This window comes from Coptis chinensis, chromosome 8 (assembly GCF_015680905.1).
Source record: "Coptis chinensis isolate HL-2020 chromosome 8, ASM1568090v1, whole genome shotgun sequence".
Classification (NCBI taxonomy): Eukaryota; Viridiplantae; Streptophyta; class Magnoliopsida; order Ranunculales; family Ranunculaceae; genus Coptis; species Coptis chinensis.
This window is the reverse complement of record NC_141463.1, coordinates 44,261,966-44,333,396: the sequence shown is the minus strand read 5'-3', so window position 1 is coordinate 44,333,396 and position 71,431 is coordinate 44,261,966. Positions and strand designations below refer to the sequence as shown.

General features: G+C 40.3%; 6 protein-coding genes and 1 long non-coding RNA gene across 8 annotated transcripts; 5 read left to right on the top strand and 2 right to left on the bottom strand.

Annotated features, from left to right (window-relative positions):
- Positions 1 to 1,662: 1,662 nt before the first annotated feature.
- LOC147481584 (uncharacterized) lies at positions 1,663 to 2,163 on the bottom strand. The gene has a single exon (XM_086578982.1). It carries the CDS (start codon positions 2,161 to 2,163, stop codon positions 1,663 to 1,665), a length of 501 nt encoding a protein of 166 aa, XP_086435108.1.
- Positions 2,164 to 3,490: 1,327 nt separating this feature from the next.
- Positions 3,491 to 4,141, bottom strand: LOC147481583 (uncharacterized). Its single transcript, XM_086578981.1, has one exon. It carries the CDS (start codon positions 4,139 to 4,141, stop codon positions 3,491 to 3,493), a length of 651 nt encoding a protein of 216 aa, XP_086435107.1.
- A 6,831-nt stretch (positions 4,142 to 10,972) lies between these two features.
- Positions 10,973 to 11,713, top strand: LOC147481582 (uncharacterized). Its single transcript, XM_086578979.1, has 2 exons — positions 10,973 to 11,145; positions 11,257 to 11,713. Exons 1-2 carry the CDS (start codon positions 10,973 to 10,975, stop codon positions 11,711 to 11,713), a joined length of 630 nt encoding a protein of 209 aa, XP_086435105.1.
- A 21,020-nt stretch (positions 11,714 to 32,733) lies between these two features.
- CARB (carbamoyl phosphate synthetase B) lies at positions 32,734 to 39,755 on the top strand. Its single transcript, XM_086576916.1, has 3 exons — positions 32,734 to 34,164; positions 36,338 to 37,030; positions 37,955 to 39,755. Exons 1-3 carry the CDS (start codon positions 32,860 to 32,862, stop codon positions 39,497 to 39,499), a joined length of 3,543 nt encoding a protein of 1,180 aa, XP_086433042.1. The 5' UTR covers positions 32,734 to 32,859; the 3' UTR covers positions 39,500 to 39,755.
- Positions 39,756 to 44,421: 4,666 nt separating this feature from the next.
- On the top strand, positions 44,422 to 44,832 carry LOC147481580 (uncharacterized). Its single transcript, XM_086578978.1, has one exon. The coding sequence runs from the start codon at positions 44,422 to 44,424 to the stop codon at positions 44,830 to 44,832; it is 411 nt and encodes a 136-aa protein (XP_086435104.1).
- Positions 44,833 to 49,569: 4,737 nt separating this feature from the next.
- LOC147481578 (uncharacterized) lies at positions 49,570 to 62,261 on the top strand. Of its 2 annotated transcripts, none has more exons than XR_015206458.1 (4): positions 49,570 to 49,807; positions 60,585 to 60,766; positions 60,860 to 60,922; positions 61,971 to 62,261. It is a non-coding gene; the product is annotated as an uncharacterized LOC147481578 (long non-coding RNA). The 2 variants fall into 2 exon arrangements; XR_015206457.1 differs by having other exon boundaries at positions 49,573 to 49,807; positions 60,590 to 60,766; positions 61,971 to 62,259.
- Positions 51,079 to 52,894, top strand: LOC147481579 (uncharacterized). Its single transcript, XM_086576187.1, has 2 exons — positions 51,079 to 51,834; positions 51,909 to 52,894. The coding sequence occupies exons 1-2, from the start codon at positions 51,120 to 51,122 to the stop codon at positions 52,892 to 52,894; spliced, it is 1,701 nt and encodes a 566-aa protein (XP_086432313.1). The 5' UTR covers positions 51,079 to 51,119.
- Positions 62,262 to 71,431: the final 9,170 nt, after the last annotated feature.

The following is a 71,431-nucleotide window of genomic DNA, read 5'->3' as shown; positions in this document are numbered from 1 at the left end:
AGTCCACATCATCAACTTCATATGGATCAATATCATCACAAGATTTGATCTACCCCACACCTAAGGGTGTGCATAAAACTGACATAACTGACGAATTGGGCCGAACTGAGCGGTTTGGATCAATTTTCTATTCTAGCCGATTCGGTTCATTTAAATGTTATGGAAAACCGATGGGTTCGGTCAGTCGCCAGTTTTCAAAGATCAAATCACCTAAAAACCGAACCGACCTACTTATTGCTTGGCTTTCTAAAACTATTAGTTTCTAACCCTTAGATTTGCAAGATCTATTCGTAGCCATTAGATCTTGAGATAAAAGATAACAAAAGAACCCTACTCATAACTCATAACTTCATCTCTCTCATCTACTAGCCGCCCCCACTCCTACTTTCCTCCATTTTTTTCTTCTTCTCCCCTCTCACATTTTCTCTTTTTTTTTTTTTTTTTTTTTTTTTTTTTTTTTTTTTGAACTAACTAGGGGTTAAGGATACCCCGACCTTTTATTTAATGGCAACCTCGCAAGTACATTTTCCCTTCTTTATCCCCCTTGATCAGTTCATCAAGTTTTTTATCCATAGGAGGAATAAAGTACATAGTTTCATTTACACAATTTCTACTTACTTTTGCTAGATAGTCGGCAAATTTCCCTTTCCTAAATAAATACATGCTTAAAATTAACATGTACAAACTTTGAGACCACTTTTTTTTAGTCTGCAAAAACAAGTTTCTGCGGCACCAAGGAGGCTCTTCTTTGGAGCTCAAAATCTGAATGGCTCTCATAGAATCCGATTGCACTTGTAGTAGCCGCTGAATATTTAAGTCCAAGCGGTCCTCCTTCAACCCTTTCAAAGACTCCAAGAAGCTCCCGATAAAGCCGCACGTTGTCTTGCCCAGGAACGCCACCAAAAGCCATCGACACATCACCATTACAATCTCAAAGCCCCCATAGCTAGCACTTCCTGCCTATACCGATCCATCTGCATTCGGTGTTGGTATCTCGTCCTCTGCTTTCTGTTCCATTTTACCCATGTCTCCTCCTTTCGGCGTGTAGTTTACTCCAATTCCTAGCGATCTCAAAATCCTCTTTGTTGCCTCATCTTCCTTTACTGTTTTCATCGACTTACCCAAATAGATTTTCATGTTATTCAATACCTTCAAACTCACATCATCAGCCGATCTAAACCTCTATTTCTTTAGTCTCCAGTTCCTCTCTGTCCAAATTGCCTGAACTGTCGCGCAAATCATAGCCCGTATGATCTCATTTGCCACTGTGGAGGTACGACAAATCCACATTAAGTAGTACCATTCATTGTGAGAAGATTTCACCATTTCCGGCAGCCCCATAGCTCTTTTGAAGTTTCTCCATACCAGCTGTGAATACTCGCAATCAAAGAAGAGATGGCCCGAGCTTTCCTCATCATGCATCCGCAGACAAAGACTTTGATGTTCCAATCACCTTCTTTTTCATCGGTCGATTCTCATGTAGGTAAAGCCCCCGAGAACGAAGCCGGATAGTAAATGAGTGTTTTGGTATGCGAAAACTTTCCCCATACAATCTTGTACCATTTTACCTTGTTTCGACATTTTTGAGTCTTTGCGTATCTTTGAGGAAATCGTAAATGCTCCTCGTCTTGGTTGGAGTCCATGTAATCTGGTCTTTTTCGATTAGTGAGAATTTATCTCAGTTTCCATTATCCATTTCTTAACTTCGCAATCTGGAAGATCAACTATAGTTCTCGCCCAACCCCCATCAGTGATCACTTCTGCGACCTTTGCATCGTCAGGTACTACATGGCCAAGGAGGTGTCTCGCCTGTTCATTTTTTATAAGAGGCCCCGAGCACCATGGGTCGTGCCAGAAGCTAGTCTCCTCTCCTTTTGCTATACAGTACCTTACGAACCTCCAAGCAATTTCCCGATGCTCCATCACACCTCTCCAAACCCAAGAGCAGTCTCGAGGGGTCTTCATCGTCCAAAATTTTTCCTGTTTTATATGATTATCCCATGACCATCTAACCCACAAACACTCATGTTTCTTTGCAATTTTGAAAACCAAGCCACAGTAAGCAGCTTTATTCCAAATCATTGGGTCCAATATTCCCAGTCCTCCTTGATCTTTATCAAGTCTGATCATCCCGTGACTAGCATGATGCATCTTTTTGGCCATATTTGATCCCACCCAAATAAATCTATTACACATCTTTGCCACTCTATCAAGTACTGTCTTCGGAAGGACGAAAGTTTGGGCCCAATACGACAGGAAAGATGAAAGGAGAGACTTAACCAACTGAACTCTACCTACTCTGTTAAGATCTTTGTTCTTCCAGTTTGAAATCCGAGCTGTGATCTTCTCTATGAGGGGCAAGCATTCCCGTATACCTAGTCTCGAGGCTGTAAGAGGTAGCCCTAGGTAAGTAATGTGGAGTTACTAGAGATGTGCATTGCTGCAACTAGCTCTAGTCCTTCTTCCACAGACATACTTCCAGTGAGAATTGTAGTCTTTTCATTGCTAAGATGTAATCCTGTTGCTTGAGAGAACGTGTTCAGGATATCTTTGATAGCCATGACAGACTCCATGTTACCTTTGCAGAAAAGAAGAACGTCGTCTGCAAAACAGAGATGGGAAATGGCCAGCTTCTTGCACTTGGAATGGGCTTTTATTCTTTTCGACTGGAGCCCTAGATTTAGAGAAGCACTTAAGACCTCCATGACAAGCACAAAGAGGTAAGGCGAAATTGGGTCCCCCTGTCGCAGCCCTCTCTTACCTTCAAAATACCCTTCCGGCGTCCCATTTACCATAACAGAGTACCAAGGAGATGCGTAGCACATAAGCAGCCATTCAATGAAAACAGGGGGGAACTGAAACTTTTGTAAGATGGCCTCAAGAGCATGCCACGACACAGAATCATAGGCTTTTTTTATGTCCAGCTTGATATCACACCTCTTCTGGCCTTGCTTTCTCGCATAGCCCCTTAGTAGCTCATGAGCTATCAGAAGATTATCTTGGATAGTTCTTCCCGGAATAAACGCAGATTGGGAGCAAGAAACCAATGAGGAGATACAAGTCTTCATTATGTTAGTTAGCACTTTAGACACACACTTGTATATGGTATTACAGCATGCAATGGGTCTAAAAGAGGCAACACTCGATGCATTTTTCACTTTAGGAATAAGACGGAGGAAAGTGGAGTTTATACCTCCTGTCATCCTTTTATGGAGAAAAATGTGTTTGATAGCTCTTTTGAAGTCTTCTCCAACAAGAGCCCAAACTTTCCTTGAAGAAATAAGCATTAAACCTATCCGGCCCTGGTGCTTTGTTATCCTCCAAATCAAACAAGGCTTCTTTGATCTCAATATCAGTAATAGGTGATGCCAATAACTGCCTCATATCAAGAGAGACCTCCTCCATATTCAGACTATTAAGATATCCGGCATCACATGTAGCGGAGGTAACCCCCCCAAGAAGCTCGAGTAATATTCCACAAACGCCTCCACTACCTGTTCTTTTCCTTCTCTTTTTTTACCCTCAAGCATCGGTAATATCCCAAAAAGTTTTTGGTCATCCTCTCCTTTAAAGCATTGAAGAAGTATCCACTACATTTATCACCAAAGCATAACCACTCAATGTCAGTTTTGTGAAACATATCAGCTTCCTCAAGTCTGATCAGAAAGCAGAGTTTTTCTCTTATTTCATACTCTTGGGCACTCAGAGCACAATCAAGCGGATTTTTATGTAAGTTCTCTTGAACTACCTTCAGCGCCTTCCTTGTCTCTTCCACTAGTCTATGTGTGTCACTGCAGTACTTCTTTGCCCAGCCTTTCAGAACTGCCTTTAAGCTCTTTAGCTTTCTTGTTAACATGTAATCAGGGTTTCCATGGTCTATTATTTCCCAGCACACTTTTAGCGAACTCTCAAACTCTTGATTGAGCATCCAGAAGTTGCAGAATCTAAAAGGTGGGTGGCTTCGGATAGAGTTGAGGAAAGATATTACCATAGGGCAGTGATCGGATGGTCCTTGAGGTAAACATTCCACCTTTGTCGCCAATCTTAACGAGGACCAAGCTGCGTTTACAAGACACCTGTCGATTTTTGACCATTTCCTCATGTGGTCGCCTCCACTGTTCCAAGTATAAAAGCATCCCATTGCTGCATGATCAAAAAGTCCAGCTACATTTAGGCATGTTGCAAAGGGCTGCGTTTCTCGATGATGAATGTACTCTGTCTCCTATTCTCTCATCTTGCGAACAAAACATTGTTGAAGTCCCCCATTACACACCATGGGCCATGAGTTCCTATGCTGATTGTCTTTAACTCCTCCCACAAAATTAGTCTATCCTGACTATTATTACTTCCATAAACCATAGTTAAGCAAAAGGAAAATCCATATTGCAGTAACGTAACTTTGCAGTGAATAAATTGGGAGCCTTCCACTTCCTTTTGGACAGCTACAAAACTACTATCTCAAGTAAGCCAAATTCTACCTCGTTCATCACTCGAGTAATTGTGGACGGTCTCCCAATTTGGGCAGGCTATATCAACAATTTTCAAGTACTTGTCCATCTTCACTTTTGTTTCCAAAAACCCCATACACCTAATCTCGTTATCCAAAATAAACTTACACATCTGTTTGGCTTTTAACCCCTCATTCATTCCCCTTACATTCCAGCTGCAAATTTTCATCATTGGAGAGTCAGATTACCGGTTCTTCCGCTTACCACTCCCTTTTTGTCAACCCTTTCCTCTCTTCCCATTTTTTACTTGCTGCTCTATAGTTTTCTTCCTCTGGGCTCTAGTTTGAACAGCTGTTCCCTCTGTAATCACTTGTAAATTCCTCGGAGAAATGTTTGAATCTCCAAAAAGTTCTGGTTCTGCATCCGACAAATCATCATCTTCGAAACCAGCAAGCTCTTCAAAGATATTCCTTTCAGCACAATTTTTTCTTTAAGTTAGTATATGGTTTACTCTCTTTTTCTTCTCCTTCTTCTTTATTTTTTTTTTTATTTTAATTGTTGGTAGATCAAAGAAATATCACTCCTTCTTCATTGATTTTGGTTGGTGCTTTGAATAAAAAATCATTGAAAGCAATTCAAGAATAAGTTACAACACTACTAAAAAGATTATGAAATCAAATTTTTTAAAGATAGACGATATTTTTTTTTGCTTAATATACCTTTAAAACTAAAAATTTGGGTTTTTTTTTCTTTGCCTAAAATCACTTGATCTGAATAATCAAATTTTCATATTTACGTTTTTTTTTGGAGATATCTTGGAATCTGTTTTGGAACCGCAAAAACCGACGAACCGACCCGATTTTTTGGGTTCAGTTCATATCGGTTTCCAATATGAGATCGGGTCGGTTCGGTTTCCTATACTGTTAAACTGACTGGGTCGGTTTATTGGTTGGTTTGATTCCAAACCCGACCCGAACCGACCCGTGCACACCCCTATCCACACCCTCATTATGGACAATGGAACCCAATTTGCTGACATGCAAGTCAAGACTTTCATACAAAAATGGTGCATCACTCAAGCATTTTCTACACCTAGATATGCACAAAGCAATGGCCAAGCAGAAGCCACAAACAAATCCATCAAAGAAAATCTCTAAAAGAAGTTAGAAAGCAAGAAAAACTAATGGCTAGAACAACTCGAAAATATCTTATATTATGGGCATACAGAACAACTGCCCGAGCCAGTACCAAAGAGTTCCCTTTCACATTGTGCTTCAGAACAAAAGCAGTCATACTATCAGAACTTACAATCACAACTACACGTTCTGACATCGTCGAATCAGGAGAAAATGACAACATCTTAGCCAAAGAAATCGACCTCCTAAGGAGCGAAGGGAAGCTGTTGCAATATCCCTAGCTCGGTACCACCAAACAATACAACGATCTTACAACAAAAAGGTCATCCTAAGCTAGCGACCCAGTCCTCAAAAAGACCTTAGCGCCAGCCAAGCTTGACCCAACTTGGGAAGGCCCATACATAGTTCACAAAGTCGTTGGAAATGGAACTTACTGGATCAAAACTTAGCTCGGTGATATGCTTCCCCAACCTTGGAATATAGCTCTCCTCAAGCGTTTTTACCAATAATCTGTATCCAAATGTATCAATCAATTGAATAAAATTTCATCAGTATTTCGTGTATATATCTTATCCTTGCATTACATGAGTACTGTAGCGACTTAAATTATGACGTCCGGGAGACTGGCGGCAGATAGACAATGGAATGAGAGGCACTCTGTCAAGGTCGCAGTCAAATGAGTATAAAGGGAAGGGGATGAATACCGAGGGCTTAGAGCCGACAGTGGAAGGCCGCGAAGCGGGTGAAGTAAGCCGAGAATCAGATAAGCGTGATACGCGTGTGGCAGAGGCATGAAGCAAAAACCTAAGGCACATGGAGAAACCCTACATGTGGCAACTGGCGGACCGAGAGATGGAGGGATAGATGGAAGGTCACGAGGGAGTGGTGAAGGGGTATAAAGAGAACAGTGAGGTGAGGAAAAAAGAGGAGGAAGGCATTTTGGTGAAAAAGGAGAGAAAAGATGTTGTAAGAAAATTGGTTGTAACATTTGGCACCGTCTGTGGGAATCGAGAGAGACAAGTAGATAAATGGTGACAAAGGTAAAAAGAGGAGTGGGCCGACCGAAAAAGGCAGAGGTCACCGAGATGGACGTGGAGTCAGTAAGGAATGAAGGGGGGAGCGAGGTAGGGAAGAGACGGTAGTGTCAGATTCGGAGGAAACAAAGTTGTTACGTGAGGAGATAGCAAGGTTGAGAGAAGAAAATAAGGGGTTGAGGAGAGAAAAAGAGACAATAGAGGAGTCAGAAAGGGAGGTGTTGGAAGCAGAGAGAGAGGAGGAAGGGATGACGGATGTGGCAGATCAGGCGGTAGCTGGACTCACGAAGGAGCAAGTGAGGGAAATGATCGCCAGCGATCTAAAAGCTAATCTGGAACAGGCCAAGGGCATGGGGGGTGCGGCAAGCCAGGTGGTGGTAGGATTGAACTGCAACCCACTGGAGAATGCGATCTGGAAGTTCGAAGTGCCGAAGAGATTCAACCAGCCAAGATTCGAGAGGTATGATGGGACTGGAGACCCCGCGGACCACATTCACCATTTTCAGTAGCAGATGCCGCTATGGCAGGACCCGCGGTATGATAGGTTGAGATGCATGATGTTCCCGGCAAGCTTAAAAGGGGGAGCATCAGACTGGTATTACAGGTTACCATCTAAGAGTATTAATAGCTTTCAGGAGTTAGAGGAGGCCTTCATTGATCACTTTATACACCAGAAAAAATGAGTAGTTGATATCGCAGCCTTGTTCAATGTAAGACAAAGGTCCGCGGAGTCGGTGAGGGATTTCTTGTGCAGATTCAAGGCGGAGACCTTGAAAATGGAGAATCTAGATGAAAGGACTATGGTGATAGCTTTTGAGAGAGGATTGTGTTCGGGAACGAGGGTACACTAGTCGGTAGCCAAGAATGAAATTGCGACATTGCAGGATCTATACCCGAAGGTGGAGAAATACATCCGATACGAAGACACAATGCAAAAGGAGGTGAAAAGGCTGGGGAAGGCAGTGTTATCACTAGATAAAGGCGAGGACCGTTGGCGATATGAGTTATCTAACATAGGAGGCAGTGGATACCGAGGGTATTCGTCACGGCCCGAGAGGGGCAAAGAAGAGGCTAAGAGGGAGAGCCGAGATAGAAAACCCTGCCGTGAAGTAGAACAAGTGCCGTTGAACAAGTCATTGAGCGAGATATTACCATTAATTCAGAATTTGCAGGGGTACGAAAGTCCGCGAACCAAACCAGTGGAGGTGCAAGGCAAGCCCTATTGCGCATACCACCAAATACATAACCATGAGACGGACGGCTGTTACGCGTTAAGGTGGTTAATTCAGAGGATGACAGGGAAGGGATTGTTAAAGGAATTTATAATAGAAGAGGAGAAAGCAGAGCAAGCACCGACCCAGGGAAGGATATTGGGAGCGATCAACGTAATCTTCAATGGAGAGATATTGAGCCACAACACACACCGAGACAAGATAAAGGCGGGCGAGCATACAACAGGTCCATGAGTCGGCAGGCCATTCGCGAGCGACCCCATGGTCCGCGAGTGGTAGGGGAAGCATAGTGTTCACTAATGCGGATCTCCAGGCAGTTGATTCCCCACATGAGGATGCGTTGGTGATCACGGTGGCGATGGAAAATTACATGGTGAAAAGGGTGTTAGTGGACTGTGGCAGCGCGGTGGATTTGTTGTTTAGAGGGACAATGGAGGAAATGAAGATAGAAAGGAAGCAATTGAGGCCCTCGCCGACAAACTTGTATGGGTTCAATGGAAGCACGATGGAGCCTCTAGGGGAGCTCCTGCTCCTAGTGACCACGGGACCAGTTACAGTGTTCTCGAGGTTCAAAGTGGTGGATGCCGATTCACAATACAATGCTATCCTGGGAAGAAGGTGGATCTATGAGATGAAAGCGGTCCCTTCTACATACTACCAAGTGATCCGATTTCCTACCCCTACTGGGGTGTATGAGGTCCGCGGGGATCAGGTAACAACTAAAAATAGTCATCAAAGTACAGTGAAGAGATTGGTCCGCGGATCAGAGGGAGAGACTTCCCATCCCAGGAAGAGGCAAGCATTGCAATTACAGTGTACCGCCGGGGAGGAGTCGGCGGAGGGGCCGAAGACCCTGGATGATATAGAAATAGTGAATTTAGGGGGAGGCGATGAGGAGAAGTTCACATCAATAGACTCCAGCTTGTATGAGGAATGGAAGGTTAATTAAGCTAATACAATTTTTGTCTGCCAATAAAGAGGTATTTGCATGGACGATTAAGGAGGTCACTGGATTGGACCCAGAATTCGCATGTCATCAGTTATACATGAGGAAAGACACTAAGCCGGTAAGACAAAAGATGCGTGGCATTAGGCCAAAGTATACCGAAGGAATTCGCGAAGAGGTTGCAAGGTTGAAGGGGGATGGTATAATACGAGAGGTGGCATTCACCGACTGGTTGTCGAATGTGGTCGCGGTACTGAAAAAGAATGGCAAAGTCCGTATGTGTGTCGACTTCACTAACGTGAATTTAGAATGTCCTAAAGACAGCTATCCCATGCCAAGAGTGGATGAGTTGGTGGATAGAACCGCAGGGTTCAAAATATTCTCTTTCATGGACACATCTATAGGATACAACCAAGTCGCAATGTATGGGCCAGATCAGGAGAAGACAACCTTTGTGGTAGAAGGCGGTACGTATTGTTATACGAGAATGCTATTTGGGTTGAAAAACGTTAGGGCAACATTTCAGCGACTAAGGGAGAAAATGTTTGAAAACAAGATCCGAAAGGGGATTGAGATTTACATAGATGACATGGTGGAGAAGAGTATGTCAGAGGAGGAACATTTAGAGGATCTGAAAGAGACGTTCGATATACTGCGGTCACACAATCTGAAGCTTAACCCAGATAAGTGTACATTCGGTGTTACCACGGGGAAGTTTCTGGGGTACATAATTACTTACCAGGGAATAGAGGCCAACCCTGAGCAAATAAGAGCCCTGGTGGATATGTTGTCGCCTCAGGACATCAAAGAGGTGCAGAGACTTACGGGAAGGGTCGCGGCCTTGAATAGATTCATCTCAAAGTCATTGGACAAGTGTAGGCCGCTGTATCATTTGCTAAGAAACACTCTAGATTTCGTATGAACCGCAGAGTGCGAGGAGGCGTTTCAAGAGTTGAAGAGTTATCTAGGTAAGACCCCTCTATTGTCGCGACCATAACAGGGAGAAAAACTTTACTTGTATCTGTGGTCACGGAGTATGCAGTTAGCTCAGTGCTGGTCCAAATCATGGGTAAGTTAGAGAAGTCGGTATACTTCCAAAGTAAAATATTGTTAGATGTCGAGACCCGGTACAGTAGACTAGAAAAATATGCATTGGCATTGGTTTTCTCTACCTTGAAGTTGAAACCATATTTTGAAGCGCACTCAGTAGTGGTAGTAACAAATCTGCCTTTAAAACAAGCGTTGAAAGCGGAAAAGTCCGAGAAAATGCTGAAGTGGGCAGTAATGTTGAGTTCATACGAGATACAATACCAAATCATGACAGTGGAGAAGGCGCAAGTGGTGGCATAATTCTTAGTAGAGTTCCTAGTGGAGGACCCCACCTGGGGGGAAGAGATGGTCATAGAGCCGGAGAAAAGCATTGAGCAAGATTGGTTGGACCCCTGGGACAAGAGAAATGGGCGGAGAGTATTCGCCGACGGGTTAGCCACAGACGCCTGCAGTGGGATAGGGGTGGTATTGGTTACACCACAGAACAGCAGGATGGAGCTACCATGAAATTAGGATTCGCGGCATCCAACAATGAGGCATAGTATGAGGCGGTGATAATGGGTATGAGAATGGCTGAGGATGTGGGGGTGAAAGAGCTAACGGTGTATTCAGACTCGAATTTGGTAGTGTGTCAGGCAAATGGGGGGTTTGCCGCGCTATGTCCACGGATGGCAAAATATTTGAAAGTATTGCAAAAGAGATCCACCAGGTTTACAAAGATCAAGTTCATGCACCTGGGTCGCGGCAAGAACAGACATGCCGATGCCTTAGCATATGTGGCCGCGGCAATACCTGGATCTAAAGAGAGAGTGATAAAGATAAAGCGATTGGAAAAACCCAGTACCGAGGAAGTGGAAGAGGAAGGGGCGGAGATATTCAAGCCGAGCAGGAAGAGGAGAGTTGGATGAAGCCTATCAAGAGTTTTTTGTCTGGGGACTTGGTAACATATAAAAAGGAGAAAAGGAGATTGGTGCAAACTTCTCGGAGGTACGTTCTGATAGAAGGAGAGTTATATCGAAAGAACTTTAACGGGCCTTTGTTGAAATGTCTCGGGTCGAGGCTGGCCATAGAGGTGCTGGCGGAGTTACATGAGAGAGACTGTGGAAGCCATTCGGCAGGCAGAATAATGGCGCACCGACTAATAACACAGGGCTACTTTTGGCCCCACATGAAGAGGGATGCCGTGAAATATGCTAAGCAGTGTGATAAATGTTATAGATTTGCTCAGATGATCTTTGCACTAGCAGAACCACTACATAGTGTGTCTAGTCTGTGGCCCATGGCCAGCGGCAAAAGGAGGTTCATGCTAGCGGCCACATACTATTTTACCAAATGGATAGAGGTTGTATCCCTGCAAAAGGTAAAGGAGGCACAAGTGATTAAATTCTTATAGGAGAACATCATCTGTAGATTTGGATTGCCATACATTATCACTGTGGACAATGGAACCCAATTCACAGAATCCAAGGTGCAGGCGTTCTTACAAGCATACAAGGTGAAAAAAGGATTTTCTACTCCATACAATCTAGAAGGCAACGGGCAAGCAGAATCTTCTAACAAGACTATTATGAACAATCTCAAAAGAAAGCTAGAGGATAAAAAAGACGCGTGGGCAGACGAGCTAAATCATATTCTCTGGGCTTACAGGACCACGCCTCGAACGTCCACCAGTGAAACTCCCTTCTCTTTGGCTTATGGCGTCGAGGATGTGATCCCCTCGGAAATAGTGGTAGCCACAACACGAACAAAAGCGGTGGAAATGGGGCTGAATGAGAGCATACTGGCAGCAGATATGACTTTAGCAGAAGAGAGAAGGGACGCGACATACATCAGACTAGAGGAGTACCACAGACGCCTTCAGAGATGATATAACAAGAGAGTCAAGCCGCAACAGTTCAGAATAGGGGATTCGGTACTGCGACGAGTGACTCCCAGTACCAAGAAAGAGAACAATGAAAAGCTGGGTCCGAACTAGGAGGGGCCCTATATAGTGGTCGACGTGGGAGGGGCTGACACATACAAACTGCGGACATGGGAGGGAAAAGTAATAGAAAAGCCGTGGAATGTGAGAATGTTAAAAAAAATTCTACATTTGAAGGTAATGGAGATCCAGAACAAAACACTGGAGTTGTTTGTAAATATATAATACCATAGCACTTTTGAGGAGAAAATATACTTTGTCATACACACTTCAAACCATCACTATAGATACCGCTTGGGAAAAGGAGTCCTTCACGGGTGAGGGGCCGAAATCAAATGGGGAACAGAACGAGCTGCCCTCAAATGTCATCGCAGCCTATTGGATTCTGTGAAGTGGGAGGAGCCCTTCGCGGACGAGAGGTCCAATACGCACATGGGGGCATAGAGAAGATCTAGGCAATCTGTTAGAGAGACCGCGAGGGAGAGGAGCCCTTCGCGGATGAAAGACCCAGGTCAAGTTCGGGGCAGGAAGAGCTGCTCCAACAGGGTGCATGGATTACTAAAGCTCGCGAAGCGGGACGAGCCCTTCGCGGAAGAGGTGCCTGCGGCACACATGGGGGCATCACCTTCAGTACCATAATTACAACAAATAGAGATAAGAACAAGATGGGGAAATAGAGTATTTCAAATCGGGTAATTAGGCGTCACAAAAATAATAACTAAGTACTACCAATGTCAGAGTCAGTTACAAAATAGTTAAATACATTCAAAAGGAAACCCGAGAGGTAACAGGAAAGCCAATATGGAAGCTAATCCAGGTCTTGGAGGGGGTCGTCGACGGGGGCGATCGGTTCATTGGAGGTCGTAGTAGGATCAGGAGGAAAACTTGCTTCAACAGGATCTTCAGAAGGCAGGGTGGAAGTGTTTTCAACGAGATTCGCAGTATCCTAGGTTTTCGGTAGAGGAGTCTTGGTGGGGAGGAGGCGACCTTCTTTAATTAGGCGTGCATGTTCCTCACAGAGTTTTTTAGCCACCCGCTTATCAGCTTGAGCCTTGAAACTTATCCGTAGCTGCTCCATGTCTTGGGTGTGTTGTTAGAGAAGGGCGTTGGTGCTTTCAGTGTGTTGAAAGAGAAGGGCTTCCCGCTGCTTACTCAAGCGATCATTTACTCCATCCATGAATTTCTGATGGACAGCTTCTGCGGTCCTCAGCTTCGACTTGAGGTGTTTGATTTAGGTTTTGGGAACACGAAATGTTTTGATTGTCTCAAGGTGTTTGGGCAGTTGAGGGGTTTTTGACTTGTAGAAGATTTTTGTTTGTTCACTTTTCAACCAAAGGAAAAAAAGGAAAATATCCAGAGCGAAAGAAAAGGAAAGAAAACAAGGAAAAGCTTCTCATCCCTTGCCATCAGGTTTGTGTTTTCAACTTAAAAAATTTGAGCTTTCCTTTTTTCTTTGATTGTGTAATGTCTATGACTAGTGATAGTGTAAGTGGTGAGGTTGAAGTTGGTAAATAGAGAGAGAGAACGGTAAGTGACGAAGAAGTTGAGGATAGGGTTCGTAGTGGTGATGAGGCCTTCGTCGTCTTCTTCGTTGGAGAGGGTGGATGAGAGGAAGCCTAAGTCGATGGATTGTTATGCCGCTTTAAGGAAGGAGTTTGGTTGGGTAAAATCCGATCTGTCTGTGTACGATCTGGCTGGGGAGAAGAATTTGTATACTAACGACTACGTTCCTTGGGGTGGAGGAGTAGTTGTTTGTTATGGGCAGATGAAGGCTGGGATGAGACTGCCCTTTTCCCGTCTTACTGTGGAGGTTTTAAACTTTTTAGGGAAAACCCCCTATCAACTCGTGGGGAACAGTTGGAGGATTCTCCTTGTGTTGGATTTGTTGAATGACAGGGGCTACCACATCTGTTTAAACGATGTGACGGAGCACTTTGTTATGAGGAAGTCGGGTGCTGTGAACTTTAGTTTTCATGTTTATAAGAGGAAGTCTCCTGTTATTATGGGGGTGAGTAAGGAGGACTAGGGGCGTAATTCGTTGTTGGCTGTAGGTAGATATTGCCCGCCTAGTTTGGAGATTGATAAACGTGTTGTACGTGGTAGGTCGTTGGTTGTAGGTCGTAATGTGTGTATTTTAAATTATAATTTGAACGTTCTGATTTATTTGGTTTGTTTTTGCAGAGATTACAATCCATTTTCGTACGAAAAATGGTGTTATTGAAAGGTTTGCTTATTTGAGTTTAGAGGATAAGCAGGCTTTGTTAGGGGAGGTTGCACATTACTTTAAGAGGCGTGGAGGGAAGAAAATCAACCGTAAGAGGTTGGAACAAAAGGCTAGGGCTCGCAAGGTAGTGGTTGAACTTTTTGATTCTAGCTCGAAATTTGCCATGGAGAGGGATAGTCAAAATTAAGCACCTATTTCTGGAGTGAAAAGGAGTGGAGGTGCTAGTGACAGCCGTTCTGGTGGAGCTAGGACGTCTGGTGGGGTCGCTAAACACCGTTCTGGAGCGGTAAGAGCGGCTGGAGGGGTGACGCCTTCCAAACGTCCTGAGTTGGGTGATGCAAATCGTTTGTCATCCCAACGTTCTGAGTTGGATAATGCAAATCGTTTGGCACCCCAACGTTTCGAGTTGGGGGGTGGAGGGCGCTCTGCGTCCAATTGCTTCTCCTCTGGTGATGCAGATCGTTCTGCATCCAACTACTTCTCTTCTGGAGATGAGGGTGTTGTAAGTGCTGGTGGGGAGGGTGATGCTCCCACTTCGTTCGAAGCCTAATCTGAAAAGGCATTCCGAAGTGGTTGAGTTGGAGGGGGCTAAGAAGGCCCAAAATGAGTCTGAAGACTGAACTGGTTTTGTTGAAGGTCATTCGTCTTCAGGTCGAGTTCCTCTGAAGAGGATGAACCTGATTGATTTAGCTGATGATGCTGGGCTGGCTGAGGCCCATGAAAAGAAGAAAGTTGGTGAGGCTGAGCCTGCTGCTGAGCAGGGCAAAGGGTAGAAAGTACGGGCCCAGGTAAGAAGAGTGACAATGATGTCCTTGATAGGATGGTTACGTATGAGGACCCCTATAGTTTGTTGCCGAAGTTTGTTGTGAATGATGACTGTAGCTTCAAGTTCCTTTTGGTTGGTGGGGCTGTTGTTGGAGAGTATTGTGCTTGTCGGGGATAGGTGCAAGCTAGATAATAAGGGCCTAGAAGTGAACTTGGTGGAGATGGAACGGTCGTTGTGCTATGTGAGTATTCTTCCATTCTGAGCTTGCTTCTTTTGGGTCTTGTTGATTTTGATCCACTCTAATGTCTATATTTGTTATCTTGTTTGCTAGGTTCTGGCAATGTATAGGAAGCTGAAGGATATGGCGTCTATCTCCGACTGTTACAAGAAGGAGCTGGATGTCAGCAAGTAGATTTGTAGCCGACTGGTGGCTGAACATCAAGTGGAGAGAACGGAGGTTGCAGAGCTGAGGGATCAAGTGCAACAGCTGGGTGGTAAAGTGGCTCTATTGCAACCCGCTCTGGATTCTGCAAAGATGGATGTTCAGTAATGGGTCGATGAGTGCAAGAGGCTGCGCTCCGTTGCTGAACGAGCTGAGACTGCATATAACGACTTGGTGGAGATGGTAGAGAGTGGTGATGTTTACGTGATGTTGGATGATTATGTTGAGGCATTGGATAAGTATGATCGCCTTAAGATGTCTATTGAAAGTGGGGCTGTAACAGTGTCTGTTGCAGGTGCTGGTGTAGATGCTAGTAGACCATCTAATTTTCCATCTGGCCAAGTTGTTGTGCCACCTGTTGCTTCAGCTGTTCTTTCTGTTATTTCTGGGTCAGATGTTTTTGAAGTTGTTGTTGATCAGGCTACTGGTTCTGGTGCTGTCAAGGGTGGTGATCTGGACCCTTTGAATGTGGAGAATCTTCTTGTGTGAATTGACTCTGAACGTCTTGTGTTTGCTTTTAGTTTGGGAGGTCGTTTGAATAATATTTAAACAGCTCTTTGCTCTTGATACTGATACAATATTATTTTTGATGGGGATATTGAGGTCGTTTTCTCGAGATAACCTAGGGGCCTTGGTATCTAACCAACTTTGTAATTAGAAATATTTAAATTACTTACTTGCTGATGTTTGCTTAAAGTATATATGTGATTGCATTTGTTTTTACTGGTTTGTTGTTTGACGACCTGTGCTGCGTAGTACTAGTCCGGATGGACTGCTTGCCTTTGCTAGGTCGTCTTTTGTCACAGGTTGTAGAGCGTTTGAGTACGACCTGATGCATTTGCGTAGTTGGCACCTAGGCTTCGTCTTGTCTCTAGGTGTACGCCCTGACTCGTTCCTTTTGGGGGAACTTCTAATTGATATAATTAGCCTTTGAGTGGCCATTGTATTTGAGTCTATCTTAAACCCTTTATGAGGTCTTAAGTTGACTTGGAGTCCTTTTGGGGGTCCCCTAGATTGAATTTGTCTGATAATTGGCCTTTGAGTTGCAATTACAGTTGAACCATATCTAACTCTGGCGTTGGTGTTAAGTTAGTTTAGGGTCCTTTTGGGGGACCTTGATTTGAATTGATTGAAATTAACCACTGCGTGGCTGTTGTTGTTGAGTCGTTCTGGATTCCGTCTTTGATATCCGACCTGACATTGTGATGTCTTAGGTCGGCTGCGTAGTGTGAAATGCAAGGTGCTCATGTAATGCAAAAATGATAGCTGCACTTAAAATGTTGATGAGATTTCATTCATATTGACTTATGTACTTGGAGAAAAACTTATTGATAAAAGCACTTGAGAAGAGCTGTATTCCAAGGTCGGGAAAACCTATCACCGTGCTAGGTTTTGATCCAATATGCGCCATTTCCAAAGACTTTGTCAACAATGTAGGGGCCCTCCCATGTTGGGTTAAGCTTGGCTGGTGCTAAAGTCTTTTTGAGGACTAGGTCGCCAGCTTGGAAAGATCTTGGGATGACTTTCTTTTTGTAAGAACGTTGGATTGTTTGGTGGTACCGAGTTAGGGATATTGCGGCAGTTTCTCTACATTCTTCTAGGAGATCAACTTCTTTTGCCAAGATATTGTCATTGACTCCTGATTCAACAATGTCAGAATGTGTAGTTGTGATTATGAGTTCTGATGATATCACTGCTTTCGTTCCAAAGCAAAGTGTGAAAGGAGACTCAGTTGTACTGGATCTAGCTGTTGTTCTATATGCCCATAGAATGTTTTCAAGTTGCTCTGGCCATTAGTTTTTCTTGCTCTCCAACTTCTTTTGGAGGTTTTTTTTGATGACCTTGTTGGTGGCCTCTGCTTGGCCATTGCTTTGTGCATATCTAGGTGTAGAAAATGCTTGAGTGATGTGCCATTTCTGTAGAAAATCCTTGACTTGTGTGCCAGCAAATTGTGTTCCGTTGTCCATGACTAGGGTGTGGGGTAGACCAAATCTAGTGATGATATTAGTCCAGATGAAGTTGATTACGTTGACTTCCTTGACTTTGACTAGTGGAATTGCTTCAACCCACTTGGTGAAGTAATCTGTGGCTGCTAGGACGTATTTGAGCCCTGATTTCTTTTGCGAGATGAACGGTCCCATGATGTCTAGCCCCCACATGTGGAACGACCATGGGCTGGCTATGTTGATCAATTCCCTTGCTGGACTTAGGTGATTGTGGCCAAAAGTTTGACATTGGATGCATTTAAGAACGTACCTTTTTGCCTTTATATGCATGCCTGGCTAATAATACCCTTGGGCGATTGCTTTGTGTGCCAGTGATCTTGCTCCTACGTGGTTGCCACATTCACCTTTGTAGATTTCATCGAAAATGAGTTGTCCCTCCCTTGGAGTTATGCACCTTAGTAGGGGTCCTCTTGCTAATTTGCGGAACATTCTTCCTTTGATCACTATGTATCTTGGGGCTTGGAGTTGTATTGCATGAGCATGCTTTGTTTCTGATGGGATCTCACCATGTAAGATGAACTTGAGGAATGGGCCCATCCAAGATTGATTGATCTCTTCTTTGGATGAGGGCTGGAAATCTGTGAGGCTGTTGATATTTTCTTTCTGGTAAGCAGGTCGATCCAGAATGTCAATGTAGACTGTGGTCGGACATGCCTTTGTGTTTTGGAGGCTAGGAAAGTCAAGCTGTCTGCATGTATATTGTCCTTTCAAGGAATATGGTCTAAGGAGAATGTATTGAACGAGCTAATTATGTCATAAACGACTTGAGCATACTTTGCCAAGTTTGCTCCGTTCGTGACATATTCTTTGGTGATCTGCTTGACGATTAGCTGGGAATCGCTGTAAGCTTTAAGCTTTGAGACTTGCAATTGCTGTGCCATTCGGATGCCTGTGATCAATGCTTCGTATTCTGCTTCGTTGTTGGACGTTGCAAAATCGATTTTGATTGATTTCTGAAGCTGGGCTCCCTCTGGTGAAGTTAATACAGCCCCGAATCCACTACCACTATTATTGCATGCGCCATCTACGTGGAGGTACCATGTGTCTGGGGTGGCTTGTTGATGGAGTGAAGTGATTGGCTCGGGTTCCCAGTTGATGTCTTCGATGGGGAAATCTGCCAAGAAATCAGCAATGAACTGGCTTTTGTGAGACGTTCTGGGAACGAACTCGATGTGATGTTCTCCGAGTTCTTCAGCCCATTTGGCCATGCGGGCTATTTTGCTGTTAGAACTTAATACCTATTTAATGGGTACATCAGTGATGACCTTGATGCTGTGAGATTGGAAGTAAGGTCGGAACTTCGGAGCTGAGTAGAGTAAAGAAAGCATTGTTTTCTCCATTAGAGAGTAATGCTTTTATGCATCTGCCAACGTCTTGCTGGTGAAGTAGACTGACTTTTCAATTCCATCATGCTCGCGAAAGAGAACTGAGCTAATTGCAAAGTCGGTAGTTGCAAGGTACTGCCCTAGTGTTTCTCCTTTTTCTGGTTTGGACAAGACGGGTGGAGTTGATAAATAAGCTTTCAGGTCAGTGAAGGCTTTATGGCACTCGTCTATCCAAGTGAATGTTGCTTCCTTTTTGAGTATTTACATGAATGGTCTGCATTTGTCAGATGCTCTTGAGATGAACCTGTTGAGGGCTGAAACCATGCCAGATAACTTGTGGATTTGTTGTTTTGTCGTTGGTTCTGGCATTTCAAGGAGAGCTCGTATCTGTTCTGGGTTTGCTTCAATGCGTCTCTGTGAGATGAGGTAACCTAAGAATTTCCTTGAGGCTACTCCAAATATGCATTTGGCTGGGTTGAGCTTCATCTTGTTTTGGCGAAGTCGTTCAAAGGCCTCTTGTAGGTAGGAGATGTGATCACCTGCCTTTTCGTTTTTGATCACCATGTCATCTATGTAGACCTCTATAGTGTCTCATAGCAAGTCTTTGAACATTTTGGTGACAAGTCTTTGGTAGGTCGCTCCTGCGTTCTTCAAGCCGAAAGGTAGGACGTTATAGCAAAACGTACCTTGCTCGGTTATGAAGGATGTCTTTTCTTGATCTTCTTCTGCAAGTGGTATTTGGTTGTACCCACTGTATGCGCCCATGAATGACAAAAGCTCATGGCCGCAAGTTTGGTCTACCAGTATGTCGATTCTTGGTAGGGGGAAGCTATCTTTTGGGCAGTGCTTGTTGACGTTGGTGAAATCTATACAGAGTCGTACCTGACCATTCTTCTTTAGAATGGCTACTATGTTGGCAAGCCAGGTCAGGTACTCGACTTCTCTGATGAATCCAACATTTTTGAGCTTTTCTATCTCTTCGTTGATGGCTTTTCGAAACTTGAGTGCTAGCTTCCTAGGTCGTTGTTTGATAGGCTTGATGATTGGATCTACATTTAACTTGTGGCAAGCGACCTGAGGGTCGATTCCTGGCATATCGATATACGACCAAGCAAAAACATCTTTATTGAGAGATAGAAATTTGACAAGTTGTTCCTTGAGCTTGGGGTCTAAGTCAGCCCCTACATAAACAAATTTTGGGTCATCAGTTGTGCCCAAATTAACTTTTTCTCCTGGTTCTATCTGAGCTTGTTTTCCTGTGAGCTTTTCTGATGCCATTGCTGGAGGGCTGGATGTTTGAGGATCCTGCCTTTTTAGGATGTCCTTGGCTTTGACGGCCTGAGGCTTGGGTGAGGTCGTAGTGCTGACCTGATTGCATCGGTGAGCTTCTAGTTGGTTGCTTTTGAGCTCCATAATGCCTCTGGGACTGGGATATCGTAGGACCTGGTGTAGGGTTGATGGAATTGCTTGGATTTTGTGAATCCAACGGCATCCTAGAATGGCAGTGTAAGACGACATGGCATCGATCACACTGAAGCGTGTTGAAGTTTTGACCATGTCCTATTTTTCGCCAATGGAGACTGGTAGGATTACGTCTCCGATGGCATCTGTGCGATCTCCATTGAACCCATAGAGCGGTGCATTGGACTCTATCATCACCGAGTCCGGCAGGTGTATGTCCTTATATGTTTGATAGAACAGTATGTCGCATGAGCTCCCTGGATCGATGAGGACTCTTTTGACTGTCCAACCATTGATTTTGACATGCACTACCAAGGCATCATTGTGAGGTAGGCACACCTTGTCTAGATCCTCTCCTGTGAATGAAATTGTTGTTGTCCTCTTCGGGTCGGTGGGGTTGATCATCTCAGCTTTGGGTGAGAGGTGGTAGATTTATTGGATTGCTCCCACTCTTCAGTGCTTCTCCCGACCTGAGGTTTCGTCGTTTGAGGTGTCTGTAATCATGTTGATTACTTTGTCCTCATCTTGGTCGGAGGAGTGTTGTCTCCTGTTGTGCCTTGACCGACCTGGAGACTTAGATCGTCGAGTTGATCTACTTCTTCTTCTGTTTCTGTTTCTATTGTTGGCAGGTCGTTCATTACTGTGGCTCTTGCTTCTGTGGCACTTGGCATCTAGCTTGTGCCTCAGATTGCTTTCTGGTAAGAACTCTTTTAATTTGCCTTCCTCCATTAAGTCTTGGAGGTAGTGCTTGAGGCTCCAGCAATCATTGGTGTCGTGGTGGTAGAGTTTGTAGAAATGGCAATATGGACGCTCTGGTATGGCTATCACCTTGTTGATGTTTGGTTTGAAGTATGGTGCTGTATAGATTTTCTTCAAGATTTGACTTGGCATCTTGGAAAAGTTGGAGAATTCCCTCTTTGTGTATGAGGGTTTGCTGGCGTTGGATCTCTTGTTGTTGTTGTTATTGTTATTGTTGTTGTTGTTTGAATATTGCTTGCTTTCCTTAGGGTCTGGCTCGTTGCTAACTGCCAAGACCTCTTTGCCTTTGCGCTTGGCCATCCACTCTTCGTACTTGATGTATTTGTCGACTCTGTGGTACAAGTCGGCTGAGGTGTCTGGCTTGTTGCGCATGAGGGACCCTGCTAGGTCGAAGTCGTCCAAGAGGGCGTTTGTGAATGCAAAATTGGAAAACCGTCACTGAGTCCTGACTCCAACGAGAGGAGGTCCTTCTTAAAACGTTCTAGGAAGGCTCGGATCGTTTCGCCATGAGCTTTCTTGAGTTGAAACAAGGAGTCCAGGTCGGCGCGCTTCTTTCTCTTGTGGACGAACTCTGCTACGAACGTCTTAGCAAGGCTGTCGAAGTTGTTGACCGAATATGGATGGAGTGTGTAAAACCAGTCTATTGCTCCGTCCTTTAAACTGGCTAGAAAAAGTTTGTACTTCAGGTAGTCGTAGTCAAGATGGCTGTAGAGTGCTAGGATTTGGCTGAAGTGAGCTATGTGCTTGCCTGGGCAGGAGGTACCGTCGTATAACGGGAACTTTGGTTGGATGAACTCTGAAGGAGGTTGTTTGTCTCGGATATCTTGGATGAATGGTGATGCTTTATACGTCTCTAGCATCTTTTGAGCGATCTGGATCACGCTGGCTCTTTCACTTGACTTCTTTAGTTTTTGCGTGAAGTATTCTAAACGCTGATTGGTGGTGTTGGTTAGGGCTGCAACAGTGTTGTGCTCCCCGGCTTCTGTGGTGCCATTGTTGGCGTTGGAGTTGGCTTGTTCTCGCATTGCCTGGTTTTCTTGTTGCAAAGTGATGAAGGCTTCTTGGAGTGTCTTCATCTGGTCTGCCAATGCTTGTAGGTTGGGCTCCATTGTGGTTTTTTTTACCAGCTTCGTGGGCTTGAGAAAAGAGTGGTTGTTTTTTCTTAAGGAAACGAACCGGCAGACGGCGCTAATGTAGATGTTGGTTATTTTGGGACTACGACCTGGTGATTTGTTGGATTGGAAATGGCTACACTCTTCTTGGGATAAGAGTTGCCTACGTATCAAGTTTCTCGGGGTAAACTTGAATCAAGCCTTATATAGTTCATCTCTCTCTATTTATAGATATGTGCTTGAACCGTTACGGATTGCAGATCCACCTTGTGTGCTATCTTGGTGATTCGCCATTAATGTGTTGTTACAAAGTTAATGTTTCCTTGATTGTGGCGTTGATTGAGCTCCAAGATTGTGCTAGTTGATATCTTTCCATGAATGGTTATAACTGCTGCTGGTGACGACCTAGGTGCTGGGTCGTTGGTATGATCTGATGTTGTGGGACGAGCTAAAGTAAGATGTCCTGCCATGTGGACACATGCTCTGTAGGGTAGAACGGAGGGGACTTACAGTGGGCCTAGTAGAAAATTGATTGGTGCAAATATTACAAAGATACCATTACTAATGAAGATGATATGCCCAGCAAGCATCTAAATGATGAAGGAAATACAACTAGAGATTCACAAGGTCATGGGACACACACAGCCTCTACATCAGCTGGGAGTTATATTTCAAATGCATCATACTATGGTCTAGCTACAGGGACTGCTAAAGGTGGATCCCCTGGGTCAAGGCTTGCTATTTATAAAGCATGTGCATCAGAAGGATGTCGTGGATCAGCCATCTTGGCAGCATTTGATGATGCAATCAGTGATGGAGTCAATGTGATATCATTGTCTCTAAGAGGCAACTGCATATATGAGACCTGATTACTCAAACGATCCAATAGCAATAGGAGCATTTCATGCAGTTGAGAAAGGAATAACAAAAGAGTCTACTTAGCTGAAAATGATGGACCTACCTCAAAGATCGGTTGTGAATGCCGCACCTTGGATTTTGACTGTTGCTGCAGCTACTATCGACCACGATTTTGAATCAGACGACATTTATGGTGAAAAAAATGTAATCAAGGTAATACTCTACTCATTGATAGAACGTCGAATTTACCTAATGTCTTGCTTACTTGCTTCCAATTTCCTTGGGACATGAATAATAGCAAGTTACAATAGAACCATTTAACTCACGCAATGCACATATAAACCAATTTGGCCATGAAGAAATAGCATAAAATCCCTTAGCAAAGTTCCTACTAAGCGCGCACTTCCACATGACACACGGTTTTTCAATTTTCACGTTTGTTATCCTTCCCAAAATAAGGTATTGTTCAGGTGTAAGCAGTTTCCAACCCAATGATTTGTTCCACTGGTTGTAATATTTGCAACCCTTTTAATACATTATTTCGGAAACTCCTTTACAAGTCCTATGTGGAATTTTTTTGGTGATTATTAGTGATTTTCAATATGGTGTTGAGTTTTCTTCAAGATTTAGAGCTACTATAGTTGCTTTAATCAACGCATCAATTTGATGCCCTCTTATTTGTACCCTTTTTGCTTATTCTTACATCACTATTCAACATATATAGTTCAGTTTAATAATCGTTTAAGTGCTAATAACTATTTTAACCAAACTAACAATGATGTTTACTAAAAACTTACTACAATTAAATTGCATAGTCGCTTATGGGTTGATTGCTATAATTTGATACCGTGCATCAATAAAATTTACCAAATATTTATAGGGAGACATATTTATAATCTACTTTCATTGTAGTAACAACAACCTTCTTGAATTGCTATTAATATTTCTTTGCAGAACGCTTCCTCTAAAAATGGGTGTTTCTCCTCTTTTAAGTACAATAACGAGAAAGCTTTTGGAAACCCTATCATTGGGAGGTGATCAATGCAATAATGAGTGCATATGATGCTTTTGTTTTGATTCCAATTGGAGGTGGAAAGAGCCTTACTTACCAGGTAACAACAATGGTTTAGAACATCTTCATAGAATTACTAATTAGGATTATATTCAAATAACAATGAAATATTTTGGAAAATTTGTTTATATAGATAGTTAATTAACTTTTAGTTCAATTTCCTTTTACATTTTGGGATGCACAAGTGATTGAACATCGAAAGACAGTCCAATTCAAGATTTTTGAATGTCTGTGGTTCTTTGTATCAGAGTGCCAAACATGCATTTCAAATCACTTTTGCTTATGTAGAATTATTATATAGTCCTTTTATTAGTTGAAAAACAATGGATTGTAACCACAAACTTAATTTGCTCTGAATAGCATCCTCACAAGTTCAACAAGTATTTTTGCACTTTTGTATTGTATAATTATACAGTTTTCACAACTAGATTTTTTTTTTTTTTTTTTTTTATGTTAAGGTTCTTGGTTTTTGTTATGTTGTTTCCTTTCTTTTTTGGGCAAATTTTTTATACTTAATTACATTGGATTATGGTGCAAGTTGAAATACTATCTTCTTGAGGTAAGTGAATACGTAGTCGTCAATGTTCAAGCAAACTTATAACATTGAGAACAATCTCAAGAACTTTAACTGAGTATTCATTGTGTGGGTATGATTATTGATAACTTCGATCTCTCATCCAAAAAAAATGTCTTATTTAGGTGTTTCAACAACCCTTGCCTTCTACAATCATCAAAATTGTTCAGGTCAACTTTTTTCCAACTGTGATATCGATCGAAAAAAGAAAGAATTTTTTGTACATGTAAACTTATATATGTGTACAAAAATTTGAATTCGAACAGGTAAAGTTCTTAGTTTCTCTTTCAACCCAATAAATATATATCAAGCTCTTTATAGGATAATAAATGCTAAGTTTATTGTCAGGGGGAATACTCATGTTCTGCTTATTGTCAGGGTAATTAACGTTAGATTTATCATTGGAACTCTTCAATTCTCATTTGTCTTTTTCAAAGCTTTTGATATAATATGAGTTTGTTATATATTTTGATTAAAAATTCCACGATTTTTGTTAAAACTTCTAACCCATTATACTAGATTGATTAAAATTCCAAAACTTTTGGTGTCTATTGTAATAAACTTTACAAGCTGGGTTTCTTTTGTATTTTGTAGAACAAATAGAATAGCAGTGCTAGATCTTTATGGTGCTGGTGCTGATAAGCAATCAAGACTAAGGCCAAGCATTATACCTCCTACCTCACGAAGGTTTCTATGAAGGTAAGATTATATACTTTGTTTACTTTCAATTTTCATTTACTCTATAACAGTTCAATTGGGTATGTAGAAGGGAGTAAGCAGTAGTAAGTGACAACATAGTAGAAAACTATGACTCTCAGTATATGGGAAGTCAAGGGTTTATTGTCGACTGTTATCTACTATTACTATTTTAATCCTTTATGACATTTCCATGCACTTCTTGGAGTTCAATGAAAAATAGAGTTAGCTTTTCAGGTCATTGGAGTACGTTATAATGAGACTTCTAGAAACCCCCTAAACTACATATTGATGGGTAAGAGCACACTATCTACAAATTAATACTATTTAATTTGAATGTTTCCTTTTTTTTTTCTTCACTTTGGGTTGCTACTGAAATGAATCAAAAAATGAATAAATGTATAGACTCAAACTTTTAGAGTTGTCACTTCAAAACCTTGCGGCATAATATCTCCATAGTAGTATAATGAATTTGTTTGCAAGTGAAGATGATATTTCCATGGCATCCACAGTCCCCAAGTATCTCTCTTTTCCATTTCTCTACAATGTCAATGGTTAGAGGCATCAATTTCTGAAGGATCTTTCATATTTGTGAAACCATATTGTGTTCGTGATTGGTTATGATAATTCTTGGATTAGGGTTTAATAGTTTCGTACTCATTTTTAATATAAAAGTTATTGTTTGTTTTTCTATTGAGCAAGACTCAGTTCAAGTACGGCTTGAAATTTAAGGAGTACTACAATAAATTTTAAACTTTTTAGATGTGATGAGTCTTTTATAAAATATGGCTATCTATATATGGTGGTTTCTTTTCCTTTGGAGGATACCAAACAACTGAAAAGCTTTAAAAGACTATAGAGGTGTGCAAATGGACCTAAATGTTGTCACTATTATTTCTTATAGACTGTTAAGGAAATTGATTGGTTTCAATATTTTTTCTACAATTCCAAGGGTTCTAACCATTTAGTATGTTATTCAAGATTATGCTCACATTTCTACTGAGGTGTATGTCTATTGTAAATGATTTTTGTGATGAAACCTTTAGTGTTGGTTCTATTTATTTTTCTAAAACCATGGGATTTCTATTCATCCCTCCTTCACACTAGAATGAATACACAACTATTTGATCTCTTTTGTTTTTGAGAAAAAGGTAGCACATTAAAGATTAGAAGAACAATAATAAATCTAAGTCCTCAAGATCCTGAGTAATTAAGTAGAATGCAACATAGGCTAACATGTGCCTATTCTTAAATAGTTTTATTGTTAAGAAATATGAAATGTAGATCTAAGTTTGTGGTATAATAAGGAGAAGAAGAAGGATATGTGAGTTTGTGTTTCTCCCTATCGTTGTTGTAGGTTAGAAGTACCCATGCAATATATGGTACATTCTTTATAGGACAAAACAATTACTTAACAACTTTAGAAAGATGCCACTATACTATTTGTTCTTTTCAGTTAGTCAATAATCTAAAATGATATGTTTTAGTCGATTTTGGCGTTCTATATTCGATGTGATATCTATTATATTAGGCAAATAAACTTTATTCTTCCCAAAAAAGAAGAATGGTTTTGTTAGCTTTTTAGCCATGGTTTTTCCCAAATTTCTTGATAGTGGAGTTTTAGATTGATGATATATGTAAAGAGAAATCGAATCATGCACCACAGAGAAGATTTAGTGCTCTCAATTTCTTAATAATCTTTCTCGATTTGTTCTATGTAATTCTCTCTCACTCAAATTGTGCTTGAGTCGTTCACCATCTCTTTGTGGGACATTGTTGTAGGACCTATCTGTTGATGATACTCCATCATTTGGGGTGCTTCTCCACCTTTGGGATACTTTCATTGGTGGAATCTTCATGCTCAAATAATTCCCTTTACTGTTTTAATCAAAGCAATTGTTTAATACATGGTTGAAATTGCATAATCATTTGTCTCTTCATAGGTATTTTAAGTTTGATTTGTTAAGAATATTAATGGGTTATTTTAGTTTGATTCTATGTGTGAAGTTTACTACAGAAAATATCCGTGTATATTTATGTATTTATTGTTTTAATTAATTTGTTTGAATGTGGATGACTATGGGTTCCCTTAAGTAGTAAATGAGACAATATGTTAACATAATTATTGATCTATTGATTTTGTATCTAATTTTTTGGTTTGTTAGTTGAAATAATCTGTTAAATATGTAGCCTCATTGTAGCTGATTAACTATCAATTGCTTGGATAGCCATCCCAGTCAGTTACTACGATCCTCTACAATTGATGAGGATGTATTTGCCTTGGAGGTATGCACAAGTATATTTTAAAGTTGTTAGTTATATGCTTTTCATTTTTAAGGTTTTTTAAGATTGTTTGCCTACCTTAATGTGTTTGGTAATATGTTAATGGTGATTTTGATTTTTATAGTATATGGTATATTGGTATGCAACTTGCCAACTTCCATCAAATTTTGTCTATGATTAAGATGTTGTTTAAAACTTCCCAATCAGTATCTGAGAATATAATTCAAACCCTATGTACCTCTATATATATTCAATTATTCCGTACAAGTGTAATTGCCTTTTGACACTCTTTTTTAGTTCTTCAATTTTGCAAACAAGTATAGGAGATTCTATTCAAGTTCATTCCCTGCTTTCTACTGCTCTTACTTAGTTTATCGCTCTTACTTAGTTTATCGGGTATGACAATATTAGAGCACTCGAACTAATGACAAACGTTAGGAGTGGTATTGCAATATTTTCAAAGGCAGACCCCCCTCTAATATTGAAACCTTAGCTAATTTTTAATGGTAAAAACTTTTATGCTGATAGTTTACATGTATTTACTTATGTGTTTATAGGAGTGCAGCAGTCTGCGATGATGATACTAATTATTTGACGAAGTTAAATATCTGGAACAAGTGTTGATCTGATGCCTTCCTAATATGGTTTTTCATGTAAAGAAACCAACTAGGTACATTTATTTATCTTAAACCATGTATTGAACATACGTGCAAGAAATGTTTTTTACTATGCAACATAGTTTGGTAGCGTGGAATTTGTATATGGACGGAACTATGGCATAACAATATTAAATGGACTAATAGATAGTAAATGTAAAGTTATAGTTAAGGGTGTATGATAAATTGGACTAAGCTAAGTTGATTAAATAAATTGCTTTGGGGACAACATCAACTGTATATATATATGTAAAGGCAGCAGGAGCCAGGAAGTAGTTCCTTTAAAACTACCCTGAATCGTTTCAAGCAAAAGTACTTATGTTGACAAGAAGTCTGATAAGAAAAGTAATAATTAAGCTATGTAAATCTTTTAATCTCTATTTTCTCAAAGAAAAAGACTTCACATATCACCTTAAAAGAAGTGCATGTCACCTGTGTTTCAGCTGATGAACCCAATTTAGAAATGATGAGGTCAAAGGCATGGGTTATAGAACATTTAATGTTATTCTAATTTTATGGCTACCCCGTTAACTCACTTGAAGTATTACCTGGGACTTTTACCAATTTAGAAGAATTTCAGTACCTATTTCACACAGTCCCTACTAGAAGTTGGATTTATGCATGGTGAGTTGGAAAATTTTATGTACGAGCAAATGGTCGTTTATAGCACTATCGTAGCCAAGTAAAATATTTTTTTTTGAGGTTGTAGGTTGCACTCTTCAAGTTGTTTATGGTGTGTTCTTTAGGCACAATTATCATGTCCCACTATGATGAAAGAGATGTTTAAGCACCTCGAGTTAGACCTTAGGGTGGCCTTGCTTGGGAATGATAATGGGGATAGTCTTAATGAGATGGAAACATCCAAAACTTCTCCATAGGTAAAACACACGAAAAATCCTTTGTTCACCTCCATTATATACAACCATCTTTTGATGATATTAAATATCTTTGTCTTTATTCTTCTCATATGCTAACTTTGAACACTCGAGACATACACAATAGTTCTCTTTTTTATTTATTTTTTAAATAAGGGAAAAATGAACGCTTCGATTACCCGGCCTAGATTAAAATCGATTGCGGCTTCTCATTTGTGAGAATATCATTTTAATGTCGGGTCCGAGTATATGTGTAAGTGAAAAAGAGGTATAATTAATTATTTTCTTTATCAGGTTTTCTTCCCATATCTTTGTTTAATCAATTTTGATGTATAAGCTCTACTAACTACATGTAAGATTTCAACAAAATTTTGTTTTGTGCTTAATTTTATTTGACGATATGAGTATTCTGAGGTTAAATACTAAAAAAATGAGTATTCTAAGGTTGGTTCTCTTTTGTAGTTTTTTGGAATAAGAGAAAAACAAACTTAGAATGAATTCTTAGATTAAAACCAATGTTGGCTTCTCATGTATAAAAATCTCATTTTAATATGTCGTTTACAAGTATAAGTTGGAGCAAAGAGGCATAATTAATTGTTTTATTTAGTGGGTCCAAATGTTGCATTTATTAGGGTTAGAAACAACAAGTAGTGTTATAAGGAAATGTCAGTGGAGCTCCTTCGTGCCAGTCTTCCCCACACTGATGACCAACAACGCAAGTTTTTACTTTTAATGGATTTTGCTCAGCGCTCTATATTTGTAACTTTGTTTAATAGCCATAACAAATTATTGACACTGGAAACTTTGATCAATTAATTTATTGTATGAGTTTCAATATAGTTTAGAAGTAAGATTTTTAATACATAATAATAAAATGAAAAAAAAATTATATAAAAACGGTCCCCGTTCGTTGAACGGGTCCAAAAATCTAGTAAATAACTAATAACCTACCCAATTTAATAACTAAAACCCAAAATAGTAATAAATAAATAACAAAAAAACTTACCTATATTTCCAAAAAAAAAAAAAAAAAAAAAAAGAAGGGAAAACTTCACTTTCCTCATTCTCAATTTCCTTTCTTGATCTCTTTTTTTTTTTTTTTTTTTTTTTTTGTCACATCCCACTTTTTATAATTTTTGTTTATATTAATTTTGAATAGAGAAAAAAAAAATCATATGGTTCTCTATCTATTAATTAATTTGAACAAATGGTTTATATATATGGTGTATATAAATGTAAAAAAAAATACAATGATTTAATTTAGTTTTTTTTTTTTGGGTGTTAAGGCTTATTATTTTTATTTTATTGTATTTCTTTATTTGTTTGATTTGTTTGTTGAAATGTAGTTTTTTTTTTTTTACTATTTTTGGTTTTAGTTATTAATTAGGTAAGTTATTTGTTATTAATTTGTTTCTATTTTTGTTTTTTGAATTTTGAAAAGAAGGAAAATGATTTTGATGCCACGTAGGAAATGGAGTCCCAAGGAAATTATATATAGAGGGAGTCTGAGTAGAACTACTCTTTTTTTATTTGTAGAAATATTGGTAAGTTATTTATTTATTTATTTATTTATTACTATTTATGGTTCTAGTTATTTAATTAGGTAAGTTATCTATATCTTAATATTAAAGCTCCCACAAGGGGTATTTTTCAAGCTCTATTAAAATTCCACGTTATCTCCTATTAAAACGGGAATTTCTCTTCTATTTGAAAAACGAGAATCCTTTTTTACAACAGGAATTCCTCTCCTATTATAATGAGAATTCCTCTCTTATTAAAACAAATTCTAGCACTTCTAATTTAAGCAGGAATCATTCTCCTATTATAATGAGAATTCTTCTTCTATTGAAAAGGGAAAATCTAGCATATCTAATTAAAACGATAATTATTCTCCTATTAAAACACGATCTCTCTCCCAATTGAAAAAAACGGGTTTTTAAAACTTAATTAAAACAATTTGTTATAAAATTAAAACGGGTTAGCGACTAAAATGGTAGTCCCAATTTTCTTAAAAAAATCTAAATATTTTCAAAAGAGCTGGTGTGTATGCACGGGCCTACAATCTAGTTAGTTATTATTTTGTTTCTACATTTGTTTTTTTTAATTTTTGGATGCCACGTAGGAAATGAAGTCCGAAGAGAGTTATAGAGGGAGGAGGACGAGTTTGTTCACCAGCATAATTGGCTGGTGAAACCTACCGGCGCTACAAGGAGCCACGTGTATAACTATTTTTTTTTAAATAAAACAATATATTCAAAAAACCGAAAAAGAAAATAATGGTTCTTGTAAAGATTTTCTCCCCAAAACATGACTCTCTCTCTCTCCACTTCCCTCCAACTTCCAATCTTTCCCTCCATCTCTCATCTTCTCTACTCTTTTATATTTTTTTTCATATAATTTTTTTTAGTAAATTCTACTTAGGTATGATACCAAAAAATACTATAACCAAAATTAAATGGGGGATTTCTCCTTGTATTATCAAATTACAGTAGTTATAATTAGTTTCATTTATATTTTTTTTATTTGGTTTAATTGAATAGCTTGGAAACGAGATATGAAAAGATTTATATCCGTGTGGCATATTGAAAATTTTAGAGTACTATTGCCATAACAATCACTTCAAAACTTCAATGAACGTTTCTTCTTCTTTGTATTTTTTTTGTAATTTTTGAAGTCTTGTTATAATGACACTTTGAAGTTGTTGACTCCGAATAAAATGCTCATTAAATATAACGATGTCTCTATGGTCTAATAAGTATTTTCCCCTCAAAATATGCGTACTCTCTATTCTATTTAGATTATAATTTTTTTTTTGGATATTTTGTTTATATGAAGAAGGATAGAGGAAGAAGAAACTCATTGGAGGGAATTGGAAAGAGAAATAACATGTTTTGGGGAGAAAATCTTGGCATTTTTTTTGGTTTTGTGGATATATTTTTTATTTAGTTTCTCTGAAAAAAAAAGAAGAAATAGGAGAATTTTAATAATAATACACGTGGTCTCCTTATAGCATTGGTAGATTTTACCTGCCAAATATGCTGGTGAACAAATTCGGACTCTAGAGGGAGTATGAGTAGAAGCCTAAAAAAAAGAAGAAAAAGGAACTTCTCAAATGTGCAAAGATCTAATTCTTCGGAAAGCCATTGAATGATAAGATATGAATCCATCAAATTCAAAATGTGAATCACATTGGTCTATTAAAAGGGTCCCTATTAAAATTCAAATCAATATTATTCAATTTTTGGGAAAGAAATTTTAATTTTACCAAATTTATTTTCTGATATTCCAACACATTAAGTTTACATCCCCTTTTATCTATCCAATTAACTAAATTTCCCTAATCGTATTATAAAAAGATTAAACTTTCCATAATTTACCAAATCAAACCAAATTAAGAAAACAGACATGGCAACTCAAACCCGTCCGGTCCACTACACCCAGGTCTAGAGTTTAAAAGCTTACTTCCTTTACCAAAGGTTGACACGTCCCCAACTTCTTAATATAACCACACGTGTACTTAACTTACACATGGAGAAAACTAATGTATCTAATTCAAGTACCTGTCTAAAAACACTTTCTCATTAACTGAAAAAAGTAAAAAACACCGAAAAATGGAAACATCTGTAAACATACTCAAAACTTTTTCGCCTATCAAACGGAATATTTGAATTCCGCCCGATATTCCGGTTATTGAAAAAACGAAACGGTGTCGAAATATCAATATAGGGTCGAAATAATTAGATTTCGAAATCGTGTTGGAATATACTGGATTTCTCTCGGAATTCCGGTATAAGTAATAAAAGGAAATTCCGACGAAATCGAAATCTTCAACTATTTAAACCTAAACCCATTCTTCTTCTTCTTCTACACTCACTGTGTAAAAGCATTCTTTATACAGTTTTCAAGCTAAAGAACCATTCTTTATACAGTTTTGAGACTTAGGCTTGTTTTATTTCTAGCTTTAGTGTGTTTGAGTGAGAAGAATGTCTGCAAAACTCACTTCTTCTTTCTCTTCTTCCATTATTACATCAAAGAAGCCTTCTTTCTATTCATTACCCTTGTTTTTGTACTCAAAGAAGAAAAATTTCTCCCCTTTGAACAGTTTCTCTTCTCAAAGACTTCATTCTGTGAATTCAGAAAAGAGGAGAGTCATTTCAGTGAGTTGTGAGAAGGAGACTGGTTCTCATAATGACCCCTTCAAAGGGTCTTCACCGAAAGGGAAGAGAACTGATTTGAAGAAGATTTTAATACTTGGTGCTGGGCCTATTGTGATTGGGCAAGCTTGTGAATTTGATTACTCAGGGACACAAGCTTGTAAAGCTTTGAAAGAAGAAGGGTATGAAGTTATTTTAATAAATTCCAATCCTGCTACTATTATGACTGATCCTGATTTAGCTGATAGAACTTATATTGCTCCAATGACACCTGAGTTAGTTGAGCAAGTACTTGAAAAAGAGAGACCCGATGCGATTTTACCAACGATGGGTGGACAGACTGCTCTTAATCTTGCAGTTGCATTGGCTGAAAGTGGGGCATTGGAGAAATATGGAGTTGAGTTGATTGGAGCGAAACTTGACGCTATTAAGAAGGCGGAAGATAGGGACTTGTTTAAGCAAGCAATGGAGAATATTGGTGTCAAGACTCCTCCTTCTGGTATTGGGAATACTTTAGAGGAGTGTTTGGAGATTGCAAATTGGATCGGTGAGTTTCCTTTGATTATACGTCCTGCATTTACGTTAGGTGGGAGTGGAGGTGGAATTGCTTATAATAAGGAGGAGTTTGAGTCGATATGTAAGTCTGGATTAGCAGCTAGTTTGACTTCACAGGTTCTTGTGGAGAAGTCTCTTTTGGGATGGAAGGAGTATGAGCTTGAGGTTATGAGAGATTTGGCAGACAATGTGGTTATTATCTGCTCAATTGAGAATATTGACCCTATGGGTGTTCACACTGGCGATTCAATAACTGTGGCGCCAGCGCAAACACTGACTGATAAGGAGTACCAGCGTTTAAGGGATTATTCGATTGCTATTATAAGGGAGATTGGAGTAGAATGTGGGGGTTCGAATGTTCAATTTGCTGTCAATCCAGCTGATGGAGAGGTTATGGTCATTGAGATGAACCCAAGAGTGTCAAGGTCCTCGGCTTTGGCTTCCAAAGCTACTGGCTTCCCGATTGCGAAGATTGCTGCCAAGTTATCGATTGGATATACACTTGATCAGATCCCAAATGACATTACGAGGAAAACACCTGCTAGTTTTGAGCCTTCTATAGATTATGTGGTGACTAAGGTAATTTTTATTTCCCATAATGTCAGTTCCTTTTCTTGATCTTTTTACTTACCCTACATTAAAGTTTTTTCTCTTGGTGATGTAATATAACATTTTAGACCTGTCACAACTGAATTTATTTGCCTATTGTTCTCCTCTGAGTTATGATGTAATGTAAATTTGGACCATATCAAAACTTTTAATAGATATATTGATGATATTATTACGTAAAAGAAATTTTTTGTTTCGTTGTATTAGAACTTTCATATATGTAAGAGTAATATGTATGAGAAAGTATATGTATAGTCTGCCACATGGCATTGTATCTGGTATGCATTTCAACTAAAGTTGCTAAACTCGCATATTGTACTGGCTGAATTATAATTTTTTCTTGTCCAACATGCATTGACATTATTAGTAAATTCTTGCCTTGCCATTTAGTTATCTTTTCCAGACACGAAATACTGTTTTAGTGAGGAGGTCATACGTCGTATCAATTTATATGTGTGAGTCAATTTATACGTGCGAGTTATTACAATGCTCTGTAACAAGGATATTCCATCTTCGAGAACCGCATTGGAAAATTGCGTTTTACTCAACATTTTAGACACATGTAGTTGCATCTTGCATGTCAATAGAATTTGTGTCATATTTATGGAGAACAGTGCTGTTAGACACTTGGTACTTCGTTTGGACGCCACACACAAGTACACAACTTTGATGATCGAAACAACATAATTGGGGGGGAAAAAAAAAATAGTATATGCCTATGTTATACTGGGAAAATATGAAACTACCAGATGTGGCACCGGTACATTATATGATTTTTTTATATGCAATATATAAAGTTCAATAGTACTAGCGTGACATGTTACATTGGTGGATTTTTAGATTTTCAGCTAATGCATCATATATCGTTTTGTGGAAAATAATAGATCTGCTAGTCCCCTCCGTTTTCACTCTCATTGTTAACAATGAATTTCTGTAGCTAAGCACACAATATCAACTAGACCATTCTCTCATCTGACTTTGTGCATTTTAGTCCATATATTCATGTGCCTCGGTTGTATTTGTAATAAGAGACATCTTCTGTATATTGCTTATGCTTATTTTGTCATAGCATGAGGACATTGGTTTTGTTTATGTCTAGATTTTAAATATGGTCTGACCGGTCTGCATACTCAAAGACTTGTTTTTTTACGAGTCGTACTACATGGTTTTGAACTTGGTCTTTCTTTTGATAAGTCTTCCATTGGCCATTGCATTAAGTTTCCTTATTTTTCATGCTCAATTATTACCAATTATGTTTTGATTTTTGTCCCATTTTGTTCTCTTATGTTTTATTCAAGGTAGATTTGTCGTATGAAAACGTTATACACTTATACATACCTTCTATGGGATTTCCATGTAAAATGACACTTCAATTTTGTGGTGTTCAAACATTATCATTATTTAAATACTAAGGATAGGTATGACAATGAAAATTCAGAATCTGCTACATCATATGGGTTTTGAATTTTCTGTAAAACAAGGAGCATAGTCAAGTTTATCGGTTTCTTAATTATTTTTGCCTTCTCCTATATTCTCTTTCTTATTTAACAAGGTTTGAAATAAATCTTAAGGTCAAAGATTTTTCTCTCACGTATTTTCCTTTCCAATTTGATAGGATCATTAGAACCTATAACTTGTAATCTCATGAGTACGCAGTTGAAGCTGTGTCCATGTGTCCGAAGGGAGAGGAGCCCAACATCTGTTTTCCCAGATTAAAAAGAAACACAGTGTCTATCTTTTCTAGAATACTTCTGATCCTCATTAACCATTGTTGTGTTAATACCTTGTGGATTCGTTTGATTAATATAGTGCACTAACACTACAGGCTGTCAAAACGAGCGCACTTGATTTTTGTATTCTTTATAAGACCAATTATCTGAGATTTCTCATATTCTAAAGGTAAGAACATATCCATAACTGTTAGAAATTGCATATTTGGCTATAACTTTTGTCTACAGTTTATTAACTTAGCTCAATACCTTTGAATAACTTCACAATTTGTTACACATTTGAAGAAACGGAATGTCCGGGTGAACTAGTTTATTTATTTATATTTTCCATTACTTCTTCTCCTGATACTTGTTTCTTTCTCTCGTTATGTGCATGTCATCTTACCATTTCCTGAATTTATGATCACTTGTAGATACCACGTTTCGCTTTTGAGAAGTTCCCTGGTTCCCAGCCAATCCTGACTACCCAGATGAAGTCGGTTGGTGAATCCATGGCACTGGGTCGCACATTTCAGGAATCCTTTCAGAAAGCGGTTAGGTCTTTGGAGTGTGGTTTCTTTGGCTGGGGTTGTGCTCAGATCAAGGAGTTGAACTGTGACTGGGAGCAAATAAAATACAGCCTTCGGGTTCCAAGCCCTGATCGCATACACGTTGTATATGCAGCTATGAAGAAAGGGATGAAAGTGGATGAGATCTATGAATTGAGCCTCATAGACAAATGGTTCCTTACCCAACTGAAAGAGTTGATAGATGTGGAACAATATCTCTCAGCACGGAGCTTATCACAGTTATCAAAAGATGACTTTTTGGAAGTGAAAAAGAGAGGGTTCAGTGATAAGCAGATAGCCTTTGCGACTAAGTCTTCTGAGAAGGATGTCCGGTCAAAGCGGTTGTCCTTAGGAGTGATTCCAGCATATAAGCGGGTTGATACTTGTGCTGCCGAGTTTGATGCTGATACTCCTTACATGTATTCCTCATATGATTATGAGTGTGAGTCAAGTCCCACACAGAGGAAGAAGGTATTGATATTGGGTGGCGGACCAAACAGGATTGGTCAAGGCATCGAGTTTGATTATTGCTGCTGTCACACTTCCTTTGCCCTTCAGGTTTGTCAGTATATCCTACTTTCTGTTCTGTCCTAAGATGATTTCATAAGTAATAATATGAGATTCATATGGCTGTGCTAGAAAACCTCTGGTTTGGACCAGAGTATTTTCCATCTAACAAATGATTTTATTCATTTCGCTATTTACTCATCAGCTGTACAGAGATATGTGGCTGTCTTGGGCAGTTAAAATATCTGTTGTTTTATTTATCATCTTTTCCTTTATATGCGTTCTTCCACAGTTGGGCCATTGATTAGATTTCAAGTTTGATGCTATTTATACAAATTCTATTGCTCAAATTTAGTGAACCTCTCTCTTTTGTTGAATCATCTCTTTTTATTTTTATGAAGGTAAAAATGTTTAATTAATCTGCACTCATAAAGATACATGTACAATACATATTAAGAGTACAATAAGTATGGGCTACAGATGGTTGGACTTACCCCTCCCCTAGGCCATGCACTCCCCATCACCCTGTTATCAGTTGGGCCATGCAAAGCATGGGCAGACCCAGGCTATCATGTGGGTCAGCACAACCTCTTTACGGCTTGGGGTGAATGTCCCTGCGGATTGAATCATCTCTCTTTCTTTACGATCTTGAGTGTGTTAGAGCAACCTGTGGTTTTCTGTCGGAGAAACTTAACAATCTTATAGATAGTGTTACCAGTCCATCCATGTTCTGACATCATAAGCTTTTGATCAAACTTGTATGCGGACATTCGGCTGTCTGGGGCACTAAAGATCTCTTTCTGTATCTTTTGTACTCTACTTTTTGGCTCCTTCAAATTGTTCTTGGTAAAGATCTCTTCTTCCAAAGGTGTCCCACTGATTGGAGTTTCTACTAGTTTTGCTGAACCTTGATGTCTTAAAATAGTTCTCCTTTACGTAATGATCAATCTTGATGTCTTTTAATGTTCTCTACAGGAAGCCGGGTTTGAAACAATTATGATGAATTCAAATCCTGAGACAGTGTCAACAGACTATGATACTAGTGATCGCCTCTACTTTGAGCCATTGACAGTTGAGGATGTCCTAAACATTATCGACTTGGAACGACCTGATGGAATTATCGTGCAATTCGGGGGACAGACACCCCTTAAGCTTGCACTACCTATCCAGCAATACCTTGATGAACATAAGCTACTGAGTGCCAGCGGGGCTGGGTATGTTCGTATATGGGGAACTTCACCTGATTCCATAGATGCAGCTGAGGACAGAGAAAGGTTCAATGCAATCATCGAGGAGCTTGAGATCAAACAGCCCAAAGGAGGGATTGCTAAGAGTGATGCTGATGCTCTCAAAATTGCCAATGACATAGGCTATCCAGTTGTTGTTCGGCCTTCATATGTATTGGGTGGACGGGCTATGGAGATTGTCTACGGTGATGACAAGCTTGTGACATATCTTGAAACTGCTGTTGAAGTCGATCCTGAACGTCCGGTGTTAATTGATAGGTACCTCTCAGATGCCATTGAGATTGACGTTGATGCACTTGCGGACTCCCATGGGAATGTGGTGATTGGTGGGATAATGGAGCATATCGAGCAGGCTGGAATCCATTCTGGTGATTCAGCATGCTCTTTACCTACAAAGACGGTCCCTTCTTCTTGCTTGGACAAAATCAGGTCATGGACAAAGAAGCTAGCAAAGAGGTTAAACGTATGTGGACTCATGAACTGCCAGTATGCAATCACTCCATCTGGGGAACTCTTCTTGCTTGAGGCTAATCCCCGTGCATCGCGTACAGTCCCGTTTGTGTCCAAGGCAATTGGGCATCCATTGGCCAAATATGCTTCCTTGGTCATGTCAGGCAAGTCTCTGTACGAACTTGGGTTCACAAAAGAGGTGATCCCAAGGCATGTCTCAGTCAAGGAGGCTGTGCTCCCATTTGACAAGTTTCAAGGCTGTGATGTGTTGCTTGGGCCAGAGATGCGTAGCACAGGTGAAGTCATGGGGATTGATTACGAATTTCCTGTTGCATTCGCCAAGGCTCAGATTGCTGCTGGGCAGAGGCTACCAGTTTCTGGGACTGTTTTCCTTAGTCTGAATGACTTGACAAAGCAACACCTGGTCACTATAGCTCAGGCTTTTTGCACTCTCGGTTTCAAAGTTGTGTCAACATCTGGGACAGCGCAAATGCTAGAGCTGGAAGGTATTCCAGTGGAGCGGGTGTTGAAGATGCATGAGGGGCGGCCGCATGCTGGTGATATGATCACTAATGGACAAATCCAGTTAATGGTTATTACAAGTTCAGGTGATGCTGTTGATCAGATTGATGGTCGCCAATTGAGGAGGATGGCGCTTTCTTTCAAGGTACCTATAATAACAACTGTCGCTGGAGCATTAGCAACTGCAGAGGCTATAAAGAGCATGAAGCACAGTGATGTCAAAATGATGGCTCTTCAGGATTTCTTTGATGTTCCAAAGGAGACCAGTCAGAATCTGCAACCTGCTTCTTCGTCTCTCTGAGCATCCGCTAACTCCCAGTACTATCCTTGTCTTGGACTTTGTTTAATTTTGTTTGTGATGTTTAGGACAACAGGTAGGATAAGTAAAATAAACTTGCCCTAGAGTTTGGTTTTTGTTTTTCCCATCTTTGTCTGTATTCCCTTTTTGGGAAAAGGGAATTAGGAGGTATCCATGTGTTCTGTATGTGAATGAGTTCAGTGGAAATGAAGCTCTCAGGGACTCCGAGTCCCTCATAAGATTTTGAGCAGTTTTGAAATGTTAGTGTGTGTTTGTTTAGTGGTGATTTCAGGGGTGCTGAAATTCTAATTTCCGCTCTTGATAATTTTACATGTTCAACTTACTTATTCTCCCTCTCAGCGTCTAATGTGTCTCACATGCATCTTTTGTGTGTGGACTGTGGACGTGGTTAGATAAAGTACTAACCTTATTCTACTCTAGGCTTATATCATCTACTCCATCGTTTACTTTATTTGTGGAAATGGAATGTAAAGATACGTAGCATACGAGTTTTTCCGTCAGCACAATGTTCACCGATCAAGAAGAAAATTAAATAAAAATAAAGAAACAGAAATTTAGACATGTTCGACAACTTGGAAAAACTGTGCTCACCGCTTAAAGGCTGCTGTTAAGCATTCTGCTGAAGTACTGTTATTTATTTTTCTAGCTTTATCCCTGAGTAGTATTCGTTTGGTCTAGCACTCTAGCCACTATTTCAGTAAGATTTGATCCCTGTTGTCTTTTTCTTCCTAGGAAGTTGTTTTACAGTTTAAGAGACTATTTACCTTAGCACATCACCAAATTCTTCTGTAGTAAATGTTTCGTTTTCCCAGTCACACCTTTTCAGCTTCTTCCTTGGCTCATCTTTCTCACTTGTTAGTTGTTGTCATGGACTCATGGTTTCTTCACTCACTACAAGACAGGCGGTTTAATTGGAATCCTTGTGGTTCAACTTGTGAACCATCACCACTTTCTAATTTACTGCGAAGCGTTTTCGCTGTGTAATCCAGTTGCTTTGCTTTTGCTTATGAGCTAGTGAAACTGTAATGTAAATCTGAGTTTGCTTTGCTTATATACTTTGGTGCCGGCCCAGAGCCCTAGAGTCGTAAACAATCAGGTGTTTCTATGTATTGCTTAGAGCAAGCTACATTTCCAGCTTAATGAATACCCGCTCTTTTGTCGTTCAAAAAATCAAAGCATTTTTTATCCTCAAAATTTAAGGACTGTTTAGTATAGTTAACCGGTAAAGCTGCCCATTTAAGTTGTTGAATGGATTGGCACTACTTACTAGGTTTGGGTAGGGATAAGTAATAGAAGAGGGGGTTGTGGCTTGTGGCTTGAGTTGAAAAGACGAGGACACCGAAGAGACTCAACAAATTGTTGGGGTTAATATCAATACCAATCGATTTCTCATTGCACAGATAATTTGTATTTGAACCAACTACTATTCCAGACAAATTTTAAATATCCGCTACAACTATTTTAATATGCCCAACTCTCTAAACAACTATTAATAACAGATAATAATGCAAAGAAGAAGAACAAGCATACCACAATACAAAGATGTAATGTGGTTCGGCCAATGGTGCCTATTTCTACAAGAGGTAATCCTTTATAAAGTGGGAAGGACGATTACAATCATTCTTTTCAGTCTTTCACTTAACTAGATCACTTCTCTCTCTTTACAGACTTTTCTCTCTGCAAAGGTTTTCTCTCAATCTTGATTGCTCTCAAAATTGGGTTTTAATTGTGTTGCTTTGGTTCGTGTGTTAGGTTTTGCCAAAAAAACCCCAACCTATATTGCAAACTCGCGGTTTTACAAAAATAGAATTCTGCCAAAAATAGACATGGGTGCGGGCGCGCTCTCGGCAAGGCCAATGTCGAGCGCGTGCGCCCTTAACTTACTGTTTCTTGTTCACGGCATGGGCGCGGGGATCGCCTTGGGCAAGACCAATCTGAGCACGCGCGTGCTCGAACCTTTTCACGCAAACAGAACTGATTTCTCTTTCTTCCTCATGTGAGGGATAACTCCAACAATCTCCCCCTCCCGAACAGTGAGGGGGGATACCTCCATGCAATTTCTAAATCAACAAGAGGAGTGTGCTACTATTCCGGCGGTAGCACAATAAACATCAAACTTACCTTTTGGTAAGACTTTGGTCATCATATCCGACCAGTTCTTGTCGGTATGGATCTTTTCAATGCACAAATGCTTGTCTTCGAGTACTTTTCTAATCCAATGATAACGCACATGTATGTGCTTGGATCTAGAATGAAAACTCGGATTCTTGCTCAAATGGATGGCGCTCTGACTGTCACGTAGAACTACAAACTATTTCTGCTTTCGCCATAGTTCATCTCTTCATCCATAACATCTCTTTGCAACACTCAGTGGCTGCAATATACTCGGCTTCTGTAGTGGAGAGGGCAACACACTTTTGCAACTTAGATTGCTAAGAAACTACTCCCCCTGCAAAAGTAACCAGATAACCGGAGGTGGACTTTCTTCCTTTCGATTTTTCAACTAACTCATAAGTGTGATTCTTATGTAAATAATCCATCTCATCTGCCATGACCTTCAACCACTTCTCTTTGTCTGTACCTTCAAGTGTCTCTTGATTGTACATAGGTTCTCCACTATCAAATAGTAAAACATACGTATGTGGTGGATACCTGGTTGAAGCTTGTCTCTCTCTGTCTGACCTCTTTACCCTATCTGCTTATGGCTCAGGAGGATGCACTTCTGCTTGCTCAGGTGGTGGTTCATGCACTTCATCTGCATCTTCTATATCAATAAGTTCTATCCCATCATGAGCTTTAAACCCATGGTTCTTTACATTCTCAATGCCTTCTGCACATTCCACAGTAGGAATTTCTGGTTCTGAATCAACAAGATCATTAGTGAACGCTTGTAACTTCTCACCCTCCTTAAAGTCTGCTATGGTTTGGTCTTCCAATAACACAACATCTCGACTTTGGATTACCTTCTTGTTAATTGGATCATAGAGTTTGTAGCCAAACTTCTCATCCCTATAACCCAGAAAAATGAACTACTTGGCTTTGTCGTCAAGCTTGGATCTCTCATCCTTGGGAATATGAGTAAATGCCCTGCACCCAAATACCCTCAAGTATCTATAACCAACATCTTTGCTTGACCATACTCTCTATGGATAATCACTAGTTAGAGGCTTTGACGGCGATAGGTTGATCACATGCATGGCTGTACGCATTGCTTCTACCCAGTAACTTCTAGGTAACCTAGAGTGAGACAACATACATCTCATCCTTTCTACAATGGTCCGATTCATTCTCTCGGATATTCCATTCTATTGCGGTGTCTTGGGAACGGTCTGCTCATGACAAATCCCATGACTCTTGCAATACTCTTCAAACGGCCCTATGTACTCACCCCCATTATCTGAGCGAATATATTTCAGAGGCTTCCTTGTCTCTCTTTCCACCATGCTATGGAAAGTCTTGAACACGCCAAGTACTTCATCCTTGGTCTTCAGACTATATACCCATATCTTTCTATACGCATCATCAATGAGAATCAAGAAGTACAAAGCTCCCTCGTGGGATTTTACTTTCATAGGACCATATAAGTCAGTGTGAACTAGCTTAAGGACATTGTCCTTTCTGTGAGACGGGAATCTTTAGAAAGACACCCTGTGTTGCTTTCCTACCAAACAGTGAGTACATCTATTTAAATGTGTACCTTTGATGTCTGGCAAGGCCTTTTGCTTGGCAAGAACTTCCATGATTTTTTTGCCCATATGACACAGTCTCTTGTGCCATAGTTTGGAGGAAGCTTCTTCTTCTGCCGTATTTACTTCTGCTTTACACAAACTAGCCTGTGTCTTGTAAAGAAAGTAAGTTTTCTTCCCTTTGGTTGCTATAATAGAACCTCTACTCAGTTTCCATACTCCGTTACCAAATGAGTTTACAAAGCCATCATCATCTAACTTCCCAGCGGAAGTTAGGCTTAGCCAAATGTCAGGGACATGTCTTATATCCTTGAGTGTCAAGGTGTAGCCGACATTGGTTTCTACATGAATATCACCAATGCCTACAATCTTCGAGACGCCACTGTTACCCATTTTTACCTTACCAAACTCACCACAGCTGTAGGTAGTGAAGAATTCCCTGTGCGGTGTGACGTGATAGGATGTTCCTGTATTTATCACCTACTATGTATCATGGCATAAGGTACTAAGACAACACACACCACAATATGACACAATTCCCACTAGATCGTCGACTAGTGCGGTAGTATCTTTGCCTGTGTTTTTGTTCCTCTGTACCATGTCTTCATGTACACAGTTATTCTTCTCATCCCTCTTCAGTGTTCTGCACTCATACCTGAAGTGACCCTTGGTGGCACAATGGTAACATTGTCTCTCTGCCTTAGGAGTTCTAGTTTAACCCTTAGATTTGCTTCTATTATCACCTCTGGAAGGAGATGGTTTTCTGCTCTTACCTCTCCCCTGCTTCTCTGTGACAAGTATCTCTGAGTGAGAGGAGATGCTTCTTGAACCCCTTATTGTCTCCTCATTCAACAATGCCCCGGTAGCCATCTCCATGGAAATAACTCCATCCTTAGTGGCTCCGTTGAGAGAAACTGCTAACTTCTCCCAACTTTCGAGTAGAGAGGTTAATGGAAGAACAGGAATAAGGTTCTTTATGATCAGAAGACATCTAGTTTCTCTAACATTTATTTCCTGACTAGAAGAGCCATCATTAGAGCGTACCATAAATCATCAGGTTCCATGAACAATTCGATGACAGATGTGAAAACCCTTCACATATTTAATCTCTAGCACAAACTTAGAAGTGCCCCCAAAATTTTGGAATGCTACTGGCTTCTCCCACCTCCGGGCATAATAAAAATAAATGTTAATGGAAGTTCCAGGGGAAACCCAGGCATGGCAGGTTGGGGAGTGATTCTTCGGGATCATATGGGGCATTTTTTGGGTGCCGTAGCAAGAAGACTTGGGATAACAACAAACTATATGGCAGAAACCTTTGCTATTATAGAAGGGATTCAGAGAGCACTGGATCGAGACTGGAGATATATATTGGTGGAATCAGATTCATCCTCGGTGGTTCAAGCATTCCAAAAGGATAAAGTGCATTGGAGAGTAAGATTAAAATGGAAGCAGCAAAGAGAGAAAGCAACATGGATCAATATATCAGCTACATGGAGAGAAACAAATTCAGGAGCGGATAGTTATGCGAGACATGGTGCTGCTTTACAAAATGGAGAAAGTAAATGGTGGGACAATAAGCCTCCATTTGTGAGGAACTTGGAAAACCATTTTACTACTTACTTCTGATTCATAAGCTAAATTTTGGATGTAATAGGTGGGTTCACATATGATGAAACCTATACTATATAGGTCTTATCCTTCATATTCTTTTTTCTTGTAACCTTTTAAATTTTTTTGAATCAATTACCTTTTAGCTATAAAAAAGGAACAAAGCCTCAACTTCTTCTCCCATATTAATCTTCATCAAATGCAACTGATTGATGGTATTCTGCAGTTATTTAAGATGCTCAGACATTGAAGAACCTTATTTGTATTTCGTGTTGGCAAACTTTTTACTTGAGCAACACTTTGTTTCCGGCCGACTTCCTCTTATAGAGGTCTTCGAGTTTCTTCCATAAGCCAAAAGCAGTAGGCTCTTGGGATACATGGTGAAAGACATTGTCGTCAATCCACTGTCTAATGTACCCTATTGCTTTTTGTCAAGCTTGCTCCACTCAGCCAAAGGAATCGCTTCTAGTTTTTCTCTCCCATTCTCAATAGGTTGTGCCAAGTCCTTGCAGTATATCAAGTCTTCATCTTGGCTTTCCAAATAGTGTAGTTTACTCTATTCAGACTAATCATGCAAGTGTTCATAGAATGGTCCATCTCTACAAGTTATTTAAACTCAAATCTTGTCTCAGGAATTTCGTTAAACACCTTCCGAGCAAAATTTGGATAACACCTAGGTTTAATCTAACTTGGCTTTGATACCACTTGTTGGGGTTAATATCAATACCAATCGATTCCCCACTACACAGATAACTTGTACTTGAACCAACTACTACTCCAGACAAATTCTAAATATCTGCTTCAACTATCCTAACATGCCCAACTCTCTAAACAACTATTAACAACAGATAATAATGTAAAGAAAAAGAACAAACATACCACAACACAAAGATGTAACGTGGTTCGGCCAATGATGCCTACTTCCATAAGAGCTAATCTTTTATAAAGTAGGAAGGACGATTACAATCACTCCTTTCAGTCTCTCACCTTACTAGATCACTCCTCTCTCTTTACAGGCTTTTCTGTCTGCAAAGGTTTTCTCTAAATCTTGATTGCTCTCAAAATTGGGTTTCAATTGTGTTGCTTTGGTTCGTGTGTTAGGTTTTGCCAAAAAACCCCAACCTATATTGCAAACTCGCGGTTTCACAAAAATAGAATTTTGTCGAAAATAGGCATGGCGCTGTCGCTCGGCAAAAGCCAATGTAGGCCGATGTCGCCATACCAACTTACTTACTATTTCTTGTTCACGGCATGGGCCCGGGCACGCCTTGGGCAAGACCAATTTTGGCTTAATTTTCCGGACCTCTTCACGCAAACAGAACTGATTTATCTTTCTTTCTCATGTGAGGGATAACTCCAACAATCCACTTGTTGGGGTTAATACCGATACCAATCGATTCACCACTACACAGATAACTTGTACTTGAACCAACTACTACTCCAGACAAATTCTAAATATCCGCCACAACTATCTTAACATTCCCAACTCTCTAAACAACTATTAACAATAGATAATAATGCAAAGAAGAAGAACAAGCATACAACAACACAAAGATGTAACGTGGTTCGGCAAATGGTGCCTATTTCTACAAGAGCTAATCCTTTATAAAGTGAGAAGGACAATTACAATCACTCCTTTCAGTCTTTCACCTTACTAGATCACTCCTCTCTCTTTACAGGCTTGTCTCTTTGCAAAGGTTTTCTCTCAATCTTGATTGCTCTCAAAATTGGGTTTCAATTGTGTTGCTTTGGTTCATGTGTAAGGTTTTGCGAAAAAACCCCAACCTATATTGCAAACTCGCGGTTTCACAAAAATAGAATTCTGTCGAAAATAGGCACGGGCGCGGTCGCGCTCTCGGCAAGGCCAATGTCGAGCGCACACGCCCTCAACTTACTATTTCTTGTTCACGGCATGGCTGGCGCCAGGCAAAGACCAATCTGAAGCGTCTTTCGGACCTCTTCACACAAACAGAATTGATTTATCTTTCTTTCTCATGTGAGGGTTAACTCCAACAATCCACTTGTTGGGGTTAATATTGATACCAATCGATTCTCCACTACACAGATAACTTTTACTTGAACCAACTACTACTCTAGACAAATTCTAAATATCCGCTACAACTATCCTAACATGCCCAACTCTCTAAACAACTATTAACAATAGATAATAATGTAATGAAGAAGAACAAGCATACCACAACACAAAAATATAACGTGGTTCGGCCAATGGTGCCTATTTCCACAAGAGCTAATCTTTTATAAAGTGAGAAGGATGATTACAATCACTCTTTTCAGTCTCTCACCTTGCTAGATCACTCCTCTCCTTTTACAGGCTTTTCTGTTTGCAAAGATTTTCTCTCAATCCTGATTGCTCTCAAAATTGGGTTTCAATTGTGTTGCTTTGGTTCATGTGCTAGGTTTTATCAAAAAACTCCAACCTAAATTACAAACTCGCGGTTTCACAAAAATAGAATTCTGTCGAAAATAGGCATGGGCGCAGGCGCGCTCTCGGCAAGGCCAATGTCGAGCGCGCGCGCCCTTAACTTACTGTTTCTTGTTCACGGCATGGGCGCAGCAAGACCAATCTGAGCACGCGTGTGCTCAGACCTCTTCACGCAAACAAAATTGATTTATCTTTCTTTCTCAAGTGAGGGATAACTCCAACAATCCACTTGTTGGGGTTAATACCAATACCAATCGATTCTCCACTACACAGATAACTTGTACTTGAACCAACTACTACTCCAGACAAATTCTAAATATCCACTACAACTATTTTAACATGCCTAACTCTCTAAACAACTATTAACAACAGATAATAATGCACAGAAGAAGAACAAGCATACAACAACACAAAGATGTAACGTGGTTCGGCCAATGTTGCCTATTTCTATAAGAGCTAATCCTTTATAAAGTGAGAAGGACGATTATAATCACTCCTTTCAGTCTCTCACTTTACTAGATCACTCCTCTATCTTTACAGGCTTTTCTCTTTGATAAGGTTTTCTCTCAATCTTGATTGCTCTCAAAATTGGGTTTCAATTGTGCTGCTTTGGTTCGTGTGTTAGGTTTTGCCAAAAAACCCCAACCTATATTGCAAACTTGTGGTTTCACAAAAATAGAATTTTGCCGAAAATAGGCATGGGCGTGGGCGCGCTTTTTGCAAGGCTTATGTCGAGCGCGCATGCCCTCAACTTACTGTTTCTTGTTCACGGCATGGGCGCGGGCGCGCCTTGGGCAAGACCAATCTGGCGTGCGCGCTCAGACCTCTCCACGCAAAACAAAATTGATTTATCTTTCTTTCTCATGTGAGGGATAACTCCAACAATCCACTTGTTGGGGTTAATACCGATGCCAATCGATTCCCCACTACACAGATAACTTGTACTTGAACCAACTACTACTCTAGACAAATTCTAAATATCCGCTACAACTATCCTAACATGCTCAATTCACTAAACAACGATTAACAACAGATAATAATGCAAATAAGAAGAACAAGCATACCACAACACAAATATATAACGTGGTTCGGCGAATAGTTCCTATTTCCACAAGAGCTAATCCTTTATAAAGTGGGAAGGACGATTACAATCACTCCTTTCAGTCTCTCACCTTACTAGATCACTCCTCTCTCTGTTATAGGCTTTTCTATCTGCAAAAGTTTTCTTTCAATCTTGATTGCTCTCAAAATTGGGTTTCAATTGTGTTGCTTTGGTTCGCATGCTAGGTTTTGCAAAAAAACCCCAACCTATATTGCAAACTCGCGTTTTCACAAAAATAGAATTCTGTCGAAAATAGGCATGGGCGCAGACGCGCTCTCAGCAAGGCCAATGTCGAGTGCGTGCACCCTTAACTTACTATTTCTTGTTCACGGCATGGGCGCGGGCGCGCCTTGGGCAAGACCAATCTGAGCGCGCGTGCGCTCAGACCTCTTCACGCAAACAGAACTGATTTATCTTTCTTTCTCATATGAGGGATAACTCCAACAATCCACTTATTGGGGTTAATACCGATACCAATCGATTCCCCACTACACAAATAACTTGTACTTGAACCAACTACTACTCCAGACAAATTCTAAATATCCGCTACAACTATCTTAACATGCCCAACTCTCTAAACAACTATTCATAATAGATAATAATGCAAAGAAGAAGAACAAGCATACAACAACACAAATATGTAACGTGGTTCAGCCAATGATGCCTATTTCTACAAGAGCTAATCCTTTATAAAGTGAGAAGGACGATTACAATCACTCCTTTCAGTCTCTCACCTTACTAGATCACTCCTCTCTCTTTACAGTATTTTCTCTTTGCAAATGTTTTCTCTCAATCTTGATTGCTCTCAAAATTGGGTTTCAATTGTGCTGCTTTGGTTCGTGTGTTAGGTTTTGCCAAAAAACCCAACCTATATTGCAAACTTGCACTACTAGAAAAAGGACATATTATGACAGCTGTTTTTTTTCTATCTTGACGGCTTTATTGAAAACCATCAAGATACGTGTCCTAGTGATATATTTATGACGGTTGTTACAACACTTTGACGTGTATGACACATGCGTCAAGAAAATATATGACGGGTTTTCTTAAACAGTCAAATTAGCAATATAAGAAAACAAAGTACTTAACAATTGCTCGACAGTTTTGCCCAAATTTTGACGTAATTAAGAGAGGTTTCATAAAATTTAATGACATGCTTGGCAAACCCGACAGCTTCTAAATGATCATTATTTTTTTTTGGTAACTTAAACAGTTTCGCCAAAAAAGAAAAGAAAAGAAAAATAGGGTCAAGGTAGTTTTTAGAGCAAATATAACGAAAAAAAAACTTAAAAACATATTAACTTTTCTGCCCTGTTGTGCCGCACCTCTCTCTCTCTCTCTCCCTGCCATTTTGAAACCAATTGAATCAATTGAGAAAAATGAAGATTTTCGCTCGAACTTGACATGGAACTTAAAGGCTCTATTTTTGCATGACTTATTGAGAACAAGTAAGTTTTAATTTCATTTCCATCTTCTTATATTTTTCAGTGTTTTTATTAATATTTTCGTATTCTGAATCTTGTTATCCCTAACTTGAACGTATTGGTTGAAAAGTTTGTATTTTTATCGAAACTTTGATTTCAAAAAAGTGAGGTGTTGCGTTAATGCGTAATGAAAATGCTTATATCGTTGTTTAGTTGCTGATTCTAATATTATATGTTGTAGTTTAAAATTATTTCAACACTTGGGGGGTTCTTTTTTTGTGGGCGGCAGATGTTTGATAAAATGGTCAGATGGGGTTTTCATTGAGCAATCTGGTTATATCAGAGCTTACCCAGCGAGCTTTTGTAAAACCTTTTTAAGTGTGCAGAACGCCTTTAGTCAAGGCTTACTGTATGAACTAATATTACAACCACCAATCTCACTCGTCTCTCTCTCTCGATCTCCTCTTCTTTTCTCTCTCTATCTCTCTTTTATATCTTTTCTCTTCCATGATCTCTCCTCTTTCCACGTGTCGCGGCAGTTACCCTGCAGTTAAGGTTCCGCCCTCCATCACTCCATGTCTCGCAGCAGTTACAGAACGGTTGAGATACCGCGGATCTGATCTGGTGCGACCTGGCTCCCCCAGCTATACCGCATCCGGTCCCCTTGTGCCCACTAACATCCTATGTCATGTATACGTCCTATACAGATGCCCTCTCTCGGTCGCATTGATGGTCCGCGAACTACAATGTGGCCGAGAACTACCCGGTCTCAGGCCATACCCCTTTCTTGGAATACTTCTCTTTCTGGCCCCATCTACTCTGTCCCCTTATCCTCTTTCCATTAGCACGTGGCTCCACGTGTTTCCTCCTCAGACGCTAATTTGGAAATACGGTAGCATGCCTCGTTTCTTGTTTCTTCGAAAATCGAGACCAACACGCGTCCCCATTTCCTTGGTCCTCTGGCGCTGGTTAATACCATTGTGCCCCCCGCCTTCAAATCCCGCTCAAATCTCTCTCTCTCTCAAAACCAACACACCCTCAAAACCCTCATAACCAGCAAACCCTTATTACCTCTTCAAATTCCCTTTCTCAAACTCTTTCCTCATCGTTCCCATACTGTTTTCTTCAATAGCTCTCCAGCTCCGGGTGTTCTACGCCCTCCATAGCTTTGGTCCTCTCTCGTTACAGGTTTGTCTTCCCTTTACACTGTTTTTCTTTTCCTCTCATTATTTGGTATTCACTATTTTTGGACGATTTGCTTCCATCAGTTTCTTCTTTTCTAAGATTATTGCGCTTCTATCTTTTTGTAAACTTCCTCCTTAGTACTGTTTCCATTATGTCTTCATCGGAATGTGAGGCTATCTGCTCCACCCAATCCTCCGCCACCAAATCCGGCGAATCCGGACCCTCTACCCATAGATCAAGTCAGCCCTCCGCGGACCGATCTGAGTCCGCGGACCGATCCGATTCTACCGATCCCACCGCTGTTCCATCTACTTCTGGAAGGAAACCTTCTCTGCCACCTCCGCCTTCTTACTACCGCAGACCCAATCTAGACGCCGTTAAAGCGGCTTATGGCATACCTAGTGACGTAATTCTCGAACACGTGTCTGGTGTCACACATTTTCCTCACTTGGTACCACCGCGGTCCGGTTATCTCGTCGCTACTGTAGGACAGATTGCGGCCGGTTTGCGTTTCCCCTTGACTCTCCTTGATGTCGAGGTCTGTAACCATTTCAACATTCCTCCCTGCCAAGGCATAGGTAACTTTTGGCGTGTTATGTATGCCGCCAATCACTACAATTTGACTCACTCCCCCAAAATCCAACTCCGCGATATCCTTTCCCACTTCTATATAAAAAAAAGCACTAAACTGGGGAGTGTGGGATATCAATCCTTCTGCACTCGTCCACAAAAGAAGTCTTTCCTTCTTCACATCACCACCTCTGACAAGGTGTGGCACCAGTACCCGTTGTATGTGTCCGGTAGTTTTTTATCCGCGGACCTCCCTCCAGAAGTTTCTTTGAGGCATCTCCATTTCCTAACAAGCGGTAAGTAAGCAGTTTTGAGTCGCGGTATGTAGATTTCACTTGTCGTTAACTTGCCCTTATTCTTGGTGATGTAGGTTGGAGACCCGATTCGCGATCCCAGGTATACAACGGTGTTTACTCAGAAATTTTCCAATCCCTCCGCGAACTAGGGAGTGCACAGTGTGAAGTCCTTGGTATCGATCCGGAAAAAGCCACTCCTCTCTTACTTGACCCTTCTCTAAAAGACATTGGCAAATACCAAGGCCCCCTCTATCGCCTGCCGCCCCCCAAAGAAAGAAAGCCCAAACCATCCCCAGCTCAAAAAAGAAAGCGTCCGGCCTACAAGTCATTCAACTATACAACCAAAATCTCTCATTCACGAGCCGTTGCCCAACGTGCCGCTGCCGCCAAAAATAAGACCACTACCGCCGAGACGCCTAACCCTTCGTACTCTCGTGTGGCTGACTGGGAGGACGAAATTGTTCCTACTTCTGCTCCCTCTTCTGCCCCTCAAATGGACGTGAACAAGTATAAGCTTTGGGACAGCGACTCTGATGAAGACGCTCCAGTCGAGATGTCCCACAAGAGCCCTCCCACCAAAAGGGCTAAAGTTTCTTCCACCGCTCCTCCACCTACCGCTGGCCGCAATGAACCACCACGGCCTGCTATATCTTCTCGCCGCCCCAGCCAGGAGTCTTCTTCAGCTGGTCCTTTAACGTCTGGCCCTGTTGAAGTGTGGCATCCCAAGTTCAAGGCTAGGGACCGCGATGTTACTACGCGAGACTCAGCTTTGGACAATCCAGCTGTCGCCGCCTCCCTATTCTTCAGCTCTCATCTTCCTCGGGATCAAGCTTACGGAGATTCTGGTACCGTTGCTTCCCATAGGGCGTCCATTTACACTGGATGGGAGAAGGTACGCGTTTTTGACTCTATTGGCCACTATCTTTTGTGTTCTTACTTCATTGCGCTATATTTTTGGTGTTACCCTTTAACCCAAAAGATGTCTCTCATGCTTAAGCCTAGATATCGGCTATGTGCTTCGCGGCCTTACCAGCACAGTGGAGAACTTGGAGGCGGCTAAGCTGGAGATTAATGGTCCTGATGGCTGGAAAGCGAAGTATGCCCAGCTGGAGAAGGAAAGGGATGACTTACGGATCAAGGCAGTCAAGATCCATAAGGAGCTTCAGCGGTGAGGACAAGCACCGACTACGTAGCGGTGTCAATTCTAAAATGGACAGCCTCAAAGAGAAGGAGAAGCTCGCCATCCAATCCGCTGTAGACAAGGCCGTCCAAGAGGCCGCAGATCGATTCAGAAACCTCGCTACCAAGAAAATTGCACGGGAATTAAAACAACAACTTGATCAACTTAGCGCTGCAGGCCGTCTTCTCCCAGCGCCCATTCCTGTTGCCGATCCCTCCTTGGTATTACCAACCGCATCATCCCGGCGGCCGAGACGCTTTCTACCGACGACGCGACGACACCTATGACTAAGCGCCCGACCCTCACCAATGGAAATGAATGAAAACCCCAGCATGGCTGTTGGTGAAAATGAACATACTTCTGTTGAAGAGCCGGCGACTAATCCTCAACAATGATTTATGTCGGATTTCTTTCTTTGTTGATGCCTTTGGATTTGTTTATTTTGAACCCTTTCTTTATGCGTGTAAGAAACAATGTCCTTTGTGTTTGTGATGAACAATGTCTTTTGTGCTTGATCGAGATATCATTATTGTGTAGTATTTATCAATTGATTTTCCTTGTATTCCTTTTTATTTGCATTTGTATACGATAGCGTAACATTCGCAAGGGTTGCCCCCAGTTTGATTCGGACACGAAGTCCGCGAAAGGATCTCTCCCCGGTCCTTCAATTGTATAGCGTTGAAGCTACTTAGGGTTGCCCCAAGTTTGATTAGGACACGAAGTCCGCGAAGGGCTCTTCCCCCGCTCCTCAATTGTATAGCTGTGAAGCTAATTAGGGTTGCCCCCAGTTTGATTCGGACACGAAGTCCACGAAGGGCTCTTCCCCCCCGCTCTCTTCATATAGCTGTGAAGCTAGTTAGGGTTGCCCCCAGTTTGATTCGGACACGAAGTCCACGAAGGGCTCTTCCCCCCGCTCTCTTCATATAGCTGTGAAGCTAGTTAGGGTTGCCCCCAGTTTGATTCGGACACGAAGTCCGCGAAGGGCTCTTCCCCCTCTTCATATAGCTGTGAAGCTAGTTAGGGTTGCCCCCAGTTTGATTCGGACACGAAGTCCGCGAAGGGCTCTTCCCCCCCGCTCTCTTCAATTGTATAGCTGTGAAGCTAGTTAGGGTTGCCCCCAGTTTGATTCGGACACGAAGTCCGCGAAGGGCTCTTCCCCGCTTTCTTCAATTGTATAGCAGTGAAGCTACTTAGGGTTGCCCCCAGTTTGATTTGGACACGAAGTCCGCGAAGGGCTTTTCCCCCGCTCTCTTCATATAGCTGTGAAGCTAGTTAGGGTTGCCCCCAGTTTGATTCGGACACGAAGTCCGCGAAGGGCTCTTCTCCCCCGCTTTCTTCAATTGTTTAGCAGTGAAGCTACTTAGGGATTGCCCCCAGTTTGATTTGGACACGAAGTCCGCGAAGGGCTCTTCCCCCCCGCTTTCTTCAATTGTATAGCTGTGCTGCTTGTCTGGACAGTTATATTCACCTTTATTTCATTCTACTATCTATTTCTAACTCATTTAGAAGAATGCTTGTTTATATCATAGTCAAAAAGTAAACAATACAAATAAAGTACTATCACATGCGAAACATTAAAGAAAGGTCCTAGACATGGAACTCTTTCAGCATTCTGATATTCCACGGTCTCTCTATCTTTTCTCCTGCTACAGTCTGCAATCCATAAGTTCCCGATGTACCCTTTTTACTGATGACATATGGACCTTCCCAGTTTGGCCCCAACTTTCCGTCTTTCTCTATTTTGGTGGCTGGAGTAACACGTCGCAGCACATAGTCACCCACATTGAAATTCCGCGGCTTCACTCGTTTATCATATTGTCTCTGCAGAGTCCGATGGTATTCCTCCAACCGAATCCGGGCTATGTCTCTTTTTTCTTCAACAACATTCAAATTCGCGGCCAATATTCTCTCATTCAGGCCACTTTCCACCGCCTTTGTTCTTGTTGTGGATTCTATCATCTCTATTGGTATGACTGCCTCTACTCCATACGCCATTGCGAACGGTGATTCATTAGTAGATGTTCGTGGTGTAGTTCGGTATGCCCACAGCACATGAGGTAAGTGTTCAGCCCATGCTCCCTTCCGCTCCTCTAGTTTTTTCTTAAGGTTATCCATGATAACTTTGTTTGAGGCCTCGGCCTGCCCATTCCCTTCCGGATTGTAGGGGGCTGAGAACCCCTGCTTCACTTTGAACGCTTGAAGGAATTTCCGAACTTTCTTCCTCAGAATTAAGGCCCCATTATCCGCTATGATCAGCGGCAATCCAAACCTCGCAAATGATATTCTCCCATAGGAATTTGATCACATTTTCTTCCTTGACTGTTGCAATGCCACGCCCTCAACCCACTTGGTAAAGTAATCATTGCGCTAACATGAACCTTCTTTTTTACGCTTGCCATTGAAGCGCCCAACTATATCCATTGCCCACATTGCGAGACGCCCAAGGGCTGAGTACACCGTGGTAACATTTCAGCCGGGCGCGATGAATCACAGTGCAAACCTCGCATTTTATGATTTTTGGCATACTCGTGGCATCTCTCTTCATGTGTGGCCAAAAGTATCCCCGGGAGAGCAATCGGTGTGTGGTTGTTCGCCCGCTGAATGACTTCCACAATCTCCTTCATGCACTTCGCGCGGCCAGTTCGAACATGCGCGGCCCTATGCATTTTAGCATAGGTCCACCAAACTTCTCTTATATAGGCTCCGCCTAATAGAGTGTATCTTTGGCTCATCCGTTCCATTCTACGCCTTTCCCCGTGTTTTCAATTTCCATCCCCAAAGAGGAAAGTTTTGATGGCGCTATCGATCGAGATCAATCTCGGTGGTGAGACAAACATAGTCCCCTTCCGCGGTACTTGGCTTGTCCAACACCCTTATTTCAATTGATCGCCTCTCGATCCCGTAATACCGCCGCAACATAAGCTAATGCATCGGCATGTCGATTTTCTCCGCGATTCAAATGAGTGAATTTGATCTTACCGAATTTGCTTTCGCTTTCCTTTGTAAGACCTCCGTATCTTGCCATCCTCGGCAATGAGCCACAAAACCCCGCTCACCGGCACACCACCGTTAGAATCGAGTAAACAGATAATTCTCTCACCGAGGTCCCGTCAGTGCAAATCTAATCCTCGCTATCACAGCTTCATACTCGATTCATTGTTTGAAGCTGCGAACCCTAGTTTCATTGACAATTCCAGCCTAGTATTCTCCGGGTTTACGTGACTCACGCTATTCCGTTCCTCAGATCCGTAAGCGAGCCATCCGCGAAAACTCTCCATCCATTCCGCTTCATCCCATGGGTCCAAGGGGTCGTGGTTAATCTCTCCTTCGTGATCCATTACCATCTCCTCACCCCACGTTGGGTCCTCGGCTGGGAACTCTGCCAATACCTCCGCCATTGCTTGTGCCTTTTCTGCAGTTCTGACTTGGTAATGAATTTCATAGCAACTCAGCATTACCGCCCATTTTAGCATTCTTCCTGACTTCTCTGCCCTCAAGGCTTGCTTGAGAGGCAAATTTGTTACGACAACCACTGAGTGTGCCTCAAAATAAGGCTTTAACTTTAAGGCGTAAAATACCAAAGCCAAAGCGTATTTCTCAATTCGGGTCAGATCGGTCCCTCGCTTCTAACATGGTCTTGCTTTGAAAATACACCGGCTTTTCTACTTTGTCAACCACGCCGCACCAAGACCGAACTCACCGCTGCTCCAAACTCCCAAGTACAGATATAGTTTTTCCCCCGCTTCGGGTCGCGATAATAAAGGTGCTTTCCCTAGATAACTCTTCAACTCTTGGAAGGCTACTTCACATTCCGCGTCCAATTGAAGTCTTGTGATTTCCTTAATAATCGATATATAGAGGTCGACATTTATCCGAGGACTTCAAATGAATCGATTAAGTGCCGCGACTCTCCTCGCTAAGCTTTGCACCTCTTTCACATTCCGAGGGGACGGCATTTCTATCGCTGATCCGACCGCTCAGATTTGCCTCTATACCGCGGTGTGTAACTATATAACCCAAGAACTTTCCCTGGTTACCCCAAAAGTACACTTCTCGGGGTTGAGTTTCAGTTTATGTGGATCAGTAGTATATGAAAAGTTTCCCTCGCACCTTCCAAGTGTTCCTCTTCCGACATACTCTTTTCCACCATATCATCAATATATATCTCCATCCCCTTCCTAATCTTCCCTTGAAACATTCTTTCTCCTAATCTCTGGAAAGTCGCCCCTGCATTTTTTAAACCAAAGGGCATCCTGGTGTAACAGTATGTGCCCCCTCTACCACGAAAGTGGTCTTTTTCCTCGATCCGGCCGTGCATCGCGACCTGATTATATCCCATGGACGCGTCCATGAAAGAGAACACTTTGAACCCTGCTGTTCTGTCCACCAGCTCGTCCACTCGCGGCATCGGGTAACAATCCTTTGGGCACTCCTTGTTCACATCCGTGAAGTCAACACACATCCCCGACCTTACCATTCTTTTTCGCGGACCGCGACTACGTTAGACAACCATTCTGTATTCGACCTCCCTTTATTATTCCCGCCCCTTTCAATCGTGCCACTTCTTCGCGAATAGCCTCAAAGATATTTGGGGACGTAAACTTCTCATTTTCTGTCTAACCGGCTTGGCATTTTCATTCATATGTAAATGGTGGCATGCAAACTCGGGTCTAAACCCTCGATATCCTCAATCGCCCACGCCAACACACTTGAATTTTCTCACAAGAACTGCACTAGTTTCTTTTTCCATTCTTCGGGCAAATCAGTCCCTATGGATGTAAATTTCTCTTCAACTTCGACTCCTAAGTTCACTACTTCAATCGCGTCCAATGTCTTTGGTCCCAACGGGCGATTCACACCCTTTTGTCATCGCCGCTTCCTCAGAATCGCTATGAAAAAATCCGGTTCCCGTCTCAATTCCCTTTTCATTGTACCTCGAACGAAACTCTTCACCGCGGATCCGTTGGATGTTCTCATACCCACTTGATCTCCCCGATTTCATATGTTCCCCATTGGTAGGGAAGCGGATCACTTGGTAATATGACGATGGAATGGCTTTCATTTCGCGGAATCCATTTTCTTCCTAAAATTGCATTATATTTTGCACGCAGTGTCCACCACCATGAATCTAGTGAATACCGCCGACGGGCTGCAAATCCGGGCAACAGTAACTTCCCCTATGGGCTCTGTCATACTGCCGTTGAACCCATACAAGTTGGTTTGGGGAACTTTCAACTGGCTGCTGTCGATGTTCATCTCCTCCATGGCCCCTTTAAATAATAAATCAACCGAACTGCCACAGTCTATTAACACCCTTCGAACTAGATAATTCCCCATTGCTATGGTGATTACCAAGGCGTCCTCATGCGGTGTAATTATCGGCTCCAAATCTTTTGGGGTGAACATAATGATCCCTTCGGCCATCGCGGCTCCACTAACTAACCGCGGTACACTCACCACCTCATTAACCTGTCGGAGGCTTGCTGTCTTCCTTACCTTGTCCCTGTGGGCATTCCTCCCCAGAGTCTCTCCACTAAAGATGACATTGATCGTACCCAAAATTCTGGCCGAAGCTGGCACTCTATCGGCTTGACGCACCTCCGCCACAAACAAACTCTCCGAGCATTCCTTTTTCAATCATCCTCTCTACTAACCATTTCAAGGCATAACATTCGTTCGTGGCATGGTTTCGGATTTGATGATACTCGCAAAATGGTTTCCCTTCTATCTCTCTTGGGATACTTCGCGGCCCCTCAAAATTTTGGTGCTCCTTAATGAGAGCCAAGATCTCCTCTAATGGTCGGTTAAGAGGAGTCTGCTCCATTTCGCGGTATGGCCTTCTCTCGACCTCTCTTTTGCCCCCGATCAAGTGTTCTCTCGCCCTCGCTTCTCCCCTCTGAAGATCCTCTTTCTATGTCGCCTACTCTACCTTTACCCCTTTCGATCATCTTTCTCAACCTCCTCGTGACCGCTTTCCCGACCTCTTACGTTTCCTTAGCGGTTCTGATTATATCCTCATATCGTATATACTTCTCTACCTTCGGGTATAGGGCATGCAATGTAGTAATTTCAATCTTAGACACAGACTCATGAACTCTGGTCCCCGATCTCAAACCATGCTGGAAGGCTATGACCGCCGTATGTTCATCCAGGTTTTCCACTCTCAGCGTCTCCTCCTTGAATCTGCATAAAAACTCCCTCAATGACTCCGCGGCTCTTTGCTTTATGTTAAAGAGGGCCGCGATATCAACCACTCTTCTCTTCTGGTGAATGAAGTGATCAACGAAGGCGCGTTCCAGCTCTTCGAACCCTTTTATGCTTCGCGAAGCCAACCGATAATACCAGTCCGAGGCTCCCCCCTTAAGGCTGGCCGGGAACATCATACAACGTAGTCCATCATACTTATTCTCTTGCCATAACGGCATCTGTTGCCGAAAATGATGCAAATGATCAGTGGGGTCTCCTTTCCCATCATACCGTTCAAACCTAGGTTGAGAAAACCTCTTAGGAACTTCGGAATTCCATATTGAATCCGCCAGCGGATTTTTGTTGAGGCTAGCCACCTCTTTCTGTGCTGCGCTCTGGATCACTCTTTCTGCTACCCGATTCACTTCCCGATCTTTCTCGATCATAGCCTGAACCACCCCTAAAGTAATGCCCACTGTTGGTTCGACGTCCGGTAGTGGGCACTCTATATTCTCCCCTTCCGCTTCACTGCCCCTGGGTTCCCCCTGCTCCGTTCCACCCCGTGTAATCTCCCTCTCCTTTCTCAACTCGTCATTCTCCTCTCTTAACCTAACTATCTCCTCCTGTAAGAGTCTGGTGGCGTCTGCCGCCACATCTGATACTTCTTCTTCTCTTACCACTCCCATCCCGGCACTCTCTACTTCCTCAATTGTTTCTCTGATTGGTCCTTTCTTAGGTCTTCCTACTCCTCTCTTTATTACCGTAGCCATTTTCTTCTTTCCCCACAGACGGCGCCAAAATGTATGAACTAATATTACAACCACCAATCTCACTCGTCTCTCTCTCTCGATCTCCTCTTCTTTTCTCTCTCTATCTCTCTTTTATATCTTTTCTCTTCCATGATCTCTCCTCTTTCCACGTGTCGCGCGGTTACCCCCGCAGCTAAGGTTCCGCCCTCCATCACTCCATGTCTCGCAGCGCGATTCTGAACGGTTGAGATACCGCGGATCTGATCTGGTGCGACCTGGCTCCCCCAGCTATACCGCATCCGGTCCCCTTGTGCCCACTAACATCCTATGTCATGTATACGTCCTATACACTTACTGTTGAAGTGTTTCTAGGATGCCATATACCAGAGCACAAAATATGTTCTTGGCTGGACCTCCCATGGGTGTGACTATTTGAAATAGATAGCCTCTTCATGAAAATTTTATTGTAAATTTTGCCTTTCGGTACCCCTATTCATTATGATAGGTAGTAAAATAGAACAGGAGATCATAGATGGGTTTAAGCCTAGTGTATTCATGCACTTGCTTGGTTGCCAACCCTTGACATCGTCTAATGTTGACTCATTTAATTTATTTCTCAATGCCTTTGGACAAAGTTCAGTTTGCTAGTTGTGAATGGTCGTATGCCTGTATGTCATGCCTTGTTTCTTAGGAGTGGGTCCAGCATGGGCTTATTGCCAGGCCATATGTCATGCCTTGCTTCTTCCCTTAATTTGCTGGAAAACATCTCTTGAACTTCGCATTTATCTACAGATGTGTTCTAGTCTCATCACCAATGGTATGCATTGTTCCTCCATATACTTCTCTTATTTTAAATCATTCTGAACTATCATCTCATCATCTCATACCCCCACCCCTTTCTTATTGCTAGGTTGGGTCCATTCGAATAGGAATAATGGTGAAAGGAAAGAAGCAACCTCCCGTATGTCAAGTGGTGAGATATAAGCTTCCTTTAATACTTTATCCTTAACACTTTATTAGTTATTGAACCCACATGCACACTAGAAGAGGCTCCTTTTGTTAATGAAGTCAACAGGATATTTAGCTACAACATTAATCTTTACTTTAAATAATTAAAAGTGTTGGTAAGACTGCTTTTGAAGTGTTAGTAGACTGCTTTTGCTGGTTAAGTTTGTAGTATTTGAAGAATCGAGAGATAAAGATTCATTACTTGCAATTTTCATATCATATTTAATTGTGTATACTATGTGGATTGAAAATTGGTTTTTAGTTCACTATGTATGCTTGAATATCATGTACGCTTTGAGTCTTTTTTATATTTGGTTTTCTTCATCTGGTTTCCTTTGGGTTTTTGTTTTTGGTTTTTTTGTTTTTGTTTTTGTTTTTCTGTTTTTTTTACCGCTAATCTTCTAGGTTTTCTTTATTTGTGGATTAAGTAGTTGGTAACAAAATTTTATACTGCCACATTCCTCGTATGCTTGCCTGCTATGGTCTCCCTAGCAATTTTCTTTGTTTGAAATCTATAGCATGTTTTCAGTTTGTACACATCCATTATGAGGGTGTCGTCTATCCCTTGTAAGGGTGCTGTCCAAATTATATCTATAGTTTGGTTACTTTTGTATAGCATAGGAATTCCAATGCTATTCGTGTGGTGCCTCCCAGATGAAGAATCTGGCATCTATATATAGAACTTGTAGTTGCACATGTATTAAGCTTCATTTAATTTCATCAAAGATGTTATTTCTCTCATCTGCATAGGACTTATTCAAGTACTTTAGCTTGGTCCTTACTTTTGCTTTGGCTCAAGATGTCTTCCCATTCTCTATGTTCCAGTTCCTGACTTGATGTGCACACTTATTGCTTTCTTTACTATACCCTTGACCTAAACTTGCTATAGTACGTGTTTATGTGTACTAGCTTAAGATTAGCTGATTTGTATTTTTGTTTTAATATATGAATATAATCGGTTTACTTTATTAGACAAATTTACTGATATTTTCTTTATTCACTTTGTTTGTTAGGTTGGACAATGTTGGCTTTGATAAAGGAAGGACTATATTTTAGACCTTGGCAGCTCACTCATTTTGTTGAAGATAAAGTTTGATTACAACTTTTGTTGGGCGTGTTTAAATTATTGTTATTAGGGTTCTATTGAGATGAATTTTGAATGTTTTAGATATCTTCAACTAGTACTTAATAAGCTCTTATTTTTCTTGGTGAAGAAATCTTGTAATACCAATTTTTTTGAATGATTATATATATATATGGTTGAAGTTTCTGTATTGAGGTTCATTATTTACACGTTAAAGATCCTTTTGAAGTTTCTATACTGTTGTTTTCTTACATACAGGTTTTTACAGTTTATCAAAATTTAGAGGCAGTATAGAAGTGGTACAAAATGTATTGATGTAGTTGGCGGAGAAAAAAATAATAATAACTCTTTCATTGTCAGGTGCACCAATAAAAGTTATGACAGCTTTACTAACAAATTATGACAGTTCTAGAACAAGTGTTTGAAATCTTGCTTTATTTCTTGACACATTTGCTTGTCAGTAATGATGGTTTTGCTCCATGTGACATAATAGCTCGTCCCTATTTTGACGGTTTCAAATAAATATATGTCATGATAGCAAGAGCTTCTAAGACAGTTTTCTAATAAACCGTCATAAAGTTTATGACGGTTTTGGAACACTTTTTATGACACCCCCAATAATGACAGTTTTTACTTCAGCAAAAAGTTGTCATCACAAGTATATCATGATAGCTAAAAGCTGTCATTAAAGGCCCTTTTTTTAGTAGTGTTGTGGTTTCACCAAAATTGAATTCTGTCGAAAATAGGCATGGGCGTGGACGCGCTCTTGGCAAGGCCAATGTCGAGCGCACGCGCCCTCAACTTACTGTTTCTTGTTCACGGCATGCGCGGGCGCGCTTTGGGCAAGACCAATTTGAGCGCACGTGCTTAGACCCTCTTCACGTAAACATAACTGATTTCTTTTTCTTCCTCATGGGAGGGATAACTCCAACACAAATGTTTCGCCCACGCCTTAAGAACTCTCAAAATCAAAGTGAGGTGATTTGTATTACATAATGGGATCCCTTACATAATATGCAATAGTTTAACTTAAAGTTATAAACTGATTACGTTGTGACCAATTTCAGCCGAGCTAATAATTTTCTTATGTTAAAGCGCTTGAGGATCTTCAGTAGGATCTTGACTATACTGGGGATATTAGTGATTTAGTGAGGATTCTGAGTTGGGCACTTGGGACTAATGATCCTGTTAGAAGTAAGTTGCGGTATTACAATTAGTTAGAGAAACATACACAAATAACAAAATATATTCTCTTTTTTTATTACATCCCAAGAGATCTGTCAAGAACGATTCCAAATTTACCTAAGAAACAGCACACATGATGCCATGAAGGACATCGTCGTTTAAAGCGACTGCAAATGTTGATCTAGAGGTGCAAGTAATGTTCGTGGCATCATGTATGCTGTTTGTTGGGGGTATTTTAGAAAGAGAGCAATGATATGAAACCCCACAAGATTGAGGCTATTAAAATGGATGACAGTCACCTAATTAAACATGCTTTATTAGCTTAGGTAAATATGGTCTAGACCTCTTTGTACAGTCACCTAATTAAACATGTTTTAGCTTAGGTTAATATGGTCAGGGAATATTGTACAATACCTATTGACAAGTTGAATTGTACAATTCCTGATGAATACTACGGTACTACCATGCTGATCTAGTTGTTTATTTTCAACCGAAAAGCTAGTGTGCGTAGGGCGCATCTGTGTGCAGGGTTGTGAACCACTCATTTTTAAATTTGTGATCGGGTGTTTAAGTTTTGTTAAGTTTTAGCCAACAACAACAGTGAGGGTAAAAATGTAAATGTGCCCTCTTCCCAAAACTTCTCTCTCTCTCTCTCTCTCTCTCTCTCTCAAACTCTCCCCAAAAACTCTTTAATGGCCGAACAAAACTCGCTCTCTCTCTCACACTGTGAACTCTCCCCAAAAACTCTTTAATGGCCAAACAAAAACATTTTTTTTCCCTCTGCTTGCTTTCTTATTTCAGTCTTCTTGTGCTCTCTTGTAGCAGGGTTTATAGTTCTGAGAGAAGAAGAAGAAGACATGGTTTTCTCTACTATGATTAGATCAACTGTAGCAGCATCACCTCCTTCTTTCATTGAACCTCCCAAGGTGATATATCTTTAAAGAGCTTTAAATATTAATATTATTTCATTTTTCTATATATGTAGTCATGATTACTTGCTTGTTTTGGTATGATTTGATGAGATGAACTGTGGAAATAATTTGTTAATGAATGATTGGTTTTTTTGAGCTTGGACATGAGTATTGGTTATTTGGTTAAAGGTAGTATTTTGTGTTATGAGTGGAGATATAAATGAAGTTTCAATACTATCACCTTTCTTGTTGCTGGTGTTGTTTGTCCTGCTTAAGTTGCATCCCCAACTTTTATTGATTCATAGTGTGACAGTGCCATTACAATGTTTGTGAGTTTTACATCAAGAGGAGGATAGAACAATATCATATGGGCATGTTTGAATTAAATGGTTATCATTATAATGTTTTGAATATGAATTTTGTAACTTGTTATTTTGACTCTTGGTTTCTCAGTCCAATTGGAATCTTCTCAGTTAAATTTTGAATCGTGATTTTGCAAGTTTTTTCTAATCCAAAGTGGAAACTGGAAGTAATCTTACAATTTTTTTTGAAGTACTTAAAAAAGGTGAGCCAATTGTAATAGCTTTTCGGTTAATAAATTCTTCCACTGTGACACCTGACTGCTTGAGAAATGACTGTTAAAACGGTCATGGGTTGGTTAATGGTATACAGTAACACACCCTTTCAGGATTGAATGTGGCCCAGGGTCATTAGTCATCACCATGAGAAAGCCCCTTATATTTTGTTTTCACAACCTTAGTTACAATGTATTAGCTTGCAATTTTTGAAGTACAAAATATTGTAAGAACTGCAAACTAATCTAATTAATTAGAAATTGATAGTAAGTCCTCATGGATGCAAAACAATGATCAAGTTGAGGAGCCCGAGTTTATCCCTAACCAGTAGGGTAATGTGGAGGATTCATAGCAGGCGTTGCGTCGGAAGTTGGAACTTGTGGCTTGAAAGAACCCTAGGCATCTTTGAGGATACATTTCGGGATTCTCATCTCAATGCTTGTAGATTTCAATTATTGATGTGGGTATGAGTGGTGAGAGAACTAATAATCGAAAAGCTGATTGCTATTGCTATAATTATGGGGAAATTAAAGTTCATTCAATGCACAAGTGTTTAAGAATACTAGCAGTTTCAGTTTATTGTTGTGTTATGTCATAAGTATTGCATCTTACTTTGAGCAATCGTGATATTTTAAAGTGGTAGTTGATGGGAATTTTTTTAATTCCTGGATCAAGATATCAAGTTTGAGTATCTTGAACTTAATCTCTTTATTTTCCTTGTAGCCATCCATTCGCACTCAAAGATCAAGCGAGTCCACAAAGGATGCAACACTGACTGATGTCTTGAGGTCCTTTTCAAGTGAAACAAGCACCAAAGCCATTATCAAAAAGATCAGTGCAGACGTAGCCCAACTACTTCTAGCACATGCTTTTCAGGTAATAAGTTGCTGCTTCTTTAGTCCTTTACCTAAGTTGACTCTACATGTTCTTCAATATATTAACTGTACAAAGCTAAGACCTAATATCGTTAACTTGGATTGCATGGTGATAAAATTGTTGACGGCTGGTATGATAAGGTACTAGTGTTGTTAACTTGGATGGTCTTTGGGGGTCTCTGTATTTTGATGGGGTCGCGTGGGGTGGTATGATCTTCCCTGGTGGGATGACTGTATTAGGAGTTTAGGTGGGGGTCTTGGTCTTGGTCTTGTTTAATTAGCTGCTGGCTAACTACTTAAATATTAATGTAATTTTTTTTTAGATTAACTTTCATGGATTAAAAAAAGGAAAAAAGTGTCTTTTACTTGATTTGTCTTCTTCACGTACCTAGAGGCAATATTCTGAGGGTTTTAGTCCCAGAGCTTTTAGTGGTCAACACAATTTGGGAGGAGATTATATAAGAAAGAAGGTTATGAAAGAGTTGGCTATCCCGGTGGTAGTCAGGTTATAATGATGTCTTCTCAAATTGAAAATAACTTTCAATTTGAGAGGAAATCATTACAACCGAACATCCTCCTGGGGTAGCTAACTCTATCATGTCCAGCTTCTCAAATATTTCCTTGTATTTTAGGTTAAGAGTTGTTCCATAGACATGGATAAACAATGTCATATATAGTACTACATCACATACACAGGTTAAGTGTGACAAAAATAATGTGGGAAAAGGACGAGAAAGCCGGCCTACACAAAAAGTGAACAAGAAGAATGAGAGAGAGAGAGAGGGAAAACAAAAAGTGGTTACGGTAATCATCATCTACTAGATGGAGCTTATGACATGGGGGATTTGGGTACTGCTAGTGGTGTGTCATTATCCTCTACTCGTTTATGTGATGTAAATACTATGACAATTTTTATCTCTAACTTTTCTATTACTGAACAATTAACCTAAAGGTATGAGGGTTTCACTATGTCATTTCCATATTATTTGAATTCATATTCAAAGCACGGCCTAATAAGTATGGAAATATAGGAGCCTCATATAAGAAAAGAAGGTTATGATAGAGTTGGCTATCCCGGTGGCTATCAAGTTATAATGATCTATCTTCTCAAATTGAAAAAAACTTTCAATTTGAGAGGATAGATCATTATAACTTGACAGCTTCCTGGGGTAGCTAACTCTATCATGTCCAGCTTCTCAAATATTTCCTTATATTTTAGGTTAAGAGTTGTTCCATAGACATGGATAAACAATGTCATAGTACTACATCACATACACAAAGGTTAAGTGTGACAAAAATAATGTGGGAAAAGGACGAGAAAGCCGACTTACACAAAAAGTGAACAAGAAGAATGAGAGAGAGGGAAAACAAAAAGTGGTTATGGTAATATGTGTTGACGACTGTCCGACTACAACAAAGCTTGGTGAAAAGCTACTTTCAGTAGAATCTTCAGCAACGTTTCAATGTCTTGATTCCCAAAAGTAGCTAGTGGTTGGGAGGTTTTTCAAGTCTGCACATGTAAAGTATGTAAAATGTAAGGCAATCTAAAAACCTTTTATGATGCCTACTATTCATTTGACTATAAAGAATGAGTAGTCGTATGTATTTGCAATGACAATTGAATTTTCCATCACTGAGATGTATATGTTATTATATTAATTGGTGTACATAATGTATATGTTTCATTGCAACACGGTTGCTTGGGATGGAGGCACAATTCAAGTGCACGGTAAACAACTGGAAAAATTGATGCTTAACAGATTTGTTAATGGCTAGGTAAACTATGCACACAATTTTTTCTCATATATCATCGATGAAAATTGACTTACTTCTGGGATGCACTATGCATGTATTAAATTGGTATCCTCGAGAGATAGAGAAGATAATTGATAGTGGTCGTAAGCCTCATAATAGAGCACTTACCAATTGGTATATCTCTGTGTCTCTCTCATAGGTACCATTGTATGTGACCTCAACATCCTTTTCTGTTTATACCTCATTATATAAAACAAAGTGTTGGGTTTTATTTATTTATTTATTTATTAATGGCATTTGGTTTGGAAATGCAGAAGAAGAACTATTGTGTGATGGGGGATGTTTATGGAGTATTACTTGTGCCTAAAGAACTTGAACTTGAAAAAGATACTTCATTTATTGATGATGACCTTAAATTTCAATTGCCCAATGTTGGGAAAGCTACCAAAGTGAGTTTTTTTACGTTATTTTTAGTGCTTGTTTGGATTAATGTTTTTCCCGCCATTGGAAAAAGAAGAATCTTTTATGTTGATGCTTGAATGGAATTTGGAATAGTAAGGGGTATCCAAACACACCCTTGATTATATAACTAAAAAATGCTGAGCCTTTTTCAATTTTTTATTCTTTTCTGCTTCAATGGGTTATACCAGTTTTCTTCTTGTGGACCAGATTGATTAGTAGCTAAAGAATAGAGATTGTTGTATGTGGATGCATGAATTTTTTAGAAGCAGAGAGGTTAGAGAGTTCTTCAGTGGAGCCTTAGATGGTGCTATGACTAAAGTTGTTCTTGGTCCCCTAGAAACCATAAGGTGAGACATTGTAGTTTCAGTTTTACTATATAGTAATGGGATACTCACTTTAACGTGCAAATAAAGCTTAATCAGTCTCTGTTCTACTTCAAAACTTTGAATGTTTCAACATAGTTTTTCTTAACTATAATATGGTGCCCGCACCTTTATGATTGCTCTAAGGAGTTCAAACACATAGTTCAATTCATTGTTGATGGCATAGATACATCTTTTATTTCTTCTTCTGCATAATTATCTATGGCATAGTGATGTGTATGTTACTGGAGAATAATTGCATATTACTGATATTTGGTTTGTTCTTTGCACACCAATTAAGAGTTGATCTTCCAAATTCCAACCCTTTGAATATTTGTGCCATCTTTTTTAGATAATAGGCAGTATTTGTATTTGTAGTGAATCATATTTACAAGTTTGGTCTGTTTTCCTCTCCGATTTTTAGCATTAGATGGGACATCAGTACATCACCAAGGTTTCATGTTCATAGATTGAGTGAATCAGCTGAAATTGAAGCTATTTTTTTTTTTTTTTTTAGTTTTTTGGTATGAGTAGTTCTTGTAGAAAATCAATGTATGCTTACTACTTTTGGTCATCTTTATAGGGCGAAAACAAAATATGTGGTAATGACATAATATGTGTTGTATTGTTCTTGAAATTGCAAGCAGTCCACCTATGTATTTGTTGAAAGATAAGTGGTTGGAAAGTCTTAAATATGTTTTATTTTTGCCAAAGACAAATGCATGGTTCTTGGGTTTGCTTAGAAATTGATGGCCACTTGACTTTTGGGGATTAGAACATATCTTGTTCTTGCTTATTTGGACCATGAATTCTCTTTATAATAGTTTAGTTTACTCTGTCCTTTCTTTTATGTTCAGTAGAAGCAATTAGCAATTGCATCCAAGAGCTCTACATGCCGGTTTGAGATGAAACATATTTCAGATCTCCTCATGAGGCTTTAGGTACTTGGTGAACCTGTTTATTGCTTATGTTGCATCTCCATTTAGAATGACGCCAAATAGAATTAGCTTAATGTTTTGTTTATGCTTATGTCTTGAGTTGAGGTTGTGGAAATTTTACTTATGAACTCGGCTCATTTATATCCAATTTCTTATACATCATGTTTCTAAAGTTTGAGACTAACATGATTTTTTTTGTTGGAAAAATAGGTACACACCCTATAATGTGAGAGTGCAGGCGGTGGGGCTACTTTTAAATGTGATACTTGCCATTTTGTATTTGTCACATTGGAATCGATAACTCAAATGGCCAGAAGAGGAAGCTCTTCCGTAGATTTGTTGCTGTCATTTCCCATTGTTAACCTTTACCTTAGATTACCTATATACTCCATCTGTACTTCATCTTGCTTGAAATAAGTGATTTGCTTTCAATGACTTATATGGTCCATCTGTACTTCATCATGCTTGAAATAAGTGACCTGCTTTCAATGACTCATTTTTAGTCCTCTAGTTTGTATTACTGAAATTGTGGTTTGAGGATTTGTTCACCTTCGTCAGTGTAATACAATGAGAAAGCTAAAACAAGAAAAAACCAAAAAGATTAAAATACCTAGAAATAGAAACAAGGGGAGCCTAGAAAAACAAAGCACAGAAAGAAGGGGACAAACAAACCTTCTAACAGTTTTTAAACATTGAATTTGATCGGTTTTTACTTTTAGTGTAAGATTCCTATGCATTTATTGAAGTCGGAGGAGTTATCATCGATCATGTTATTATTCCCTCGGAAACAAATATGAATAACTTTCCATTGCATAATGTTGGTGGCAATTCGAAATATTTCAAAAGTTTCTCCATCCTAAAAGCCTCCTAAAAAAACCATCATTAGTAATAATGGAACCAACAACGAAGAAGCTTTCCTTATCCCTTTACTAAAAAAAACCCTAACAACAATAAAACGAAAAACCCTAACAACATAACAGAGAGGAAGGATTATAAGTTTAGGGACTTGGTTCTCCACTGGGAACTTCTTATTACTGGTGACTAATTAGTTTCTGCCCATTACTGAGGGTGCATTGTTGTTTGTAACGATGTGTTGTTATAGGTGAGGCTCTCTTTCACTTCCTCTGTACTGTCTCCAGATTATCATATTTGAGGTCGGATCATATTTCAATAAACCAAATTCACTTATAAAAAAAAAAAAAATAGTATGATATATGAGGTCGGATGATATATTTAATGGCAAATAGACTACAATGTCATTTGTTGTTGGATACTTAATTATATGCTATATCTAATAGTTTAATATTAGTATGCTACATATAGTAATTTAATCGTAGTATGCTATATCTAGCACTTTAATAGTATTATGCTACATCTAGTAATTTAATAGGCGTATGCTACATCTAGTAGTTTAATAGGAGTATGCTACAAGCAAAAGGAATAGTTAAGGGTAAGAAAGTAACAACACATCTTCTCTCCCTCTCACCTCCATATGGTGCGAACTAAACTTTTCCCTCTCACTAAAATCCGTTCAACTTGAGAACTCTTGCCTCCATTTCTCGTAGTGTACTTTGATCTTCAACAATTATAAGTATGAGGTTAGTTGATTTCTCTTTTGGCTCCTTCTCTTTTTCATGTCTAGGTAAAATTTCACAATTGAATGGTGTGTGATTTAATGTCAAATGAAGTTGACATTGAAATTTTCCAAAGTGGTATATGGTTTGAGCACCATAGTTATTTGGTTATGATCATTATACTGTTCAAGCATTTATGTGTTTTTTCTTACTATTACCACTGTGATTACTTCATAGAGTAAGAAAACGAGTGAATATGCGCTAAAAGTGCACTTGTTTCATGTAGCAATCTGATGATGAATCACTTCTCTGATGACGAAGAAGATTGGCTTCAAAATTCATGTTTTGATAGTTTTACGTATGAGGATAGTGATTTTGTAGATGTCACATCTATGGGGGAGGGTGAAAATATTGAAATTCATGAGAACAATGATAGAGACAGTGATGGGTGTGAGGCTAGTAGAGTTTTCGAAGCAGACAAAGCAACATTCTATTCTATGCAGTTCAAGACGACCGAGGAGGCTTTCGCAATTTACAATCAATATGCAAAGTTAGTCGGCTTTAGTGTTCGTAAAGATACTTATAGAATGCATACAGATGGTGTTCGTGTTAAGTGGAGATTTCTATGCTCAGCTGCTGGTGAACGAAATGTAAATAGAAAATGCGACATCGAATCCAGAGAGTCGAAGGCCATCATTAGGTTTAAATGTAAAGCCCGCTTTGAAGTTGGTTATGATTTTGAATCAAATTTGT

Coding starts and splice junctions, on each gene's coding strand:
- LOC147481584 (XM_086578982.1), bottom strand. CDS start 2,163: ATGGCCAAAAAGATGCATCATGCTAGTCACGGGATGATCAGACTTGAT.
- LOC147481583 (XM_086578981.1), bottom strand. CDS start 4,141: ATGGGATGCTTTTATACTTGGAACAGTGGAGGCGACCACATGAGGAAA.
- LOC147481582 (XM_086578979.1), top strand. CDS start 10,973: ATGGCGCACCGACTAATAACACAGGGCTACTTTTGGCCCCACATGAAG. Junction 11,146..11,256: donor ATGGCCAGCGGCAAAAGGAG/GTTCATGCTAGC, acceptor CATCATCTGTAG/ATTTGGATTGCCATACATTA.
- CARB (XM_086576916.1), top strand. CDS start 32,860: ATGTCTGCAAAACTCACTTCTTCTTTCTCTTCTTCCATTATTACATCA. Junction 34,165..36,337: donor TAGATTATGTGGTGACTAAG/GTAATTTTTATT, acceptor GATCACTTGTAG/ATACCACGTTTCGCTTTTGA. Junction 37,031..37,954: donor ACACTTCCTTTGCCCTTCAG/GTTTGTCAGTAT, acceptor TGTTCTCTACAG/GAAGCCGGGTTTGAAACAAT.
- LOC147481580 (XM_086578978.1), top strand. CDS start 44,422: ATGGCAGGTTGGGGAGTGATTCTTCGGGATCATATGGGGCATTTTTTG.
- LOC147481579 (XM_086576187.1), top strand. CDS start 51,120: ATGTCTTCATCGGAATGTGAGGCTATCTGCTCCACCCAATCCTCCGCC. Junction 51,835..51,908: donor TCTCCATTTCCTAACAAGCG/GTAAGTAAGCAG, acceptor TTGGTGATGTAG/GTTGGAGACCCGATTCGCGA.